This window comes from Lampetra planeri, chromosome 45 (assembly GCF_965212315.1).
Source record: "Lampetra planeri chromosome 45, kcLamPlan1.2.h2, whole genome shotgun sequence".
In the NCBI taxonomy this organism is placed as follows: domain Eukaryota; kingdom Metazoa; phylum Chordata; class Hyperoartia; order Petromyzontiformes; family Petromyzontidae; genus Lampetra; species Lampetra planeri.
Window position 1 is genome coordinate 320,416 of NC_136151.1, and position 70,017 is coordinate 390,432.

Here is a 70,017-nt window from a genome sequence, read left to right on the forward strand (position 1 = left end):
CTAGCATACCCAGAGAAAGGGAAAGAATACTACCTGGAGACCGCATACTCAGATCATAGTATCAGCTCGGTACTGTACCAGAGACAGGAAGCAGAGAAACGAGTTATTGCCTATGCCAGCAAAGCCCTCCGGGGAGTGGAGATGAAGTTCTCCGAGTGTGAGAAGGCGATATTTGGAAACATCTGGGCCATACAACATTTTCGGAACTTGTTGAACGGAGAGAAGATCATCCTGGAAACGAATCATGAATCCTTGGCATACCTCAACAGTAAGAAGATTCGAGAGGGCCGCGTAACCAGCAGCCGAATAGCCAGCTGGGCACTGACACTCCAAGGCCTACCAATCACAGTGAAATACGCAAAAAACAAGAAAAGTCCAATGGCCCAAGGTCTTGCCGATTTACATGATTGTACCTTTGACAGCGTAGAAGCAGAGGACGAAAAGATACCTCCGGAGGATAACAGGTACCTGCCCTTCAGGAAGGAGACATGTGCCGACCTACCAGTGGTATACATCGATGGATGCTCCCAGATGAGGGAGAACAAGCTTCACGCTGGGTCAGGAGTCATTTGGGAAACTGGCCCACTCACAGGGATTCAAGAGGGATTTCAGCTGGGACCAAAGTCAAACCAGTATGCAGAGTTGGTCGGGGTACACATCGCTGTCCAAATGGCATCCGATAACCAAATACGGACCATGGTGGTGTGCACTGATTCCAACTACGTACAGCACAGCTTCCTGCACCACCTACCCATATGGAAAAAAAACGAGATGAAGAACCATAGGAATAAACCAATTCACCATCGAGAACTATTCGAGGCCATAGATAAGATGGTTCAGAACAAGGATATGAAGATATTTTGGAAGAAAGTCAAAGGGCACTCCAAGATACCTGGTCAAGAGAAAACTGGGAACGACCAAGCAGATGCCATAGCAAAAGTGGGAAGCCTGGAAGGCACCCCGTGGAAGCTAGAAGACCAAACCGACAGAGACGGACAACAAGAGTCGACGAACCAAGACATCGCCGTGATAAGACTGGTCACAAGAAGTGGGAAGAACCCGGCAGAAGCTGGAACCAGAGCCCAATTGAACAGTGCCCAGCCTTCCGGAGACCTGATCAGGATGCAACAAGAGGACGAAACACTAAAGACACTCGCCGATCATATCCAAGATCCAGCAGGAAAACCGATCACTACTGACAACTTGAATGACAACAAAGAGCTCGAGATCATGCATAGCCAAATCAAAAGGTTCTCAATGCGGAAAGGGCTACTGGTATACACAAACGAAAAAGACGGTCGACCTAGATGGGTAGTCCCCTCTCAATATCGGGAAATAATGTTACAACACGCCCACAATGAACCGTGCAGCGGCCACCGATGCGAGGTGAATACGGGACAGATGCTGCGACAGGTGGCCTACTGGCCAAAAATGGGGGAAGACATACACAAACATGTGTCCAACTGTCTCGTGTGTTGTAAGTACCAGCCAACGACCTCACAGCATAGGGCACCCCTACAGAGGAGGGGAACAGATTATCCTTGGTCCAACCTACAAATCGACTGGATAGGACCTGTCAACCGATCAACCAAAGGGAACAAGTACATGCTAACTGTGACCTGTGCATTCTCTAAATGGACAGAGTGTTTACCAGCACCCAACAACACCGCGGAAACGACCGCTATCCTACTGATCAACCAAATATTCAGTAGATGGGGTCTACCGTCAACGATCGATTCAGACAAAGGAAGCCACTTCACAGCCGAGGTCATCACAGAAGTGTGGAAGATGTTGGGAGTAAAAAGACAATTACATGTCGCATACCATCCACAATCCTCAGGACAGGTGGAAAGAGCCAACAGGACCATCGTGAGCCTCCTAAAGAAATATGTGTCTACCACGGGCCGCGACTGGGATACGAAACTACCCCTAGTCTTGATGGCCATGCGAGCCACACCCAACCGAGCTACAGGCAGGACACCCTTCGAGATCATGACAGGAAGGCTAATGACCCTCCCAGTACACCTGTTATATGTCCCAGCAGAGGACGAGACCCCGACGGCAATGACGCCAACTGAATACCTGACGGGACTCAATAGTCACCTACAGAGCACATTCGCTATGGTCAGGGACCAGTTGCAAGTAGAGGCTCAGGGGAGCAAAGCATACTATGACCAAAAAGCTAGCCACGCAGAATACCAGCTAGGAGACCAGGTGTGGTACCTCAATTACGAGAAAAGAAAACAGAAGTGCAGGAAATTCCTACCTTCCTGGACAGGACCACACGAGGTTGTTGACAAAATGTCCCCAGTAGTATATCAGCTAAAAATCACAAAGACAGGAAGAGAGCAGCAATACAAGTGGGTGCACATCAACCAAATCAAACCGTACCCTGTGCTGGTGGAGCAAGATAAGGAATACAGGTGGAAAAAGGGGGGGGGGGGGGAACTAAACTAATGGGCATATCACACTACAATAATGTGTAACATGTTTTCCAGGAAATGGCAGCCCTCCTGCTCACGCTCCTGCTAACGTACCTTGCCAAGCTAGAAGGGAGCCAAGGCCTGATGATGCCACCCAAGAATAACCGTAGAAACTATCTTTTAACGATATCTCCTATAACACGTAGTCAATAGAATAATTTCTCCCTCCCTTATCGTTTTACCTTCCTTTAGAATATTTTTTTCTCTCTCTTGTCACATATAACCATGTTAAGTTGTGACACGTACGCGCGCGTTGTAAGGAAATAGCAGCAAAACTTGAGGACAATCGATGGTTCATGATGGAAGAAGGGTATACATATTTTTTTTAAAAATAACCCGTGGCCATTTGACCACTGGCCATTTTTAAAAGGGCGGAATGTTGTATCCTAAGCCTTCTTCCATCATTGATATATAATGAATGAAAACACACTAAAGCGCAGCAAACTGCAAAACACCAGGTGTTGTAGTAATGAACGGGAGGAGGGCTAGGATCAGAATTGCAACCTTGCTTCAAGGAAAGATAAGGGCAGAGACAGTTGGAGAGTCAGCCAGACATGGTTAAGGCAGGGGGCCCAACCATCTATGACCTCAGCGCATGGGCGAATAATGGGGCAGTGTCGACTCGAAGGCAATGGAAGGAAGCAGAGGCGCCTTTGTCTAGATCACGGCCACAGAAGGCCGGGGGTCATCACTGATTGTGTGTTTAGGGATTTCGAGCTAATTGGAACACGTGCACACAGGGAGGAGAAATACGCCTTGTTCTCCTGCAGCTGAGGGAGCCAAGATAAACCCAGCTCAAGGCTGTGTACACAGGGGAGGGGGCCTTGTCCTGAAATTAATCACACTCCCAGAGCAGAAGGTTGGATGACCACAGTGAGACGAATAAGAGTGTTGTGCATCTCTCAAGGATGCGGGCTCAGCTGAACAGCGAGGCTGCGGGGGTCACCAGAAGTTCGTGTTCGCCTAGTTAAGTCAAAAAGCTCAATTATTCTGTATTGCTATTAAAGTCACGTTAAAGTCGGAATTTAACAACAGGGTAGGCTAAAGTTATTGATACAACTCGACCCGAAGCATAACGGGATGAATCACCACCAGGTCGAATATAAAATACATAATAAAAGAGCAATGTTAAACCCAGGGTCGGAGAGAAAGGGGGATCCTGGCCGTCTTTGTATCCCCGCAGCGCGGGATAGGAGTGTATACGCTCGGGGAAACACCTCCACTTGAGTCAAGCACCACGATGGGAAATGACAGACCTTAGGTTACATACAGAATCATAACTGTGAAATGGTAAGGGACAAATGTTAAAACTTTTAATAATTTCTTTGTGCGTCAGCGAGGGTCGGAGGGAGTGTGCCCCTCCCTCCAGGTGGTGCAACACGGACAAAGGTGCCTATGAGACGATTTGTAACGTCTGTGTTTTGGTTCATGAAGAAGGCCAAACAAGAGATAATATCGCACCCAGACAGAGAGACGACCTCGAGGCAATTTGTAACACTTGACTGTTTGCTCGTGGATTTTATGGAGGGAATATGACAACGGAATATACCGTGGGTGAGGCACACAAGGACATACGGACGTACGGACACACACATGAACACACCTACCTACGGACAGATCCTGACACAGTAAATCAAAAGAAAACCCCGCCTTGTGGGCAGGGTCTAAAGGGATTTTTCGGCATAAAAGAAAGGACCCTGAGCATTGGAAACCAGTTCGACCAACAGGGTCGGCTCAGGAGTTCGACCAACAGGGTCGGCTCAGGAGTTCGACCTTGAGGGTCGACTCAGGAGCGAGCTCGACCGGGAGGGTCGGCTCGACTCATCTTCAGTTCGACCAGCGGGTCGGCTCAGGAGTTCGACCAGCGGGTCGACTCAGGAGCGAGCTGCGACCAGCGGGTCGGCTCGACTCATCTTCAGCTCGACCGGGAGGGTCGACTCAGGAGCGAGCTGCGACCAACGGGTCGGCTCGACTCTTCAGCTTCTGGGACTCAGCCGAGTTCAGCCGGCTCTCGGGGCTCGACTCAAGCGGCTCCCCATCTCCTCTGCAGGCGGGCAAGACCCGCTTGACAGCTCAACTCGGCCTGCGTGGGCCAACCTCTGCCGAGTCGGAGGTCTCTCTGCAGCTGACGGTCGCGGTTTGGCGACGTGGCGACGACGCTGCGAGCGAGCTGTGGGCGCCACCTACCGACCGGGTTCCGAACTACGACAGCGTATCAACAGGCATCCAACCAATTCACCACGGTGACAGAGGAGCGACTGATACGTATGACGCGCACCGCCCCCTCACCACACGACCACCAGGCGTCTGTTTGACATAAAGAACCGACTCCGAACAATGACTATTCAAAACAACTCTTACCACTCAAAAACACTCGAGACCGAGTGATGGCCATCCGTCGTAATAACTGTTTTTGATTGTGTTTTTTTTATCGCCGTATAATCTTTCAAGTATCTTTCAGTCATAATCGCCGCGCGTACTCGCATCCTATCAATAAGGAGTACGGTACTGCGTGAACAATATTGAGTAATCATTCATTAACGTTAAGGTTTTTCTTAGCATAGTATTTGCATGTTTTAACGACTCTCTCTCACTAACAACCATCGCGTTATGCGGGATACATGTGTCGTTGTCAAAGTGAAATCAGACAATCATTGATGATACTGTATTGATGCCGTGTTGACGTTCCGGGAATGAGAGTTCGCATACTATATCATAGTTGAGGTTGAATTAGTAATAAATTGATTAATACAGAAGTGGTTGTGTGATTCTTTCCTGAAATCTATGCATAAGATCTGCTTCTGCGTTGAGATCTGAACTTGGTGACCTTAATAAACACACTAATACATACTCAGTAAATGTTAAAGCGATAACGGGGTGAACCGGGGACCTAAAATATAAGCGAGAATGAGACGAACCTAGACAACGATGCCGAGTTAATCTAAGTTAATCTTGCATACTTACACCACACCTGCATAACTGCATACGATTAATTGCCTTATTCCGATCGATAACCCACCCTCGTCACCAAGGCGGGGTCTGGTTATCATAACGACTTGCATTATCATAATTACACCCACTCGCATAATTACTACGATTACCTCTCGAATTGGCATAATTAAATGTGCATAATTACATAAATTAACATATTTCCGGATAATTACACATTTGGCCAAATTTCAGTTGATTATTATTATTTTCACTGAATATTCATAACCCACATATACAACATAATAATTTCACCCACGCACGCATACAACACATCCAAATTTTGATACCCAACATATACAACAATCCCTAATCTATGAAGGAGTCATGCCAGCCTATACTGTAAAAAATATCAGGCCTTTGCCTGGGACCCATCTGAAAAAAATAAGCAGAGTATTACAGACAAAATTCGTAGTCAGGGTACGAGTGACGTTAGGGGCTCCCCTCCCACCGTTCGCAGGGTGTTTGTACACAGTCTCCCTCTTCACGCGGTCCATCCCACCTCCAAATGAACTCAAAAAACTATTCTCCATACGATGCAACATTTTCGTGCCTGGCAGGAAGATGTGCACCAGGCAGTTGAGCGTAGGAAGCATTTCTACTTTCAACACCAATATTCTCCCTTCCATGGTGAGGTTTCTGGTTGTCTACCTAGCCAGCCTGCCCTTCACTGGCTTTTTGTTTTTCCATCCAGTTCTTTTTTGCAGATTCCTGTCGATAGAAGGTGACCCCTAGGATATTAATCCCTTCTTCCTTCACTCTCAGTTGTGTTGGCCGACCTTGGAAAAGCCTAGAGTCTCCAAAAATCATCATCTCGCTCTTACCCAGATTAATCCTGGATCCCGAAGCCAAATAAAAAAGCCTTGCGAGCTTCAGCACCTCCCACACTGAGGATACCTCTCTGCAAAAAAAACACGATGTCATCCATATACATAGCTATTTTTAAATCCTTTATATTAAGTTCGCGTGCTTGCTTGCTTGCGTGCTTGCGTGCTTGCGTGCTTGCTTAGGACCGTGCAAATCTTTCGGTCGTTTTTTAACCCACTTCCCGTGATCCAATCGAGCTGACATTTTCCACACAGACACGTTGTGCCAGACAATTATTGTTCGTGAAAAAAAATTCCCAAAATTTTACACTTTTTAGGCAAAAACAATTTATTTTACATATATTCAAATAGAACGCATTCATGGCTTTGGCTGAACGTCAGAGTGTAAGAGCCCAGAGCGTAATCCCTCCACAGGCCGTGGCGGAGTAGCGCAGTTGGTAGCGCCCTCGCTTCCCATGCCAAAGGTCGCTGGATCGATCCCCGCGTCCTCCACAGGCGAATATATTTTTAAATCCTTCATATTAAGTTCGCTTGCTTGCTTAGGACCGTGCAAATCTTTCGCTCGTTTTTTAACCCACTTCCCGTGATCCAATCGAGCTGACATTTTCCACACAGACTCGTTGTGTGACAATTAATTTTCGTGAAAAAAAAATCCAAAATTTTACACTGTTTAGGGAAAACAAATTAAATATTGAATTACCAATTGCTTAATGATCAGACAATCATCTGACGCATGGGTGGCAGCCATCTCAAGCCAGAGGACGAGTGGACTCTAGCCGCCACGCATATAATGGATTTATAGTGAAATACTTTGTTTTTACGGGTTTACTTGTTAAATCCTGTATATTAAGTTCGCGTGCTTGCTTGCTTGCTTGCGTGCTTGCTTTCTTGGTTAGGACCGTGCAAATCTTTCGGTCGTTTTTTAACCCACTTCCCGTGATCCAATCGAGCTGACATTTTCCACAAAGACTCGTTGTGCCAGACAATTATTGTTCGTGAAAAAAAATTCCCAAAATTTTACACTTTTTAGGCAAAAATTTTTTATTTTACATATATTCAAATAGAACGCTTTCATCGCTTTTGCTGAACGTCAGAGTGTAAGAGCCCAGAGCGTAACTCCTCCACAGGCCGTGGCGGAGTAGCGCAGTTGGTAGCGCCCACGCTTCCCATGCCAAAGGCCGCGGGATCGATCCCCGCGTCCTCCACAGGCGAATATATTTTTAAATCCTTTATATTAAGTTCGCTGCCACGCATATAAAGGATTTATAGTGAAAAACTTTGTTTTTACGGGTTATACTTATTGCCTGTTCGCTACACCCCGGGATGTGCACCCCTCAGATCCTGGGCAAAGGGCTCCATACACATGACAAAAAAATTTACTCGTAAAAACAAAGTTTTTCACTATAAATCCTTTATATGCGTGGCATCGGTTTTATTTTTTTATTCATTTCTGTTTTTCTTGAGTAAGAGTTTCATTTTCATCACATTGGTATTTTAAATTAAATATAAGGAAAGTCGTATATAAGGATTATAAGGTTTTCAGTTTTTGTATGATTGTTTATATTGTACATTTTGTTGTTTTCTTGAATAATTTTCTGTGTTTAGGAAAAATATATGATTGTTCTTTGGTTCTTTCGGTAAGTCACGTATAAAGATAAAATAATAAATTAAATAATAGCATACGACGTTTCGATTGCAACACAAGCAATCATCATCAGGTATAATGAAATAGCGACACAACATCTAACCAGAAAACCACAGACAGACATATAAGCAGACAGATATCACCAAGATACACAGAGAGAGCAACACAGGTACAGAGAGGGGTGATCGTCTCTGTGGGGTGGCCTTAAATAGACTGAGGGGGGCAGAGGCAGAGAGAGGGAGGGGTTAGAGAAAACATTTACATGTAAATGAGTACGAAGAGACGCATAGTAAAGTACGCAGGCTTAGAGGGAGAAAGAACACACTAAATTAAACAACCTAGCAAAGTATCGAAATGTTATGTAAAACGACACAAAGAGTCGGTCAACACACAATTAACGCATAGCCTGGTCGATTACGCATTTCAAAGATTGCTAAGTTAGAATTTAAGTGTGAAAATTCCAAAGAAAGACAAAACATAAAAACAAGAGGAACGGAGACACACAGACAGAGCAAAACACAAGAACGACAAAAAACGAGTGTAGACAGAAAAAATCACACCAAATATACAGGATCCTCCATCGGACGAAGATGATGATGCGGACGAGGACGAGCTGCTGGGAGCAACGGGACCGCTGCCGCCGTCTGCCGCTCTCCCCGACGCCACGCAACGAAGACAGGCCGGCGAGGGGGCGTCTCCAGCTGCGGACGAAGGGTGGCGGCGGGTGGCGAAGCAGATAGAGTCGCTACGTGCGATCCTGCTGAATCTTGCAATGGCGGTCGCGTCATCTGCGGCCCTCGGTCGGCCGCGTGGAACTCACCCAAGGGCCGACGACCAAGATTTCCAGCGGGAAACGCCGTCCGCCTTTGCACCAGCCGCGGAGGGAGAGGCCGCCATCTTGGGCGGGGCTGCTGCCACGCGGCCGCCAGACGCCATCTTTATGGAGCCGCGCGCTGTGCGGGTGGTGGGAGCGGACACGCCCGAGGCCTCGTATATTCACCGCGGCCATCGCCTTCCTCGAATTAAAGAGTTCGTCGCCGGGGGCGACTGGAGCGCGTTCACATGGCGGTTCGAGTCAGCCTTCCGGTCGGTGCGATGGACGGAGGCAGAAGCGCTGGAGGCTCTGCCCACACTGTTGGACGACGTCTCCTTGGCCGTCTTCCGCTCCATCCCGGCAAGTAAGAAGAAAACGCTACGTGACGCCTTCACGGAAATGGCGGAGTTCTACGAGCCACCAATGGCGGCTACTAGGAAATTCATGCAGCAGCGTCGAGGAGCGGAAGAATCGCCCTTGGCGTACCGTGGGGCACTGTTGGCGCTCGCTATGGCCGCCTACCCCGAATCCTTCGCCGATCTCCTGGATCCTCTCATCCTTTCTAGGATGATTGAGTTATCACAAGAACTGAACTTATCGTTGCGGTGTGCGGCCACGAGCCGCTGACGTCTCGATGGGCAGCGCGCTGTTTGGACGCCAAGTTCAACCTCAAACGCTGGGACCAGATGGTGGCATGGACGGGAGATCCAGAGATAGACGGGCCACCGTTGGGATGGACTCCACGTCGTGTCGTCCACATCCCTAACGACTCCAGCGACGACGAGGTGATTGCCGCCGCTCCTCGCTGGGTCCCAAAACGCCGGCTGCATGAGCAGCGCGACGGGGCCAGACGTCCACGAGCGGGGACCGGGGCGACCGACTGCCGGGCGGCTGCCACATGTTTCAAGTGTGGCCGATGGGGCCATTTCGCTCGTGATTGTCGGTGCTGACTCCAACCTCCTCAGCTGCCGTCGGGCCGCCTTCCATTTCCTCCATCGGACGCGGATCCACGGCACCCTCGGGCAAGTCGGCACACATCGGACACCCGGCAGGTCCTGACACCTCACGCATCCACTCGCACCCATGTTTGTACTCCTGAGGGTAATTGTGGTCCACCTGGGTCGATGCCGCACTCGGTTACACAATGGAAAAAATTGTCTCGAAGGGTGGTGGCAGCCGCGTCGGGGTCCTCGACGGTACGAGGTACTATTGAAGGGGTCGATGTCCGTATTTTGGTTGATACCGGCGCATCTGCAACCATCATTTCTGATGTAATTTTTCATCTCCTGTCCATCCCTACATCGCGGATCCGACCGGCAAATGATGCATGCGTTGCTGCGAATGGGGGTAGCATGGGTATTTTGGGACGAGTAGATGTACGCATTGCTATAGGAAATATCACCGCGTCGGGACCAGTTCTGATCTCGCGTTTGTTGGCCCTTCCATGCTTATTGGGCACCGATTTCCTTCGTCGGATGCCCCGTTAAAATCATCGTCGATAAAGGTTGTTTAGAAATGCCAGGGGGCCGTAGAATGTCTTTCTTGCCGTCCCTGTTGGGCCGGTCGCCCCCAGGAAACACTGTTAACGCGATTGTTGCTGTCACGGTAGAAATACCCTCGGGTACACAAATGCTTATCCCGCTACGTTACCGGAAGCGGTTGGAGGCCGTGGACGGAGCGGCAGGTGTGTTGTTGTCCCCGTCAAACTCCGTGGCTAAATCGTTTTCTCTTGTGGCGGCTCAAACTATTGTTCGGCCTGGGCAGGCCCCGTTCATACAGGTGTTGAATGGGGGCCCGGACCGGGTGGTCATTCTGGCTGGTTTGGTATTGGCTCACACCACTACCGATTTCACCAGCTTTGAGGGCGACCAACCCAGAAAAATGGCCGCTGGCATGGCACAGCCCAATTGTTTGGACGATCGATGGATCACCGAATTGTTCTGCGAAAATACGTCCTTGTCAGCCATGCAGCGGAGTGCCTTGCATTCACTATTGTCGGAATACGCTGACGTTTTCAGTAGAAACGATTTTGATTTGGGCCATACCTCGCTCTTGTCACACCATATCAACACCGGTGCGGCAGGACAGATTTGTATGCACCCTCATCGCATGAGCCCGGCAGAAAGGGAACACGTGCGTGGCGCGGTGGACGACATGTTGGCGGCCGATATCATTTCGCCGTCCAACAGTCCTTGGGGCGCGCCGGTGGAACTGGTTAAAAAAAAGGATGGCAGGACGAGGTTTTGTGTTGACTTCCGCCGATTGAATAAGATATCCGTGGCGGACGCATACCCCCTGCCACAGATGGACGACTCGTTGGACGCCTTGTCAGGGGTAAATTTTTTCTCAACCCTAGACCTGTCATCGGGTTTTTGGCAGCTTCCCCTCGATAACGCGTCCAGACCGAAGACGGCGTTTCTGCACGCCGCAGGGCCTCTGAGTTTAATCGCCTACCCATGGGCTTGAATGCAGCACCGGCGACGTTCCAACGTCTGATGGAACTGGTGCTAACGGGGCTGCAGTGGGAAACGTGCCTCATATATTTGGATGATATCATTGTATTCAGTCGCACCTTCGAAGAACACCTCCAACGGCTGGAGGCTGTCTTTCAGAGGATGCGATCGGCTGATCTCAAATTTAAACCAAAGAAGTGCCATCTGTTGCAACGTTCTGTCTGTTACCTTGGACACATCGTCAGCTCTGACGGTGTGTCCACGGACCCTCAGAAAACGTCTTGTGTCCAGGAGTGGCCCACGCCCACTTCAGTGGGCGATGTACGGCGGTTCATAGGGTTCACATCCTACTATCGCCGATTTGTTAAGAATTTCGCGACACTGGCTAATCCTCTGTATGTTCTGACAGGAAAGAATCAAAGATTTAAATGGGGCCCGGAAGAAGAGCGCGCTTTTCAGTCTCTCCGGGATCACCTGGCCACCGCTCCTACACTCGACTACCCAGATTTTTCCCAGCCATTCATCCTTGACACGGATGCTAGCGACATCGGCATAGGGGCCGTTTTGTCGCAACGGAAAGACGGGGTCGAGCGAGTGGTGGCATACGGCAGCAGGGTTCTGTCTCCTGCCGAGATGCGCTATTGTGTGATGCGACGGGAATTGCTGGCGATCGTCCATTTTGTTCGCCAGTACCGGCCGTACCTGTATGGAAGAAAATTCCTCGTGCGCACTGACCATGCTGCGTTGCAGTATTCATTGAAATTGGAACAACCGTCTGGTCAACTGGCTCGGTGGTTGGAATTGCTGCAGGAGTTTTCCTTCGAGATCACGTACCACAAGGGTACTCGCCATGGCAATGCGGATGCTCTATCTAGGTTGCCCTCGACCCCTCCCTGTGCCTGTCTGATGGGTACGCACCACTGTGCAGCGCTGCCTACCCCGCCATGTCCAGTCATGGAGGTGATGTCAAAGGATGAAGGCTGGAATATACCCGTTGGGGCTGACGGTACGCTGCATTTTCCGCACTCGGTGTGGCTACGCGAGCAAAAGGCTGATGCCTCTTTGGCTCCACTGCGGGATTTGGTCGGGAAACCGAGATATTATTTGGCGGGATGGAAGTGGCAGTTGTTTCAGGGCCAGGCAGGATTGCTAATGTGTATGGATGGGTTGTCGGACCGTTCACGCCTGGTTGTGCCGTGGTCCTTTTGCCATGATCTCATCCGCGCGCTGCACGCCAACAAACTGATGCATCTTGGCGTGCAGAAGACATTGGCCGCGATGCAGCAAGATTTATTTTGACCAGGCATGACAGCGGATGTCACCAGCTTTATCCAGTCATGCCATGATTGTGCGAGGCGGAAACCGCCACGTCAAAAGTATGTCCAGCCCTTGCGATCAATCGAGGTATCCCGTATTAATGAGCTGGTTGCTCTGGATATCCTCGGCCCGTTCCCTCCATCGGCTAGGTGCAATAAATACCTTTTGGTCGGGGTCGAACATTTTTCTCGTTGGCCTATGGCCTGGCCTCTACCCGACCAAACGGCCTCATCCATCACCGAGCCTTTCTTGAATGGTTACGTGATGGATAAAGGAGCGCCTGAGGGGCTGCTCACGGATCAAGGACGTAACTTCTCCTCTAAATTGCTCAGAGACGTGTGCTTTGCCTTGGGTACAAAGAAAATCCGCACTTCCCCTTACCATCCGCAGACGAATGGGTATGGTGGAACGATTTAACCGCACCCTTTCGGCCATGCTCTGTCACACGGTGAGTGAAAAGCAGACCGATTGGGACTTGCACATACCTGGCGTCCTGGCGGCGTACCGCATGGTCCCGCACGCGTCCACAGGGTATTCGCCATTTTTTCTTATGTATGGCCGGGAGAATGTACCCCCGATTGATGTGCAACTTGGTGCGGCGGGAAAAGAACCGTCCCCTTCCTTGCCTGACCACGTGCGGGACTCGCTTCAACGGGTTACGGAGGCGTGAGAGGCCGCCAGGTGTGCAACGGCCCGTACGCAGGCACGGAACGAGAGGTACGCGCATCGATCATGAGGTGACATGCCTTGGTTGGTGGGCGATGTGGCATGGCTCCATTGCCCTCAGGTGCCGGTGGGTACGTCCCCTAAATTGCACAGGCCTTGGCGGGGGCCTGTGAGGTTGGTGGACATTCGGAATCCCCAGAGTGTTCGCATCCAGTACGGTCAACGTCGTTGGTATGTTCACTCGTCACGGCTCAAACCCTATGTTGATCCACGCACTGGCCCTTCATCCCCTCTTGTTGACCTGCCGGGGTCTGACGTGCCGAATGTGCCACCTGCCTCGGCAATTGATTCCCAGCGGGGCCGTGTTCTACCCCCGCAGACGCACAGGTTCTGAAGAACAACGAGGCCCCGGACGTCCCACCTCCAGCGGGGCCTGTCCTGGCCACAGGGGACACCGAAAATGATTCTTCTTCTCCGCTGCTCCTACCTCCTGCTGAACAGTCAGCGAGGCAACCACGCTCAAGGAGAGGAGAGGGAACGGCGTCGCGTACGCGGTCAAAGTCTCTCCCATTTCGCTAACACCGTTGTCATTGCTGTCTGTCGCCCTGTTGTTACTGCGCTACAGGGGCGCCCTAATGTATGTCGGTTTTTCATGTCTGTGATGTTTTAATTCCATTGCGCGTTGTTGGCGCCCTACTCCCCTTACCTTGTTATGCGTCATGGACGCCCTAAGACGTTTTTCACAGGAATCTGGTCGTCACCCTTTTTCCCAGCTGAGACGGCTGACTTTTTACACCGGGGGGGGGGGGGGTGGGGAAGGGGGTGGGGGGGGGTGATGTAATGTGAGGGTATATCCGGGTGGTTGATTGATCACACCTCGTTATGATGATTTGCTCTACCGGTCCAGGCCCATAATCAATGGGCGTGACAGTAGTTGAGTTATATGAAGAGAGCTGTGAACGAAAGAGAAATAAAGAACCTGATTTCAGAAGTTGCTTCCACGACCTTTATTACACCTATATAACCTCTTGCCACAGCATCTCTCCCGCCGACTTCAGCATTTTCTTGCTGTGGTTGTCCACCTGATGAGGATTGCTTGTGCTGCGATCGAGACGTCGTGATTTGTTTTATTTTATTGTATTTCTACCGACGTGACTTTACCGAAAGAACCAAAGAGTATATAACTGATATGCTTCATTTACTTATTTAATGGGCGCCACAGTGGTGCGATGGCAGCTATCTTAAATGGTATGCAGGAGGTTGGGGGTTCGGTCCCGACCCTGATGCTTGGCATATATATATATATTTGGAATTTCAATGTTTCTCTCCCATTGTCGCATGGATTTATTTCTCTCGGTCCTCCGATTTTTCCCTCCACATTGAGATTATTTAATGTATATTGCTGCGATAAGTTTCCAAACGATAAGCCAATTTGGTGAGCAATTATTTGTGGACAGGTTGCTTCTGCAGAATAAGATAATAGTTCAGTGGGCTTTACCTGTTGATATACAACATAGCTTCGTTTGATTCGTTTATTTTTTTAAGTGATTTGTTACCTTTAATATACTTTTTACTCTTATCGTGTTTGTGTATTGTCTGTTGTTCTGACCCCCATGCCCCTACTGGACCGTGTGTGAAAAAGAGCTTCATAGATCATCGGAAATTGTTAGATTTTTTTTGGTTTCTGCCTTTTGTTTGGTGTAATTTCTTTAGTTGTTTATTCATTTTTATATAAAAATTTGTTTGGTAGTGGTTGTATTTAAATGTGGTCGTAATTTAATTAATGTATAGTGCTATTTCTGGATGTCACTGCACCTCCCTGGGTGTAGTGCCAGCCCCTAGAGGATAGGGGGCGAGATTGCCAGGTACGGTACGGGGTTCAGAGGGGGGCCAAGGACTCTGGTTGAACCCGGAGGTCTGGTGACCGGAGGAACCAACCCGGGGCCCCCATAGAGGGGGCTCGGGGGGGACCATATGTCCAGGGCCAGGTCATTCTCGAGGCTTCGAGAAGGTGGGCATGGAAGGGCGGAGCGAGCCCCGGGGACTGGGGATATAAGCGGGAGCCCTGAGCGGCATCGGGGCCGTTGTCCGACTGAAGATCTCCATGTCGTCGCCTGGAAGAGGAGCTCCAACTACGGGACCCGGACCTGAACTGGGGTCCAGTCCGCGATAGCCACCTCGTGTGATCAGACTAGCTAGCCCGGAGAATATACCTCCTCAGGTTATCTGGTGGAAGGGGCAGTTACCCCTTTATGTTCGGGCTATTGTTAAATAAGCGTGTTGCCTCCAACAGAAGTTTCTGTCTCCAATTATACCCACTACAAATGTACAGCGTTCTGGGATGCAATGAGCATGATTGACGCAATATAAAATAATTATTAATTATATTCCGTATTTTTATTGTGGAATCAACGATAAAAATGCAATTTTCAAACGTGTAGATTGATTATTTTAAAATATATGTTATTATTGTATCTCTCCCACAATTCATGACACCGCCAGCATATAAACACATCCCAGTTCACCATTGATAAACATTTCAGCCTTACACGAAAATCACAATCCTCTGGCAGGGTGAATACATCCACGTTGGCTTCACACACAAAGTGGTATGACTGGTGAAACGAGGCCATGAAGAAGGTTGTCGCTGGTGTAGGCCAATTTGTTTCAAAGACAATGCATACATTTTATTAGAGTATGTTTGTTTCCATGTTTTTTCACAGATACGTGTGGTTAATGCGGACTTGATTCCTTGCAAAAGGTATCTATTTGGTGTTTGAATATCTTAATACCTACCGTTGTATTAACAGAAAGGATAAAACCTATTATTTTTCATACTGGTAGATATTTGATCACCACCTAGACCAGTGTTTATTAAGAACCACTGTCTCGTCTTCAGGATACAGTAAATTTAGCTGTGACGGTCCCACCTGATGACGTAGACTTGTGTTGCCTCCGAAACGTCGTGATTTATTATTTTATTTCTATTATTATTTTTATTATTATTTTTACCAACGTGACTTTACCGAAAAAGCCTAAGAGTAAGAAGTTGTCTGCGTAAAGTTCAGTACTATAGATGTACAATACTGATGAACTCAACCAATTTCCTATTTTTGTTTTATCAGGGAGGAACGTTGACCTTTGTACCCAGAGTAATTACTTACACAGGTGGCGACATCATGAACAGCAAACTCTTGCCAATCGCTGGGGTTATGTTCTTAAAATATCTGCTGTCAGCAAATCCGCGATTCGCCAACCTAAAGGCACTGGGAAACCTCGGGGTTGGATTACGGGTCATAATTATACGACACCCTCTATTGTCGTATCATGGGACCAACCCAATAAATAAAATACAAATGATTTGAATGTAAATATTACTTTTTTCGAGTGTTAAATACGTATTGTATGGCAAACGCATAGAATTAATCAAAAAAATGTAGTGTATAGAGTGCTGTACATGTATACGTGTCCAGTATTGTGTACACTACAGGAAGATAAATCGTGGGCGGCTAAACCTCACCACCTTCTCACTGGAGGCTGGGAACACCGCGTGGCCTGGAAGCTGCGATGGGCCTCTTCATATTCTCATGACATGACTATCACTCATTCCCCATTCCTTCAATCCATGCATCATCATTTACTGTCATAAATGTGGCTTTGACCAAATTCGCGCATCACAGATTCGCCCATTGCTTTCTCTCCTCTATGTTATTCACCTCATGTCCACCATTGCATTCATATGTACCATTGTTCTCTGTAAAGCCCCTTGGTTAAGGTGCTATATAAATAACGTTAAGATAAGATAAGATGAAAATACGTAAAAGCTACGTCAATAAAAGAGCGGGTTAAAAATCCCTGCCATCTCTCGATAAGCAGCTTGCAGGATCATATTTTTCTCTGCCTGAATGGAATAATGTATAACTAAAGTGCCCTTACTCTTTCGTTATTTCGGTAAAGTCACGGAGGTAGAAAAATAAGACAACATAAAAATAATATATCACGACGTTTCGATCACAACACAAGCGGTCGTCCTCAGACGCAAAATAAAATCCAACAGTGGAACTGCTGAACTAGCGAGAGAGCTGTTACAACAATGTTATATATGTGGCGATAGGCAAGCAAGCGGGGTCTGAGCTGGAAAGGAATTCCATCGACAGACGCAAGCACGTCGGTTGTGTTAATGGGGGAGATTAGGGAGAGAGAGATTAGGGAAGGAGATTAGCATGAATGAGCTTCTGTCGCTGCTTAAGAGTATCATCTCCGCATATGCGCACAACAGCAGTGTTAATGAGAGATTAGCACCATGAGAGTACAATCCAAATGACATGTGAGCATGAGAGTGCAATCCAAAGCACATGTGAACATGGGAGTGCAATCCAAAGTACATGTGAGAGATGTAAGAGAGAGGCACAGAGAGAGAGACACAGAGAGTCGGAAATAACAGCTGACATCGGCAGGTAGGATGGAAAAATCACAGTGAGTTAAAACTGTACCTGGTTAATAACGTCCTTCCAATGATTGCTCAGTTTGTACCCATCTTCTCGGTTGAAGTTGTGTCTGTGTTTATATATCTGGATGGCTTCATGAACAAAATCTCTGAAGGTAGCTGGTGGGTTTGCAGAGTACCTTCGTCTTGGAAAGATCAATTTCGTGTGAGCCCACAGCGTTAAAACAATGATCAGCAACGGCAGAGGTATTGGTCCTATCATGTTTCAGATCTGCCGTGTGTTCACGAACGCGGTCCGAGACATGCCGTTTCGTTTCCCCAATGTAACTGCTGCCACAACCACAACTCAGTTTGTAGACACCAGGGTATTGCATGTCAGGAATCACATCCTTTACAGATGGGATCAAATCACAACTGACTTAAAACAACTGACGTGCTTGCGTCCATGGATGGAATTGCTTTCCAACTCAGACCCTGCTTGCTTTCCCACCGCCACATATATAACCTTGTTGTAACAGCTTTCTCGCTGGTTCAGCAGTTCCACTGCTGGATTATTTTTTCCGCCTGAGGACAACCGCTTGTGTTGCGATTGAAATGTCGTGATATATTATTTTTATTTTGTTTAAATTTTCTACCTACGTGACTTTACCGAAAGAACCAAAGAGTATGGATTCCTGCAGTCACGATTAAAGTGTCCTTGCTAAGTGTCGTGGGGAAAACCTTCAGAGCGTAAGGTTCTGTCCATTCTAGGTACATGTAGGCCACCTCGAATCGGCAAACAAATTCTCCCCAGTCCCCTCCTTCTCCACGTTGCCCAACCTATATGGTCGATCAGTGCCCTCTGCTCACCGTTGCTCCTATTCCCCTGATTATAAATTAGTGTGCCCTGTTCTGTGGCTGCTGCACGCACTTTGGACCATTGTTCTAGTGCTTCTCTGCATGGTTCCCACACTCTGCTGCTAGCGTTCGTGGTGGCCATTACTGCTGGGTCTGGCATGTTTCACGCCATTTCAATTCCGATGGCAGCCCTCGGTGTTGTTCCCACCAAATTTTATTCTGCTCCCCCTGGAGGCTGATTTTTTCCGTCCTTACATTTTTCAGCCTATTTCACAGCCTCCGATGGGCTCACCAGCCCGGGGAAGTTGGATCCCGTCAATCGTGGTGTCTGGCTCTTACCCATCAACAGCACTGGCTCCTCTGTCCCTGACGCCGATGTCTCCCACTCTCCATTGTGGTTGGCGACCATCGCTGTTGCTCATGCCGTCCCCACTTCTGGGTTTCTCCTGCTGGAACTGAAGGAGAAGAAGAAGCCGCTTTGGGCACCAAGCGGGCTACCGCCGGACGAGCCGCCATCTTGTCTTCCGGCAACTGTTGCAGGAGAAGCATTACCGCCTCTGTGAGTTGATCAACTCGGTCTGTAAAGGGCCTCATTTTCTCGTGGGGTGGAGAGCTCTCAGATTAGTCACTCCTTGCCTTTCACCATCTCCTTATGGTTTGAGGAGCCATCCCGACTCCATCTCCGGATGACGGCTATTTGGGCTGTTGGGAGTGGAGGCGCATTCTTCTCTCTCTTCGCTGGCATCTCGGTCGGGATTATTTCGGTTACCGCATCGAGGCGTCTTCATGATCTCACCGCTACCACCAGTTGTAATAAGTCCACCCAACGAAGGTTGAGATTGACACACTCCTCTTTATTTCCCACGAGCTCACGCTGCGTGCGACCACTCCACTCCAAATCCCACCAGGAAGCTCCCTGAATTGCCCCACATCATCCAGTGATGATACCACTCACCTCATGGGCGTTCCCTCTCTCGCCCAGCCTTCTTTTTCCTTGCGTTACCTTTAACAATAACCTGTGATCCTTTGGGTATTTTACCCCTGGATTGTGTAAGTGTAATATCTCAAAAATGGCGGGAGACGAGTTGACGGGGCAGCACTTATTTATTAACACTTGTTGCAGTAACAGGCACAGCCGAGATAACACCTACGCTACGCGTGCCTAACTCGGCCACGCACTCAATCTCTCCCGTAGGGTACGCGTGCCTAAACTCTGCCTCGCACTCAGGCTCTCCTGCTACGCTCTCCCCACAGGGAAATATCGGACCCGCCTTGCCAGGGCACGGGTCTCGACCACTGGGTTACACAGCCCGGCCCTTACAAGGACGTCAGGCCGTGCATCCCAAGGCCTCGCCTCTGAGCCTCACAAAGTCCCGGCCCTTACAAGGGCAGCGGGGCTAGGGGTCTCAGGGCCTATCTCTTCCTCCGTCTTCTGTCTTCACTGGTTAACGACTCCCCGAGTGCCCCCGCACATCGCCTTACATAGCCCTCCGCTCCAGGGGGCAGGGCCTATGCGGACCGCGATGTGGACACCCGCCTGCGGACCGTGATGTAGCCACCCACCACGCGCTGTCTCACGATCCTCCCCGCCAGCACGTACCACCACTACATAAGTATTAACACTACACTAGTACAGCACACTGGTGTGTTGGAGAGTAAATCCACAACTTTTACAATCTGAGTACGACTTTCACCAGTAATTACAACCAGCATCATCAGGTGACAGATTGTAAATGTTGTCGATTTACTCTCCAACATACTAGTGTGCTGTACTAGTGTATTGCTGAACTTTACGCGGAAAACTTCTTCCTTTTCTGTCGTCACTTTATTTTATCCAACTCAGCACATTTCGCCACCATTGTCCAGCGCGTTCTCCGCTCGCTTGCCGCGCTTCACCGGCCTCGCTCGCTCCGTTCCTCCCTCTCTCTCCGTCTCTCCCGACTCCCCTCTCTCTGCTTCTCCGTCCAACTCCAGCCGTCGCTCTCTCTCGGCTTCTCCATCTCACTCTGACTGTCTCTCTCTCTCGGCTTCTTCGTCTCACTTCGACCGTCTCTCTCGTTCCCGTTCCACTGCTAGCCTATCCATCCTCTCGTCACCTCCTTTTCCCTTGCTCCACCGCTACCCTATTCTACCTCTCGTACCTTCCTCGTCTCCATCTCTACTGCTACCCTATACTTCTTCTTCTACTCCACTGCTACTCTGTACTTCTTCTACTCCACTGCTACCCTATACTTCTTCTTGTATCTTCTGCTCCGACCGTCTCCGTCCAGCTCTCAGCACATCTCCCCGTCTCTCTCTGACCCTCCCATATTTATCCCCGTCCCTATTAATTTCCAATTAATTAACTGGCGTCCTCCCCAACGCCCCGCGCCCCCAGCCCCTGCTGCCACCTGTCCCCATTCCCAGACTTAAAGGCGCCACCTTGTCCCTGACAACAACAACCGGCCAATCACTGCCCTGCATCCATAATTGCCTAACGGGCCGTCTCCGTCTCTCCCGTTGTCCCCCAGCAACACCAGCATGTCCCGATACAACCCCACTGTTCCCAGCCCGCACGTGTTTACAATTACCTCCCTTGGCACGCGTTAAACCACTAGACTAGTAACGAATTGGAATGTTCTGTTTACGTGCCAAACCTTACAAATTGTCTGTGTTGGGTGGTGGTGGATTTAGCGACACATTTATATTTACACAATCTAACCAAAAAAAACCCCTGTATTACAGAAAACCACACTCGGTTATAAATCAACAGAACCAACCCAACTAATATCTGTATATATTTAAACCGAGGAGTAAAAATATACTATGAGACCTCCTTTACCAGTGGCAAAATATAGTAATAGGTTTTTACCCTTTCAACTGGTACAAAAACTGACACCTTTATACAAGGCATCATGTTTGCAATAACCACAACACAAGCAGTCAAAATACAAACAAAAAGAAACAACTCTGATAATGATATGCACTGTCCTTGAAGTTTATTGGTCCACACCCGAGACAGCTTTTCTTAGAGCCTAGTCTCCATTGGTGTTGGACCAGATGACGCCAAAAGGCGTACAACTCAAAAACAGCGCACTATCAGTGTATTGAGAGCTCGGGGTAAGCATTTACACTATGAGACCTCCTTTACCAGTGGCAAAATATAGTAATAGGTTTTTACCCTTTCAACTGGTACAAAAACTGACACCTTTATACAAGGCATCATGTTTGAAATAACCACAACACAAGCAGTCAAAATACAAACAAAAAGAAACAACTCTGATAATGATATGCACTGTCCTTGAAGTTGATTGGTCCACACCCGAGACAGCTTTTCTTAGAGCCTAGTCTCCATTGGTGTTAGACCAGTTGACGCCAAAAGGCGTACAACTCAAAAACAGCGCACTATCAGAGTATTGAGAGCTCGGGGTAAGCATTTACACTATGAGACCTCCTTTACCAGTGGCAAAATATAGTAATAGGTTTTTACCCTTTCAACTGGTACAAAAACTGACACCTTTATACAAGGCATCATGTTTGAAATAACCACAACACAAGCAGTCAAAATACAAACAAAAAGAAACAACTCTGATAATGATATGCACTGTCCTTGAAGTTGATTGGTCCACACCCGAGACAGCTTTTCTTAGAGCCTAGTCTCCATTGGTGTTAGACCAGTTGACGCCAAAAGGCGTACAACTCAAAAACAGCGCACTATCAGAGTATTGAGAGCTCGGGGAAAGCATTTACACTATGAGACCTCCTTAACCAGTGGCAAAATATAGTAATAGGTTTTTACCCTTTCAACTGGTACAAAAACTGACACCTTTATACAAGGCATCATGTTTGAAATAACCACAACACAAGCAGTCAAAATACAAACAAAAAGAAACAACTCTGATAATGATATGCACTGTCCTTGAAGTTGATTGGTCCACACCCGAGACAGCTTTTCTTAGAGCCTAGTCTCCATTGGTGTTAGACCAGTTGACGCCAAAAGGCGTACAACTCAAAAACAGCGCACTATCAGAGTATTGAGAGCTCGGGGTAAACATTTACACTATGAGACCTCCTTTACCAGTGGCAAAATATAGTAATAGGTTTTTACCCTTTCAACTGGTACAAAAACTGACACCTTTATACAAGGCATCATGTTTGAAATAACCACAACACAAGCAGTCAAAATACAAACAAAAAGAAACAACTCTGATAATGATATGCACTGTCCTTGAAGTTGATTGGTCCACACCCGAGACAGCTTTTCTTAGAGCCTAGTCTCCATTGGTGTTAGACCAGTTGACGCCAAAAGGCGTACAACTCAAAAACAGCGCACTATCAGAGTATTGAGAGCTCGGGGTAAGCATTTACACTATGAGACCTCCTTAACCAGTGGCAAAATATAGTAATAGGTTTTTACCCTTTCAACTGGTACAAAAACTGACACCTTTATACAAGGCATCATGTTTGCAAAGCTGTCTCGGGTGTGGACCAATGAAACTAAATGTTTTAACCGAACATTTAAACTAACAATAACATATTTAAGAATTATAGGTAAGAGACATATACACTATTCAAAAATAGAATAGAAACAGTATATTTGATAATTACATTGGCCACGTGTCAATAGCATCTTTGCAAATGTGGCAATGTTGCCTGGTAGTGGAGATGTTCCATGAGACATGGGTATTATGCGATCCTCTTACCTCGCATGGGTAAACTTTTCGAGGAAGGTTTTATTACGACTTCGCACACCATGGCCACACTTATGCCAGTTCGTAAGATAATCAAATACATCCAGGCCACGTGTTTAGTGCAGTGCAGGTCAGGTTTAGAGTCCAACTCAGGTGTAAAGTCCACGGCATCCTTTATCTACCATAAACAACTTGCAGGTGTAACAACTTCTGGAGCAACTTACCTATACATATCAATAGTACACGTATGTATTCTTGGGTCTTTCGGTAAAGTCACGTAGATAGGTTCAAAGAAAATAACAAAAATAACAAAAAACTACTAAGTTTTGATCGCAACACAAGCAATGAGTTGACCTTGGGGATGAGGCCCAGGACTGGTTCAGGTAACTGCTGGTGTTGGTGGTGGCCGTGAGTGGGAATCGAACTCGGGTCTCTGCTGGATTAGGAGTTTAGTGCTAACGGTACAGACAGCATGCCCTATGCTGTGGAAGAATGAGTTTATCTCTCTTTACTCACCTCATATCAGAAACATCAAAATTGAGTCTTCTCTCTGATGTATATGGACAACAAAGCTCTGATTTAGATCTATGGAGATGGGTACGGTATCCGTGTAAATCTTGAGGCTGGTGTTTGTGCACCAAGGCCGGGAGTTCAAATTCCAGGCAGTGTCTCGTGATGTAAATGACGACAATTAAAATAGCTTAAGGTTTTTACTTCCTTCTTCACCGTCGCTATAAAGGGAGGTACTGGTCCAGCGTCTCTCTGAACCACACAGCGAGCAATCCAAGTGAAGTCATGATTCATGGCCAGCGCGACTCCCAGTGAGAGTGTGGACAGTGATTTGTGCTGCTCCATCTGCCGGGGCACGTTCGTCTGCCCGTAAACGCTGAGCTGCACTCGTTCTGCCTCCGGTGCCTGGAGGCCGCCTGGGATACGGCGAGCAGCTGTCCGCAGTGCCGAGTGGCCTTCTCTGCATGACCCCAGCTGAGGAAGAACGTGGCACTCACCAACCTGGCGGAGCAGCTCAGAGTTGGAGACAAAATGGCCATGACCGTCGTGTGTGACATCTGCGGTGACGGCCAGACTCCTGCAATGAAGACCTGCCTGAGATGTGAGATGTCCTACTGTTTTTCCCATTTTAAGCCTCACTTGGATAATTCAAGGTTGAAAGACCACGCCGTTGTGGATCCCACTGGAAGCTTGGACGAGCGACTATGCCCTGAGCACAGTGAGGAGTTGAAATTCTACTGCACAGTAGACAGCAGCTTGGTCTGCTCATCTTGCAACATCGCAGGTGAACACAAAGGACATGATGTCACCACACTGAAGGACGAGCACGAGACACGGAAGGTGAGGCCCTCAAAGTGAGACACCGCAACATGAGCGGACCATTTTTTGTCACTAGGCTGATGAAAAAAACAATTGTGTGTTCATGCTCTCTCGTATGAATCTGTCTATTTGCATATGTAGCTACACTCTTGGTTGGCGTTTCAGGAAACAGATTCAGAATTTATTGTATGTTAGGCTCTCACTAAATATAATTGCCGTATAAAAGATTAATGTGGACAGAGATTGGGGACCGATATCACAGCCACCTGACAATTCTATTAGATTTATCTTCTAGACTAGACAGCTGTGGGCACATGGGCTCTTGGGTCCAAGTCGGTGCAGACACTAAGCCAGTACGGTTCCCACCGGCTGCTGCTGTAACGAGGTATCAGTTTTTCCACTCCCCATTCCCCCCCGTCTCAATCACCATGCAGGAGCAGCATGGAGATGAGGGCCTACACTGTGGAGGGATCGGTGTGGAGGGTAGGGCGGTGTGAGGGGTGGCTCAGGGGACTGGAGTCTCCCTGTGGTGATGTCTCGTCTCTGATTACAGATGTACGTAGGGGAGGAAACACGAGCAGTGGAGGAGAAGATAAATGAGGCGGAAAAGTACTTGAAGCGGATGTATACCGCTCACAGGAAGGCGCAGGTACCATGTCTGGGTGTGGCTCCGTGACCTCCACCCAGTGCGGAAGTCGTGGAGGTCATAATTAATTCAATCGAATTTCCTGCAGCGCAATCACTTTGAAGCCTCGTAACTATAGCATTCACTTTCAAACTCAAAGTTAACTATGTTCACCGCATTCGATAACCGCATCAGTAAGCCTGTCATGACGTCAGGTAACTCGGCACTGCGAGTTCTACTCCTGTGGCAAAAAAAAACACATAGAGAGTGCACGGATTCTCGGGGTGGAACTGTAGTGCAGCTGTTCTGCTGCATGGGAGGTCGCGCACCGGCACAAACGCAGAGGCACGAACACCGCATAGCTGCACCGCGCGCCATCCCTAACCACATCCCAGGAGTAAATTTAAGCTACAATTTTTTTTTTAACCTGGTAAGGCCCCACTGAGCTGTGTAGTTATAAAGGTAGGAACAATGTTCCACACTGCCCACCAGGGATTTTTTATCTGTCAGACTGTCGGGCATAAATAAATATATAATACAAACAGCACTTTGATTGGTGGAGACCTACTGCCGGGTACGGAGAGGGGAGGGGCCTAAGGGAAGGGGGGCCAGGGGAGGGGCTTAAGGATATGGGGGGGGTTGGTCAGGGGAGGGGCCTAAGGAAGGGGGGTCAGCGGAGGGGCCTGAGGGAGGGTGGTAAGGGGAGGTGCCTAAGCAAGGGGGAGGGGCCGATAGTTAAGGGGGTTGAGGATGTCGGGGAGGGTGGGGGGAAGGTAAACACGCCCACTCATCCAACTGCCCCCCCCCTGAATGCCGCGCTGAGTGTGTGTGTGAGTCTGACAGTGTGAGAGTGTGTGTGTGTGTGTGAGTCTGAAAGTGTGAGAGTGAGTGTGTGTGTGTGAGAGTGAGTGTATGTGTGTGTGAGTCTGAGAGTGTGAGAGTGAGTGTGTGTGTGAGTATGAGAGTGAGAGAGTGAGTGTATGTGTGTGTGAGTCTAAGAGTGTGAGAGTGAGTGTGTGTGTGTGAGTCTGAGAGTGTGAGTGTGTGTGTGAGTCTGAGAGTGTGAGAGTGAGTGTATGTGTGTGTGAGTCTGAGAGTGTGTGTGTGAGTGTATGTGAGTGTGAGTCTGAGAGTGTGTGTGTGTGTGTGAGTCTGAGAGTGTGAGGGTGAGTGTATGTGTGTGTGAGTCTGAGAGTGTGAGAGTGAGTGTATGTGTGTGTGAGTCTGAAGGTGTGAGAGTGAGTGTATGTGTGTGTGTGAGTCTGAGAGTGTGTGTGTGAGTCTGAGAGTGTGAGAGTGTGTGTGCGAGTCTAAGCGTGTGAGAGTGTGTGTGTGTGTGTGTGAGTCTGAGAGTGTGAGCGTGAGTGTATGTGTGCGTGAGTCTGAGAGTGTGTGTGTGCAATTCTTAGAGTGTGAGACTGAGTGTGTGTGTTAGTCTGAGACTGTGAGAGTGAGTGTGTGTGTGTGCGAGTCTGAGAGTCTGAGAGTGTGTGTGTGTGAGTCTGAGAGTCTGAGAGTGTGAGAGTGTGTGTGTGTGTGAGTCTGAGAGTGTGAGAGTGAGTGTATGTGTGTGAGTCTGAGAGTGTGAGAGTGAGTGTGTGTGTGAGTCTGAGAGGGTGAGTGTGTGAGTGAGTCTGAGAGTGTGAGAGTGAGTGTATGTGTGTGTGAGTCTGAGAGTGTGTGTGTGAGTCTGAGAGTCTGAGAGTGTGAGAGTGTGTGTGTGTGAGTCTGAGAGTGTGAGAGTGAGTGTATGTGTGTGAGTCTGAGAGTCTGAGAGTGTGAGTGTGAGTGTGTGTGAGTCTGAGAGTGTGAGTGTGTGTGTGTGAGTCTGAGAGTATGAGGGTGAATGTGTGTGTGAGTCTGAGAGTGTGAGAGTGAGTGTATGTGTGTGTGAGTCTAAGAGTGTGAGGGTGAGTGTGTGTGTGTGTGAGTCTAAGGGTGTGAGAGTGAGTGTGTGTGTGTGAGTCTGAGAGTGTGTGTGTGTGAGTCTGAGAGTGTGAGAGTGAGTATATGTGTGTGTGAGAGTGAGTGTGTGTGTGTGAGTCTGAGAGTGTGAGAGTGAGTGTATATGTGTGTGAGTCTGAGAGTGTGAGATGTGAGTTTTGTGTGTGAGTTTTGTGTGTGAGTCTGAGAGTGTGAGAGTGAGTGTCTGTGTGTGTGTGAGTCTGAGAGTGTGTGTGTGAGTCTGAGAGTGTGAGAGTGAGTGTATGTGTGTGTGAGTCTGAGAGTGTGAGATTTGAGTGTGTGTGCGAGTCAGAGTGTGAGAGGTGAGTGTGTGTGTGAGTGAGAGTGTGGGCGTGAGTGTGTGTGTGTGTGTCTGAGAGTGTGAGAGTGAGTGTATGTGTGTGAGTCTCAGAGTGTGAGATTGAGTGTGTGTGTGTGTGAGTCTGAGAGTGTGAGAGTGAGTGTATGTGTGTGAGTCTGAGAGTGTGAGATTGAGTGTGTGTGTGAGTCTGAGAGGGTGAGTGTGTGTGTGAGTCTGAGAGTGTGTGTGAGTCTGAGAGTGTGAGAGTGAGTGTGTGTGTGTGAGTCTGAGAGTGTGAGAGTGTGTGTGTGTAAGTGAGTCTGAGAGTGTGTGTGTGAGTCTGAGAGTCTGAGAGTGTGGGAGTGTGTGTGTGTGAGTCTGAGAGTGTGAGAGTGAGTGTATGTTTGTGAGTCTGAGAGTCTGAGAGTGTGAATGTATGTGTGTGTGAGTCTGAGAGTGTGTGTGTGAGTCTGAGAGTCTGAGAGTGTGAGAGTGTGTGTATGTGAGTCTGAGAGTGTGAGTGTATGTGTGTGTGAGTCTGAGAGTGTGTGTGTGAGTCTGAGAGTCTGAGAGTGTGAGAGTGTGTGTGTGTGTGAGTCTGAGAGTGTGAGAGTGAGTGTATGTGTGTGAGTCTGAGAGTCTGAGAGTGTGAGTGTGTGTGAGTCTGAGAGTGTGAGTGTGTGTGTGTGAGTCTGAGAGTATGAGGGTGAATGTGTGTGTGAGTCTGAGAGTGTGAGAGTGAGTGTATGTGTGTGTGAGTCTGAGAGTGTGAGATGTGAGTTTTGTGTGTGAGTTTTGTGTGTGAGTCTGAGAGTGTGAGAGTGAGTGTCTGTGTGTGTGTGAGTCTGAGAGTGTGTGTGTGAGTCTGAGAGTGTGAGAGTGAGTGTATGTGTGTGTGAGTCTGAGAGTGTGAGATTTGAGTGTGTGTGCGAGTCAGAGTGTGAGAGGTGAGTGTGTGTGTGAGTCTGAGTGTGAGTCTGAGAGTGTGAGATGTGAGTTTTGTGTGTGAGTTTTGTGTGTGAGTCTGAGAGTGTGAGAGTGAGTGTCTGTGTGTGTGTGAGTCTGAGAGTGTGAGAGTGAGTGTATGTGTGTGAGTCTGAGAGTGTGAGATTGAGTGTGTGTGTGAGTCTGAGAGGGTGAGTGTGTGTGTGAGTCTGAGAGTGTGTGTGAGTCTGAGAGTGTGAGAGTGAGTGTGTGTGTGTGAGTCTGAGAGTGTGAGAGTGTGTGTATGTAAGTGAGTCTGAGAGTGTGTGTGTGAGTCTGAGAGTCTGAGAGTGTGGGAGTGTGTGTGTGTGAGTCTGAGAGTGTGAGAGTGAGTGTATGTTTGTGAGTCTGAGAGTCTGAGAGTGTGAATGTATGTGTGTGTGAGTCAGAGTGTGTGTGTGAGTCTGAGAGTCTGAGAGTGTGAGAGTGTGTGTATGTGAGTCTGAGAGTGTGAGTGTATGTGTGTGTGAGTCTGAGAGTGTGTGTGTGAGTCTGAGAGTCTGAGAGTGTGAGAGTGTGTGTGTGTGTGAGTCTGAGAGTGTGAGAGTGAGTGTATGTGTGTGAGTCTGAGAGTCTGAGAGTGTGAGTGTGTGTGTGTGAGTCTGAGAGTGTGAGTGTGTGTGTGTGAGTCTGAGAGTATGAGGGTGAATGTGTGTGTGAGTCTGAGAGTGTGAGAGTGAGTGTATGTGTGTGTGAGTCTGAGAGTGTGAGATGTGAGTTTTGTGTGTGAGTTTTGTGTGTGAGTCTGAGAGTGTGAGAGTGAGTGTCTGTGTGTGTGTGAGTCTGAGAGTGTGTGTGTGAGTCTGAGAGTGTGAGAGTGAGTGTATGTGTGTGTGAGTCTGAGAGTGTGAGATTTGAGTGTGTGTGCGAGTCAGAGTGTGAGAGGTGAGTGTGTGTGTGAGTCTGAGAGTGTGTGTGAGTCTGAGAGTGTGAGAGTGAGTGTGTGTGTGTGAGTCTGAGAGTGTGAGAGTGTGTGTGTGTATGTGAGTCTGAGAGTGTGAGAGTGTGAATGTATGTGTGTGTGAGTCTGAGAGTGTGTGTGTGAGTCTGAGAGTCTGAGAGTGTGAGAGTGTGTGTATGTAAGTCTGAGAGTGTGAGAGTGTGAGTGTATGTGTGTGTGAGTCTGAGAGTGTGTGTGTGAGTCTGAGAGTCTGAGAGTGTGAGAGTGTGTGTGTGAGTCTGAGTGTGAGAGTGAGTGTATGTGTGTGAGTCTGAGAGTCTGAGAGTGTGAGTGTGTGTGTGTGAGTCTGAGAGTGTGAGTGTGTGTGTGTGAGTCTGAGAGTATGAGGGTGAATGTGTGTGTGAGTCTGAGAGTGAGTGTATGTGTGTGTGAGTCTGAGAGTGTGAGAGTGAGTGTATATGTGTGTGAGTCTGAGAGTGTGAGATGTGAGTTTTGTGTGTGAGTTTTGTGTGTGAGTCTGAGAGTGTGAGAGTGAGTGTCTGTGTGTGTGTGAGTCTGAGAGTGTGTGTGTGAGTCTGAGAGTGTGAGAGTGAGTGTATGTGTGTGTGAGTCTGAGAGTGTGAGATTTGAGTGTGTGTGCGAGTCAGAGTGTGAGAGGTGAGTATGTGTGTGAGTCTGAGTGTGAGAGTGAGTATGTGTGTGAGTGAGAGTGTGGGCGTGAGTGTGTGTGTGTGTCTGAGAGTGTGAGGGTGAGTGTATGTGTGTGAGTCTCAGAGTGTGAGATTGAGTGTGTGTTTGTGTGAGTCTGAGAGTTTGAGAGTGTGTGTGCGAGTCTAAGCGTGTGAGAGTGTGTGTGTGAGTCTGAGAGTGTGAGCGTGAGTGTATGCGTGCGTGAGTCTGAGAGTGTGTGTGTGCAATTCTTAGAGTGTGAGACTGAGTGTGTGTGTTAGTCTGAGACTGTGAGAGTGAGTGTGTGTGTGTGCGAGTCTGAGAGTCTGAGAGTGTGTGTGTGTGAGTCTGAGAGTATGAGAGTGTGAGAGTGTGTGTGTGTGTGAGTCTGAGAGTGTGAGAGTGAGTGTATGTGTGTGAGTCTGAGAGTGTGAGAGTGAGTGTGTGTGTGAGTCTGAGAGGGTGAGTGTGTGTGAGTCTGAGAGTGTGAGAGTGTGTGTGTATGGGAGTCTGAGAGTGTGAGAGTGAGTGTATGTGTGTGTGAGTCTGAGAGTGTGTGTGTGAGTCTGAGAGTCTGAGAGTGTGAGAGTGTGTGTGTGTGAGTCTGAGAGTGTGAGAGTGAGTGTATGTGTGTGAGTCTGAGAATCTGAGAGTGTGAGTGTGAGTGTGTGTGAGTCTGAGAGTGTGAGTGTGTGTGTGTGAGTCTGAGAGTATGAGGGTGAATGTGTGTGTGAGTCTGAGAGTGTGAGAGTGAGTGTATGTGTGTGTGAGTCTGAGAGTGTGAGGGTGAGTGTGTGTGTGTGTGAGTCTGAGAGTGTGAGAGTGAGTGAGTGTATGTGTGTGTGAGTCTAAGAGTGTGAGAGTGAGTGTGTGTGTGTTAGTCTGAGAGTGTGAGAGTGTGTGTGTGTGTGTGTGAGTCTGAGAGTGTGAGAGTGAGTATATGTGTGTGTGAGAGTGAGTGTGTGTGTGTGTGAGTCTGAGAGTGTGAGAGTGTGTGTGTGTATGTGAGTCTGAGAGTGTGAGAGTGAGTGTATGTGTGTGTGAGTCTGAGAGTGTGAGATGTGAGTTTTGTGTGTGAGTTTTGTGTGTGAGTCTGAGAGTGTGAGAGTGAGTGTCTGTGTGTGTGTGAGTCTGAGAGTGTGTGTGTGAGTCTGAGAGTGTGTGTGTGAGTCTGAGAGTGTGAGATTGTGTGTGCGAGTCTAAGCGTGTGAGAGTGTGTGTGTGTGCAATTCTTAGAGTGTGAGACTGAGTGTGTGTGTTAGTCTGAGACTGTGAGAGTGAGTGTGTGTGTGTGCGAGTCTGAGAGTCTGAGAGTGTGTGTGTGTGAGTCTGAGAGTCTGAGAGTGTGAGAGTGTGTGTGTGTGTGAGTCTGAGAGTGTGAGAGTGTGTGTGTGTGAGTCTGAGAGTGTGAGAGTGAGTGTATGTGTGTGAGTCTGAGAGTCTGAGAGTGTGAGTGTGAGTGTGTGTGAGTCTGAGAGTGTGAGTGTGTGTGTGTGAGTCTGAGAGTATGAGGGTGAATGTGTGTGTGAGTCTGAGAGTGTGAGAGTGAGTGTATGTGTGTGTGAGTCTAAGAGTGTGAGGGTGAGTGTGTGTGTGTGTGAGTCTAAGGGTGTGAGAGTGAGTGTGTGTGTGTGAGTCTGAGAGTGTGAGAGTGTGTGTGTGTGAGTCTGAGAGTGTGAGAGTGAGTATATGTGTGTGTGAGAGTGAGTGTGTGTGTGTGAGTCTGAGAGTGTGAGAGTGAGTGTATATGTGTGTGAGTCTGAGAGTGTGAGATGTGAGTTTTGTGTGAGAGTTTTGTGTGTGAGTCTGAGAGTGTGAGAGTGAGTGTCTGTGTGTGTGTGAGTCTGAGAGTGTGTGTGTGAGTCTGAGAGTGTGAGAGTGAGTGTATGTGTGTGTGAGTCTGAGAGTGTGAGATTTGAGTGTATGTGCGAGTCAGAGTGTGAGAGGTGAGTGTGTGTGTGAGTCTGAGTGTGAGTCTGAGAGTGTGAGATGTGAGTTTTGTGTGTGAGTTTTGTGTGTGAGTCTGAGAGTGTGAGAGTGAGTGTCTGTGTGTGTGTGAGTCTGAGAGTGTGTGTGTGAGTCTGAGAGTGTGAGAGTGAGTGTATGTGTGTGTGAGTCTGAGAGTGTGAGATTTGAGTGTGTGTGCGAGTCAGAGTGTGAGAGGTGAGTGTGTGTGTGTGTGAGTGAGAGTGTGAGTCTGAGTGTGAGAGTGTGTGTGTGTAAGTGAGTCTGAGAGTGTGTGTGTGAGTCTGAGAGTGTGGGAGTGTGTGTGTGTGTGTGAGTCTGAGAGTGTGAGAGTGAGTGTATGTTTGTGAGTCTGAGAGTCTGAGAGTGTGAGAGTGTGTGTGTGTGTGAGTCTGAGAGTGTGAGAGTGAGTGTATGTGTGTGAGTCTGAGAGTCTGAGAGTGTGAGTGTGTGTGTGTGAGTCTGAGAATGTGAGTGTGTGTGTGTGAGTCTGAGAGTATGAGGGTGAATGTGTGTGTGAGTCTGAGAGTGTGAGAGTGAGTGTATGTGTGTGTGAGTCTGAGAGTGTGAGATGTGAGTTTTGTGTGTGAGTTTTGTGTGTGAGTCTGAGAGTCTGAGAGTGAGTGTCTGTGTGTGTGTGAGTCTGAGAGTGTGTGTGTGAGTCTGAGAGTGTGAGAGTGAGTGTATGTGTGTGTGAGTCTGAGAGTGTGAGATTTGAGTGTGTGTGCGAGTCAGAGTGTGAGAGGTGAGTGTGTGTGTGAGTCTGAGTGTGAGTCTGAGAGTGTGAGATGTGAGTTTTGTGTGTGAGTTTTGTGTGTGAGTCTGAGAGTGTGAGAGTGAGTGTCTGTGTGTGTGTGAGTCTGAGAGTGTGAGAGTGAGTGTATGTGTGTGAGTCTGAGAGTGTGAGATTGAGTGTGTGTGTGAGTCTGAGAGGGTGAGTGTGTGTGTGAGTCTGAGAGTGTGTGTGAGTCTGAGAGTGTGAGAGTGAGTGTGTGTGTGTGAGTCTGAGAGTGTGAGAGTGTGTGTGTGTAAGTGAGTCTGAGAGTGTGTGTGTGAGTCTGAGAGTCTGAGAGTGTGGGAGTGTGTGTGTGTGAGTCTGAGAGTGTGAGAGTGAGTGTATGTTTGTGAGTCTGAGAGTCTGAGAGTGTGAATGTATGTGTGTGTGAGTCTGAGAGTGTGTGTGTGAGTCTGAGAGTCTGAGAGTGTGAGAGTGTGTGTATGTGAGTCTGAGAGTGTGAGTGTATGTGTGTGTGAGTCTGAGAGTGTGTGTGTGAGTCTGAGAGTCTGAGAGTGTGAGAGTGTGTGTGTGTGTGAGTCTGAGAGTGTGAGATTGAGTGTGTGTTTTTGTGAGTCTGAGAGTTTGAGAGTGTGTGTGCGAGTCTGAGCGTGTGAGAGTGTGTGTGTGTGTGAGTCTGAGAGTGTGAGAGTGAGTGTATGTGTGCATGAGTCTGAGAGTGTGTGTGTGCGAGTCTGAGAGTGTGAGACTGAGTGTGTGTGTGAGTCTGAAACTGTGAGCGTGAGTGTGTGTGTGTGTGCGAGTCTGAGAGTCTGAGAGTGTGTGTGTGTGTGAGTCTGAGAGTGTGAGAGTGTGTGTGTGTGAGTCTGAGAGTGTTCGAGTGAGTGTATGTGTGTGAGTCTGAGAGTGTGAGAGTGTGTGTGTGAGTCTGAGAGAGTGAGGGTAAGTGTGTGAGTCTGAGAGTGTGAGAGTGAGTGTAAGTGTGTGAGTCTCAGAGTGTGAGATTGAGTGTGTGTTTTTGTGAGTCTGAGAGTTTGAGAGTGTGTGTGCGAGTCTGAGCGTGTGAGAGTGTGTGTGTGTGTGTGTGTGAGACTGAGAGTGTGAGAGTGAGTGTATGTGTGCCTGAGTCTGAGAGTGTGTGTGTGCGAGTCTGAGAGTGTGAGACTGAGTGTGTGTGTGAGTCTGAAACTGTGAGAGTGAGTGTGTGTGTGCGAGTCAGAGTCTGAGAGTGTGTGTGTGTGTGAGTCTGAGAGTCTGAGAGTGAGTGTATGTGTGTGAGTCTGAGAGTGTGAGATTGAGTGTGTGTTTTTGTGAGTCTGAGAGTTTGAGAGTGTGTGTGCGAGTCTGAGCGTGTGAGAGTGTGTGTGTGTGTGCGAGTCTGAGAGTGTGAGACTGAGTGTGTGTGTGAGTCTGAAACTGTGAGAGTGAGTGTGTGTGTGTGTGCGAGTCTGAGAGTCTGAAAGTGTGTGTGTGTGTGAGTCTGAGAGTCTGAGAGTATGAGCGTGTGTGTGTGTGAGTCTGAGAGTGTGAGAGTGAGTGTATGTGTGTGAGTCTGAGAGTGTGAGAGTGTGTGTGTGAGTCTGAGAGAGTGAGGGTAAGTGTGTGAGTCTGAGAGTGTGAGCGTGAGTGTATGTGTGTGTGAGTCTAAGAGTGTGAGATTGTGTGTGTGTTTTTGTGAGTCTGAGAATTTGAGAGTGTGTGTGCGAGTCTGAGCGTGTGAGAGTGTGTGTGTGAGTCTGTGAGAGTGAGTGTATGTGTGCCTGAGTCTGAGAGTGTGTGTGTGCGAGTTTGAGAGTGTGAGACTGAGTGTGTGTGTGAGTCTGAAACTGTGAGAGTGAGTGTGTGTGTGTGTGTGTGTGCGAGTCTGAGAGTCTGAGAGTGTGTGTGTGTGAGTCTGAGAGTGTGAGAGTGAGTGTTTGTGTGTGTGAGTCTGAGAGTGTGAGTGTGTGTGTGAGTCTGAGAGTGTGAGCGTGAGTGTATGTGTGTGTGAGTCTAAGAGTGTGAGAGTGAGTCTGTGTGTGTGAGTCTGAGAGTGTGAGAATGAGTGTATGTGTGTGAGTCTCAGAGTTTGAGATTGAGTGTGTGTTTTTGTGAGTCTGAGAGTTTGAGAGTGTGTGTGCGAGTCTGAGCGTGTGAGAGTGTGTGTGTGTGTGTGAGTCTGAGAGTGTGAGAGTGAGTGTATGTGTGCCTGAGTCTGAGAGTGTGTGTGTGAGTCTGAGAGTGTGAGACTGAGTGTGTGTGTGAGTCTGAAACTGTGAGAGTGAGTGTGTGTGTGTGCGAGTCTGAGAGTGTGTGTGTGTGTGAGTCTGAGAGTCTGAGAGTGTGAGAGTGTGTGTGTGTGAGTCTGATAGTGTGAGAGTGAGTGTATGTGTGTAAGTCTGAGAGTGTGAGAGTGAGTGTGTGTGTGAGTCTGAGAGTGTGTGTGAGTCTGAGAGTGTGAGAGTGAGTGTGTGTGTGTGAGTCTGAGAGTGTGAGAGTGAGTGTGTGTTTTTGTGAGTCTGAGAGTTTGAGAGTGTGTGTGCGAGTCTGAGCGTGTGAGAGTGTGTGTGTGTGTGAGTCTGAGAGTGTGAGAGTGAGTGTATGTGTGCATGAGTGTGAGAGTGTGTGTGTGCGAGTCTGAGAGTGTGAGACTGAGTGTGTGTGTGTGAGTCTGAAACTGTGAGAGTGAGTGTGTGTGTGTGTGTGTGTGTGCGAGTCTGAGAGTCTGAGAGTGTGTGTGTGTGAGTCTGAGAGTCTGAGAGTGTGAGAGTGTGTGTGTGTGAGTCTGAGAGTGTGAGAGTGAGTGTATGTGTGTGAGTCTGAGAGTGTGAGAGTGTGTGTGTGAGTCTGAGAAAGTGAGGGAAAGTGTGTGAGTCTGAGAGTGTGAGAGTGAGTGTAAGTGTGTGAGTCTCAGAGTGTGAGATTGAGTGTGTGTTTTTGTGAGTCTGAGAGTTTGAGAGTGTGTGTGCGAGTCTGAGTGTGTGAGAGTGTGTGTGTGTGTGTGAGTCTGAGAGTGTGAGAGTGAGTGTATGTGTGCCTGAGTCTGAGAGTGTGTGTGTGCGAGTCTGAGAATGTGAGACTGAGTGTGTGTGTGAGTCTGAAACTGTGAGAGTGAGTGTGTGTGTGCGAGTCTGAGAGTCTGAGAGTGTGTGTGTGTGTGAGTCTGAGAGTCTGAGAGTGTGAGCGTGTGTGTGTGTGAGTCTGAGAGTGTGAGAGTGAGTGTATGTGTGTGAGTCTGAGAGTGTGAGAGTGAGTGTGTGTGTGAGTCTGAGAGTGTGTGTGAGTCTGAGAGTGTGAGAGTGTGTGTGTGTGTGAGTCTGAGAGTGTGAGAGTGTGTGTGTGTGTATGTGAGTCTAAGAGTGTGAGAGTGAGTGTATGTGTGTGTGAGTCTGAGAGTGTGTGTGTGAATCTGAGAGTCTGAGAGTGTGAGTGTGTGTGTGTGAGTCTGAGAGTGTGAGATTGAGTGTGTGTTTTTGTGAGTCTGAGAGTTTGAGAGTGTGTGTGCGAGTCTGAGCGTGTGAGAGTGTGTGTGTGTGTGAGTCTGAGAGTGTGAGAGTGAGTGTATGTGTGCATGAGTCTGAGAGTGTGTGTGTGCGAGTCTGAGACTGAGTGTGTGTGTGAGTCTGAAACTGTGAGAGTGAGTGTGTGTGTGTGCGAGTCTGAGAGTCTGAGAGTGTGTGTGTGTGTGAGTCTGAGAGTCTGAGAGTGTGACAGTGTGTGTGTGTGAGTCTGAGAGTGTGAGAGTGAGTGTATGTGTGTGAGTCTGAGAGTGTGAGAGTGTGTGTGTGAGTCTGAGAGAGTGAGGGAAAGTGTGTGAGTCTGAGAGTGTGAGAGTGAGTGTAAGTGTGTGAGTCTCAGAGTGTGAGATTGAGTGTGTGTTTTTGTGAGTCTGAGAGTTTGAGAGTGTGTGTGCGAGTCTGAGCGTGTGAGAGTGTGTGTGTGTGTGTGAGTCTGAGAGTGTGAGAGTGAGTGTATGTGTGCCTGAGTCTGAGAGTGTGTGTGTGCGAGTCTGAGAGTGTGAGACTGAGTGTGTGTGTGAGTCTGAAACTGTGAGAGTGAGTGTGTGTGTGCGAGTCTGAGAGTCTGAGAATGTGTGTGTGTGTGTGTGAGTCTGAGAGTCTGAGAGTGTGAGCGTGTGTGTGTGTGAGTCTGAGAGTGTGAGAGTGAGTGTATGTGTGTGAGTCTGAGAGTGTGAGAGTGAGTGTGTGTGTGAGTCTGAGAGTGTGTGTGAGTCTGAGAGTGTGAGAGTGTGTGTGTGTGTGAGTCTGAGAGTGTGAGAGTGTGTGTGTGTGTATGTGAGTCTAAGAGTGTGAGAGTGAGTGTATGTGTGTGTGAGTCTGAGAGTGTGTGTGTGAATCTGAGAGTCTGAGAGTGTGAGAGTGTGTGTGTGTGAGTCTGAGAGTGTGAGATTGAGTGTGTGTTTTTGTAAGTCTGAGAGTTTGAGAGTGTGTGTGCGAGTCTGAGCGTGTGAGAGTGTGTGTGTGTGTGCGAGTCTGAGAGTGTGAGACTGAGTGTGTGTGTGAGTCTGAAACTGTGAGAGTGAGTGTGTGTGTGTGTGTGCGAGTCTGAGAGTCTGAAAGTGTGTGTGTGTGTGAGTCTGAGAGTCTGAGAGTATGAGCGTGTGTGTGTGTGTGAGTCTGAGAGTGTGAGAGTGAGTGTATGTGTGTGAGTCTGAGAGTGTGAGAGTGTGTGTGTGAGTCTGAGAGAGTGAGGGTAAGTGTGTGAGTCTGAGAGTGTGAGAGTGAGTGTATGTGTGTGTGAGTCTAAGAGTGTGAGAGTGAGTGTGTGTGTGTGTGAGTCTGAGAGTGTGAGGTGTGAGAGTGAGTGTTTGTGTGTGTGAGTCTGAGAGTGTGAGGGTGATTGTGTGTGTGTGAGTCTGAGAGTGTGAGCGTGAGTGTGTGTGTGTGAGTCTGAGAGTGTGAGGGTGAGTGTGTGGGTGAGTCTGAGAGTGTGAGCGTGAGTGTATGTGTGTGTGAGTCTAAGAGTGTGAGAGTGAGTCTGTGTGTGTGAGTCTGAGAGTGTGAGAATGAGTGTATATGTGTGAGTCTCAGAGTGTGAGATTGAGTGTGTGTTTTTGTGAGTCTGAGAGTTTGAGAGTGTGTGTGCGAGTCTGAGCGTGTGAGAGTGTGTGTGTGTGAGTCTGAGAGTGTGAGAGTGAGTGTTTGTGTGAGTCTGAGAGTGTGATGGTGAGTGTGTGTGTGTGAGTCTGAGAGTGTGAGTGTATGTGTGTGTGAGTCTAAGAGTGTGAGAGTGAGTCTGTGTGTGTGAGTCTGAGAGTGTGAGAATGAGTGTATGTGTGTGAGTCTCAGAGTGTGAGATTGAGTGTGTGTTTTTGTGAGTCTGAGAGTTTGAGAGTGTGTGTGCGAGTCTGAGCGTGTGAGAGTGTGTGTGTGAGTCTGAGAGTGTGAGAGTGAGTATGTGTGCCTGAGTCTGAGAGTGTGTGTGTGTGAGTCTGAGAGTGCGAGACTGAGTGTGTGTGTGAGTCTGAAACTGTGAGAGTGAGTGTGTGTGTGTTCGAGTCTGAGAGTCTGAGAGTGTGTGTGTGTGTGAGTCTGAGAGTGTGAGAGTGAGTGTATGTGTGTAAGTCTCAGAGTGTGAGAGTTAGTGTGTGTGTGAGTCTGAGAGTGTGTGTGAGTCTGAGAGTGTGAGAGTGAGTGTGTGTGTGTGAGAGTCTGAGAGTGTGAGAGTGTGTGTGTGTGTGTATGTGAGTCTAAGAGTGTGAGAGTGAGTGTATGTGTGTGTGAGTCTGAGAGTGTGTGTGTGTGAATCTGAGAGTCTGAGAGTGTGAGAGTGTGTGTGTGTGAGTCTGAGAGTGTGAGATTGAGTGTGTGTTTTTGTGAGTCTGAGAGTTTGAGAGTGTGTGTGCGAGTCTGAGCGTGTGAGAGTGTGTGTGTGTGAGTCTGAGAGTGTGAGAGTGAGTGTATGTGTGCCTGAGTCTGAGAGTGTGTGTGTGCGAGTCTGAGAGTGTGAGACTGAGTGTGTGTGTGAGTCTGAAACTGAGTGAGTGTGTGTGTGTGCGAGTCTGAGAGTCTGAGAGTGTGTGTGTGTGTGTATGTGAGTCTGAGAGTCTGAGAGTGTGAGAGTGTGTGTGTGTGAGTCTGAGAGTGTGAGAGTGAGTGTATGTGTGTGAGTCTGAGAGTGTGAGAGTGAGTCTGTGTGTGTGAGTCTGAGAGTGTGAGAGTGTGTGTGTGTGAGTCTGAGAGAGTGAGGGTAAGTGTGTGAGTCTGAGAGTGTGAGAGTGAGTGTATGTGTGTGAGTCTGAATGTGAGAGTGAGTGTGTGTGTGTGTGAGTCTGAGAGTGTGAGGGTGAGTGTGTGTGTGTGTGAGTCTAAGAGTGTGAGAGTGAGTCTGTGTGTGTGAGTCTGAGAGTGTGAGAATGAGTGTATGTGTGTGAGTCTCAGAGTGTGAGATTGAGTGTGTGTTTTTGTGAGTCTGAGAGTTTGAGAGTGTGTGTGCGAGTCTGAGCGTGTGAGAGTGTGTGTATGTGTGTGTGAGTCTGAGAGTGTGAGAGAGTGTATGTGTGCCTGAGTCTGAGAGTGTGTGTGTGCGAGTCTGAGAGTGTGAGACTGAGTGTGTGTGTGAGTCTGAAACTGTGAGAGTGAGTGTGTGTGTGTGTGTGCGAGTCTGAGAGTGTGAGAGTGTGTGTGTGTGAGTCTGAGAGTGTGAGAGTGAGTGTATGTGTATGAGTCTGAGAGTGTGAGAGTGAGTGTGTGTGTGAGTCTGAGAGTGTGTGTGAGTCTGAGAGTGTGAGAGTGAGTGTGTGTGTGTGATTCTGAGAGTGTGAGAGTGTGTGTGTGTGTGTATGTGAGTCTAAGAGTGTGAGAGTGAGTGTATGTGTGTGTGAGTCTGAGAGTGTGTGTGTGAATCTGAGAGTCTGAGAGTGTGAGAGTGTGTGTGTGTGAGTCTGAGAGTGTGAGATTGAGTGTGTGTTTTTGTGAGTCTGAGAGTTTGAGAGTGTGTGTGCGAGTCTGAGCGTGTAAGAGTGTGTGTGTGTGTGTGTGTGAGTCTGAGAGTGTGAGAGTGAGTGTATGTGTGCCTGAGTCTGAGAGTGTGTGTGTGCGAGTCTGAGAGTGTGAGACTGAGTGTGTGTGTGAGTCTGAAACTGTGAGAGTGAGTGTGTGTGTGTGTGTGTGTGCGAGTCTGAGAGTCTGAGAGTGTGTGTGTGTGTGAGTCTGAGAGTGTGAGAGTGAGTGTTTGTGTGTGTGAGTCTGAGAGTGTGAGGGTGAGTGTGTGTGTGTGAGTCTGAGAGTGTGAGAGTGAGTGTGTGAGTGAGTCTGAGAGTGTGAGAGTGAGTGTATGTGTGTGTAAGTCTAAGAGTGTGAGGGTGAGTGTGTGTGTGTGTGTGAGTCTGAGAGTGTGAGAGTGAGTGTGTGTGTGAGTCTGAGAGTGTGAGCGTGAGTGTATGCGTGTGTGAGTCTGAGAGTGTGAGAGTGAGTGTGTGTGAGTCTGAGAGTCTGAGAGTGTGTGTGTGTGTGAGTCTGAGAGTGTGAGAGTGAGTGTATGTGTGTGCGTCTGAAACTGTGAGAGTGAGTGTGTGTGTGTGTGCGAGTCTGAGAGTCTGAGAGTGTGTGTGTGTGTGAGTCTGAGAGTGTGAGAGTGAGTGTTTGTGTGTGTGAGTCTGAGAGTGTGAGGGTGAGTGTGTGTGTGTGAGTCTGAGAGTTTGAGAGTGTGTGTGCGAGTCTGAGCGTGTGAGAGTGTGTGTGAGTCTGAGAGTGTGAGAGTGAGTGTATGTGTGCCTGAGTCTGAGAGTGTGTGTGTGTGAGTCTGAGAGTGCGAGACTGAGTGTGTGTGTGAGTCTGAAACTGTGAGAGTGAGTGTGTGTGTGTTCGAGTCTGAGAGTCTGAGAGTGTGTGTGTGTGTGAGTCTGAGAGTCTGAGAGTGTGAGAGTGTGTGTGTGTGAGTCTGAGAGTGTGAGAGTGAGTGTATGTGTGTAAGTCTCAGAGTGTGAGAGTTAGTGTGTGTGTGAGTCTGAGAGTGTGTGTGAGTCTGAGAGTGTGAGAGTGAGTGTGTGTGTGTGAGTCTGAGAGTGTGAGAGTGTGTGTGTGTGTATGTGAGTCTAAGAGTGTGAGAGTGAGTGTATGTGTGTGTGAGTCTGAGAGTGTGTGTGTGTGAATCTGAGAGTCTGAGAGTGTGAGTGTGTGTGTGTGTGAGTCTGAGAGTGTGAGATTGAGTGTGTGTTTTTGTGAGTCTGAGAGTTTGAGAGTGTGTGTGCGAGTCTGAGCGTGTGAGAGTGTGTGTGTGTGAGTCTGAGAGTGTGAGAGTGAGTGTATGTGTGCCTGAGTCTGAGAGTGTGTGTGTGCGAGTCTGAGAGTGTGAGACTGAGTGTGTGTGAGTCTGAAACTGAGTGAGTGTGTGTGTGCGAGTCTGAGAGTCTGAGAGTGTGTGTGTGTGTGTGTGAGTCTGAGAGTCTGAGAGTCTGAGAGTGTGTGTGTGTGAGTCTGAGAGTGTGAGAGTGAGTGTATGTGTGTGAGTCTGAGAGTGTGAGAGTGAGTCTGTGTGTGTGAGTCTGAGAGTGTGAGAGTGTGTGTGTGTGAGTCTGAGAGAGTGAGGGTAAGTGTGTGAGTCTGAGAGTGTGAGAGTGAGTGTATGTGTGTGAGTCTGAGTGTGAGTGTGTGTGTGTGTGAGTCTGAGAGTGTGAGGGTGAGTGTGTGTGTGTGAGTCTGAGAGTGTGAGCGTGAGTGTATGTGTGTGTGAGTCTAAGAGTGTGAGAGTGAGTCTGTGTGTGTGAGTCTGAGAGTGTGAGAATGAGTGTATGTGTGTGAGTCTCAGAGTGTGAGATTGAGTGTGTGTTTTTGTGAGTCTGAGAGTTTGAGAGTGTGTGTGCGAGTCTGAGCGTGTGAGACTGTGTGTGTGTGTGTGAGTCTGAGAGTGTGAGAGAGTGTATGTGTGCCTGAGTCTGAGAGTGTGTGTGTGCGAGTCTGAGAGTATGAGACTGAGTGTGTGTGTGAGTCTGAAACTGTGAAAGTGAGTGTGTGTGTGTGTGTGCGAGTCTGAGAGTGTGAGAGTGTGTGTGTGTGAGTCTGAGAGTGTGAGAGTGAGTGTATGTGTATGAGTCTGAGAGTGTGAGAGTGAGTGTGTGTGTGAGTCTGAGAGTGTGTGTGAGTCTGAGAGTGTGAGAGTGAGTGTGTGTGATTCTGAGAGTGTGAGAGTGTGTGTGTGTGTGTGTATGTGAGTCTAAGAGTGTGAGAGTGAGTGTATGTGTTTGTGAGTCTGAGAGTGTGTGTGTGAATCTGAGAGTCTGAGAGTGTGAGAGTGTGTGTGTGTGAGTCTGAGAGTGTGAGATTGAGTGTGTGTTTTTGTGAGTCTGAGAGTTTGAGAGTGTGTGTGCGAGTCTGAGCGTGTAAGAGTGTGTGTGTGTGTGTGAGTCTGAGAGTGTGAGAGTGAGTGTATGTGTGCCTGAGTCTGAGAGTGTGTGTGTGCGAGTCTGAGAGTGTGAGACTGAGTGTGTGTGTGAGTCTGAAACTGTGAGGGTGAGTGTGTGTGTGTGTGTGTGTGCGAGTCTGAGAGTCTGAGAGTGTGTGTGTGTGTGAGTCTGAGAGTGTGAGAGTGAGTGCTTGTGTGTGTGAGTCTGAGAGTGTGAGGGTGAGTGTGTGTGTGTGAGTCTGAGAGTGTGAGAGTGAGTGTGTGAGTGAGTCTGAGAGTGTGAGAGTGAGTGTGTGTAAGTCTAAGAGTGTGAGGGTGAGTGTGTGTGTGTGTGTGAGTCTGAGAGTGTGAGAGTGAGTGTGTGTGTGAGTCTGAGAGTGTGAGCGTGAGTGTATGCGTGTGTGAGTCTGAGAGTGTGAGAGTGAGTGTGTGTGTGAGTCTGAGAGTCTGAGAGTGTGTGTGTGTGTGAGTCTGAGAGTGTGAGAGTGAGTGTATGTGTGTGCGTCTGAGAGTGTGAGAGTGAGTGTGTGTGAGTCTAAGATGGTGAGTGTGTGTGTGAGTCTGAAAGTGTGAGAGTGAGTGTATGTGTGCGTGAGTCTGAGAGTGTGTGTGTGCGAGTCTGAAAGTGTGAGACTGAGTGTGTGTGTGAGTCTGAGACTGTGAGAGTGAGTGTGTGTGTGCGAGTCTGAGAGTGTGTGTGTGAGTCTGAGAGTCTGAGAGTGTGAGAGTGTGTGTGTGTGAGTCTGAGAGTGTGAGAGTGAGTGTATGTGTGTGAGTCTGAGAGTCTGAGAGTGTGAGTGTGTGTGTGTGAGTCTGAGAGTGTGAGGGTGAATGTGTGTGTGAGTCTGAGAGTCTGAGAGTGTGAGTGTGTTTGTGTGAGTCTGAGAGTATGAGGGTGAATGTGTGTGTGAGTCTGAGAGTGTGAGAGTGAGTGTATGTGTGTGTGAGTCTAAGAGTGTGAGGGTGAGTGTGTGTGTGTGAGTCTGAGAGTGTGAGCATGAGTGTGTGTGTGTGTGTGAGTCTGAGAGTGTGAGCGTGAGTATGTGCGTGTGTGAGTCTGAGAGTCTGAGAGTGTGAGAGTATGTTTGTGTGAGTCTGAGAGTGTGAGAGTGTTTGTGTGAGTCTGAGAGTGTGAGAGTGAGTGTATGTGTGTGTGAGTCTGAGAGTGTGAGAGTGAGTGTGTGCGTGTGTGAGTCTGAGAGTCTGAGAGTGTGAGAGTGTGTTTGTGTGAGTCTGAGAGTGTGAGGGTGAGTGTATGTATGTGTGTCTGAGAGTGTGAGTGTGTGTGTGAGTCTAAGATGGTGAGTGTGTGTGTGAGTCTGAGAGTGTGAGAGTGAGTGTAAGTGTGTGTGAGTCTGAGAGTGTGAGAGTGAGTGTATGTGTGTGTGAGTCTAAGAGTGTGAGAGTGAGTGTGTGTGTGTGTGAGTCTGAGCGTGTGAGAGTGAGTGTTTGTGTGTGTGAGTCTGAGAGTGTGAGGGTGAGTGTGTGTGAGTCTGAGAGTCTGAGAGTGTGAGTGTGTTTGTGTGAGTCTGAGAGTATGAGGGTGAATGTGTGTGTGAGTCTGAGAGTGTGAGAGTGAGTGTATGTGTGTGTGAGTCTAAGAGTGTGAGGGTGAGTGTGTGTGTGTGAGTCTGAGAGTGTGAGCATGAGTGTGTGTGTGTGTGTGAGTCTGAGAGTGTGAGCGTGAGTATGTGCGTGTGTGAGTCTGAGAGTGTGAGTGTGAGTGTGTGTGTGAGTCTGAGAGTCTGAGAGTGTGTGTGTGTGTGAGTCTGAGAGTCTGAGAGTGTGAGAGTATGTTTGTGTGAGTCTGAGAGTGTGAGAGTGTTTGTGTGAGTCTGAGAGTGTGAGAGTGAGTGTATGTGTGTGTGAGTCTGAGAGTGTGAGAGTGAGTGTGTGCGTGTGTGAGTCTGAGAGTCTGAGAGTGTGAGAGTGTGTTTGTGTGAGTCTGAGAGTGTGAGGGTGAGTGTATGTATGTGTGTCTGAGAGTGTGAGTGTGTGTGTGAGTCTAAGATGGTGAGTGTGTGTGTGAGTCTGAGAGTGTGAGAGTGAGTGTAAGTGTGTGTGAGTCTGAGAGTGTGAGAGTGAGTGTATGTGTGTGTGAGTCTAAGAGTGTGAGAGTGAGTGTGTGTGTGTGTGAGTCTGAGCGTGTGAGAGTGAGTGTTTGTGTGTGTGAGTCTGAGAGTGTGAGGGTGAGTGTGTGTGTGTGAGTCTGAGAGTGTGAGAGTGAGTATGTGTGTGAGTCTCAGAGTGTGAGATTGAGTGTGTGTTTTTGTGAGTCTGAGAGTTTGAGAGTGTGTTTGTGAGTCTGAGCGTGTGAGAGTTTGTGTGTGTGAGTCTGAGAGTCTAAGAGTGTGAGAGTGTGTGTGTGTGAGTCTGAGAGTGTGAGAGTGAGTGTATGTGTGTGAGTCTGAGAGTGTGAGAGTGAGTGTGTGTGTGAGTCTGAGAGTGTGTGTGAGTCTGAGAGTGTGAGAGTGAGTGTGTGTGTGTGAGTCTGAGAGTGTGAGAGTGTGTGTGTGTATGTGAGTCTAAGAGTGTGAGAGTGAGTGTATGTGTGTGTGTGAGTCTGAGAGTGTGTGTGTGAATCTGAGAGTCTGAGAGTGTGAGAGTGTGTGTGTGTGAGTCTGAGAGTGTGAGAGTGAGTGTATGTGTGTGAGTCTGAGAGTCTGAGAGTGTGAGTGTGTGTGTGTGAGTCTGAGAGTATGAAGGTGAATGTGTGTGTGAGTCTGAGAGTGTGAGCGTGAGTGTTTGTGTGTGTGTGTGAGTCTGAGAGTGTGAGCATGAGTGTGCCCGTGTGTGAGTCTGAGAGTGTGAGAGTGAGTGTGTGTGTGAGTCTGAGAGTGTGAGAGTGAGTGTATGTGTGTGTGAGTCTAAGAGTGTGAGGGTGAGTGTGTGTGTGTGTGAGTCTGAGAGTGTGAGCGTGAGTGTTTGTGTGTGTGTGAGTCTGAGAGTGTGAGCATGAGTGTGTCCGTGTGTGAGTCTGAGAGTGTGAGAGTGAGTGTGTGTGTGAGTCTGAGAGTGTGAGAGTGAGTGTATGTGTGTGTGAGTCTAAGAGTGTGAGGGTGAGTGTGTGTGTGTGTGAGTCTGAGAGTGTGAGCGTGAGTGTTTGTGTGTGTTTGAGTCTGAGAGTGTGAGCGTGAGTGTGTGCGTGTGTGAGTCTGAGAGTGTGATAGTGAGTGTGTGTGTGAGTCTGAGAGTCTGAGAGTGTGTGTGTGTGTGAGTCTGAGAGTCTGAGAGTGTGAGAGTGTGTTTGTGCGAGTCTGAGAGTGTGAGAGTGTTTGTGTGAGTCTGAGAGTGTGAGAGTGTGTGTATGTGTGTGCGTCTGAGAGTGTGAGTGTGAGTGTGTGTGTGAGTCTAAGATGGTGAGTGAGTGTGTGAGTCTGAGAGTGTGAGGGTGAGTGTGTGTGTGAGTCTGAGAGTGTGAGGGTGAGTGTATGTGTGTGTGAGTCTAAGAGTGTGAGTGTGAGTGTGTGGGTGTGTGAGTCTGAGAGTGTGAGTGTGTGTGTTGAGTCTGAGAGTGTGAGAGTGAGTGTATGTGTGTGTGAGTCTAAGAGTGTGAGTGTGAGTGTGTGGGTGTGTGAGTCTGAGAGTGTGAGTGTGTGTGTTGAGTCTGAGAGTGTGAGAGTGAGTGTATGTGTGTGTGAGTCTGAGAGTGTGTGTGTGAGTCTGAGAGTCTGAGAGTGTGAGTGTGTGTGTGTGAGTCTGAGAGTGTGAGGGTGAATGTGTGTGTGAGTCTGAGAGTGTGAGCGTGAGTGTTTGTGTGTGTGTGAGTCTGAGAGTGTGAGCATGAGTGTGTCCGTGTGTGAGTCTGAGAGTGTGAGAGTGAGTGTGAGTCTGAGAGTGTGAGAGTGAGTGTATGTGTGTGTGAGTCTAAGAGTGTGAGGGTGATTGTGTGTGTGTGTGCGTCTGAGAGTGTGAGCGTGAGTGTTTGTGTGTGTGTGAGTCTGAGAGTGTGAGCGTGAGTGTGTGCGTGTGTGAGTCTGAGAGTGTGAGAGTGAGTGTGTGTGTGAGTCTGAGAGTGTGAGGGTGAGTGTGTGGGTGATTCTGAGAGTGTGAGCGTGAGTGTATGTGTGTGTGAGTCTAAGAGTGTGAGAGTGAGTCTGTGTGTGTGAGTCTGAGAGTGTGAGAATGAGTGTATGTGTGTGAGTCTCAGAGTGTGAGATTGAGTGTGTGTTTTTGTGAGTCTGAGGGTTTGAGAGTGTGTGTGCGAGTCTGAGCGTGTGAGAGTGTGTGTGTGTGTGTGTGTGAGGCTGAGAGTGTGAGAGTGAGTGTATGTGTGCCTGAGTCTGAGAGTGTGTGTGTGCGAGTCTGAGAGTGTGAGACTGAGTGTGTGTGTGAGTCTGAAACTGTGAGAGTGAGTGTGTGTGTGTGTGAGTCTGAGAGTGTGAGCGTGAGTGTTTGTGTGTGTGTGAGTCTGAGAGTGTGAGCGTGAGTGTGTGCGTGTGTGAGTCTGAGAGTGTGAGAGTGAGTGTGTGTGTGAGTCTGAGAGTGTGAGGGTGAGTGTGTGGGTGAGTCTGAGAGTGTGAGCGTGAGTGTATGTGTGTGTGAGTCTAAGAGTGTGAGAGTGAGTGTATGTGTGTGTGAGTCTAAGAGTGTGAGGGTGAGTGTGTGTGTGTGTGAGTCTGAGAGTGTGAGCGTGAGTGTTTGTGTGTGTGTGAGTCTGAGAGTGTGAGCGTGAGTGTGTGCGTGTGTGAGTCTGAGAGTGTGAGAGTGAGTGTGTGTGTGATTCTGAGAGTGTGAGGGTGAGTGTGTGGGTGAGTCTGAGAGTGTGAGCGTGAGTGTATGTGTGTGTGAGTCTAAGAGTGTGAGAGTGAGTCTGTGTGTGTGAGTCTGAGAGTGTGAGAATGAGTGTATGTGTGTGAGTCTCAGAGTGTGAGATTGAGTGTGTGTTTTTGTGAGTCTGAGAGTTTGAGAGTGTGTGTGCGAGTCTGAGCGTGTGAGAGTGTGTGTGTGTGTGTGAGTCTGAGAGTGTGAGAGTGAGTGTATGTGTGCCTGAGTCTGAGAGTGTGTGTGTGCGAGTCTGAGAGTGTGAGACTGAGTGTGTGTGTGAGTCTGAAACTGTGAGAGTGAGTGTGTGTGTGTGTGTGTGCGAGTCTGAGAGTATGAGAGTGTGTGTGTGTGTGAGTCTGAGAGTCTGAGAGTGTGAGAGTGTGTGTGTGTGAGTCTGAGAGTGTGAGAGTGAGTGTATGTGTATGAGTCTGAGAGTGTGAGAGTGAGTGTGTGTGTGAGTCTGAGATTGTGTGTGAGTCTGAGTGTGAAAGTGAGTGTGTGTGTGTGATTCTGAGAGTGTGAGAGTGTGTGTGTGTGTATGTGAGTCTAAGAGTGTGAGGGTGAGTGTGTGTGTGTGAGTCTGAGAGTGTGAGCGTGAGTGTTTGTGTGTGTGTGAGTCTGAGAGTGTGAGCGTGAGTGTGTGCGTGTGTGAGTCTGAGTGTGAGAGTGAGTGTGTGTGTGAGTCTGAGAGTGTGAGGGTGAGTGTGTGTGTGAGTCTGAGAGTGTGAGCGTGAGTGTGTGCGTGTGTGAGTCTGAGAGTGTGAGAGTGAGTGTGTGTGTGAGTCTGAGAGTGTGAGGGTGAGTGTGTGTGTGAGTCTGAGAGTGTGAGAATGAGTGTATGTGTGTGAGTCTCAGAGTGTGAGATTGAGTGTGTGTTTTTGTGAGTTTGAGAGTGTGTGTGCGAGTCTGAGCGTGTGAGAGTGTGTATGTGTGTGTGTCTGAGAGTGTGAGAGTGAGTGTATGTGTGCCTGAGTCTGAGAGTGTGTGTGTGCGAGTCTGAGAGTGTGAGACTGAGTGTGTGTGTGAGTCTGAAACTGTGAGAGTGAGTGTGTGTGTGTGTGTGCGCGAGTCTGAGAGTCTGAGAGTGTGTGTGTGTGTGAGTCTGAGAGTCTGAGAGTGTGAGAGTGTGTGTGTGTGAGTCTGAGAGTGTGAGAGTGAGTGTATGTGTATGAGTCTGAGAGTGTGAGAGTGTGTGTGAGTCTGAGAGTGTGTGTGAGTCTGAGAGTGTGAGAGTGAGTGTGTGTGTGTGATTCTGAGAGTGTGAGAGTGTGTGTGTGTATGTGAGTCTAAGAGTGTGAGAGTGAGTGTGTGTGTGTGTGAGTCTGAGAGTGTGTGTGTGAATCTGAGAGTGTGAGAGAGTGTGTGTGTGAGTCTGAGAGTGTGAGATTGAGTGTGTGTTTTTGTGAGTCTGAGAGTTTGAGAGTGTGTGTGCGAGTCTGAGCGTGTAAGAGTGTGTGTGTGTGTGTGAGTCTGAGAGTGTGAGAGTGAGTGTATGTGTGCCTGAGTCTGAGAGTGTGTGTGTGCGAGTCTGAGAGTGTGAGACTGAGTGTGTGTGTGAGTCTGAAACTGTGAGAGTGAGTGTGTGTGTGTGTGTGTGCGAGTCTGAGAGTCTGAGAGTGTGTGTGTGTGTGAGTCTGAGAGTGTGAGAGTGAGTGTTTGTGTGTGTGAGTCTGAGAGTGTGAGGGTGAGTGTGTGTGTGTGAGTCTGAGAGTGTGAGGGTGAGTGTGTGGGTGAGTCTGAGAGTGTGAGCGTGAGTGTATGTGTGTGTGAGTCTAAGAGTGTGAGAGTGAGTCTGTGTGTGTGAGTCTGAGAGTCTGAGAGTGTGAGTGTGTGTGTGTGAGTCTGAGAGTATGAAGGTGAATGTGTGTGTGAGTCTGAGAGTGTGAGCGTGAGTGTTTGTGTGTGTGTGAATCTGAGAGTGTGAGCATGAGTGTGTGCGTGTGTGAGTCTGAGAGTGTGAGAGTGAGTGTGTGTGTGAGTCTGAGAGTGTGAGAGTGAGTGTATGTGTGTGTGAGTCTAAGAGTGTGAGGGTGAGTGTGTGTGTGTGTGAGTCTGAGAGTGTGAGAGTGAGTGTGTGTGTGAGTCTGAGAGTGTGAGCATGAGTGTTTGTGTGTGTGTGAGTCTGAGAATGTAAGCGTGAGTGTGTGCGTGTGTGAGTCTGAGAGTGTGAGAGTGAGTGTATGTGTGCGTGAGTCTCAGAGTGTGTGTGTGCGAGTCTGAAAGTGTGAGACTGAGTGTGTGTGTGAGTCTGAGACTGTGAGAGTGAGTGTGTGTGTGCGAGTCTGAGAGTGTGTGTGTGTGTGAGTCTGAGAGTCTGAGAGTGTGTGTGTGTGAGTCTGAGAGTGTGAGAGTGAGTGTATGTGTGTGAGTCTGAGAGTGTGTGTGTGTGTGAGTCTGAGAGGGTGAGTGTGTGTGTGAGTCTGAGAGTGTGTGTGAGTCTGAGAGTGTGAGTGCGAGTGTGTGTATGTGAGTCTGAGAGTGTGTGTGTGACTCTGAGAGTCTGAGAGTGTGTGTGTGTGAGTCTGAGAGTGTGAGAGTGAGTGTATGTGTGTGAGTCTGAGAGTCTGAGAGTGTGAGTGTGTGTGTGTGAGTCTGAGAGTGTGAGGGTGAATGTGTGTGTGAGTCTGAGAGTCTGAGAGTGTGAGTGTGTTTGTGTGAGTCTGAGAGTATGAGGGTGAATGTGTGTGCGAGTCTGAGAGTGTGAGAGTGAGTGTATGTGTGCGTGAGTCTCAGAGTGTGTGTGTGCGAGTCTGAAAGTGTGAGACTGAGTGTGTGTGTGAGTCTGAGACTGTGAGAGTGAGTGTGTGTGTGCGAGTCTGAGAGTGTGTGTGTGTGTGTGTGAGTCTGAGAGTCTGAGAGTGTGAGAGTGTGTGTGTGTGAGTCTGAGAGTGTGAGAGTGAGTGTATGTGTGTGAGTCTGAGAGTGAGTGTGTGTGTGAGTCTGAGAGGGTGAGTGTGTGTGTGAGTCTGAGAGTGTGTGTGAGTCTGAGAGTGTGAGTGCGAGTGTGTGTATGTGAGTCTGAGAGTGTGTGTGTGACTCTGAGAGTCTGAGAGTGTGAGAGTGTGTGTGTGTGTGAGTCTGAGAGTGTGAGAGTGAGTGTATGTGTGTGAGTCTGAGAGTCTGAGAGTGTGAGTGTGTGTGTGTGAGTCTGAGAGTGTGAGGGTGAATGTGTGTGTGAGTCTGAGAGTCTGAGAGTGTGAGTGTGTTTGTGTGAGTCTGAGAGTATGAGGGTGAATGTGTGTGTGAGTCTGAGAGTGTGAGAGTGAGTGTATGTGTGTGTGAGTCTAAGAGAGTGAGGGTGAGTGTGTGTGTGTGAGTCTGAGAGTGTGAGCATGAGTGTGTGTGTGTGTGTGAGTCTGAGAGTGTGAGCGTGAGTGTGTGCGTGTGTGAGTCTGAGAGTGTGAGAGTGAGTGTGTGTGTGAGTCTGAGAGTCTGAGAGTGTGTGTGTGTGTGAGTCTGAGAGTCTGAGAGTGTGAGAGTATGTTTGTGTGAGTCTGAGAGTGTGAGAGTGAGTGTATGTATGTGCGTCTGAGAGTGTGGGTGTGAGTGTGAGTCTAAGATGGTGAGTGTGTGTGTGAGTCTGAGAGTGTGAGGGTGAGTGTGTGTGTTTGAGTCTGAGAGTGTGAGAGTGAGTGTATGTGTGTGTGAGTCTAAGAGTGTGAGAGTGAGTGTGTGTGTGTGAGTCTGTGAGTGTGAGAGTGTGTGTGTGTGAGTCTGAGAGTGTGAGAGTGAGTGTATGTGTGTGTGAGTCTGAGAGTGTGAGAGTGAGTGTATGTGTGTGTGAGTCTAAGAGTGTGAGAGTGAGTGTGTGTGTGTGTGAGTCTGAGAGTGTGAGAGTGTGTGTGTGAGTCTGAGAGTGTGAGAGTGAGTGTATGTGTGTGTGAGTCTGAGAGTGTGAGAGTGAGTGTGTGCATGTGTGAGTCTGAGAGTCTGAGAGTGTGAGAGTGTGTTTGTGTGAGTCTGAGAGTGTGAGGGTGAGTGTATGTATGTGTGTCTGAGAGTGTGAGTGTGTGTGTGAGTCTAAGATGGTGAGTGTGTGTGTGAGTCTGAGAGTGTGAGAGTGTGTGTGTGTGAGTATGAGAGTGTGAGAGTGAGTGTAAGTGTGTGTGAGTCTGAGAGTGTGAGAGTGAGTGTATGTGTGTGTGAGTCTAAGAGTGTGAGAGTGAGTGTGTGTGTGTGTGAGTCTGAGAGTGTGAGAGTGAGTGTTTGTGTGTGTGAGTCTGAGAGTGTGAGGGTGAGTGTGTGTGTGTGAGTCTGAGAGTGTGAGGGTGAGTGTGTGGGTGAGTCTGAGAGTGTGAGCTTGAGTGTATGTGTGTGTGAGTCTAAGAGTGTGAGAGTTAGTCTGTGTGTGTGAGTCTGAGAGTGTGAGATTGAGTGTGTGTTTTTGTGAGTCTGAGAGTTTGAGAGTGTGTTTGCGAGTCTGAGCGTGTGAGAGTTTGTTTGTGTGAGTCTGAGAGTCTAAGAGTGTGAGAGTGTGTGTGTGTGTGTGAGTCTGAGAGTGTGAGAGTGAGTGTATGTGTGTGAGTCTGAGAGTGTGAGAGTGAGTGTGTGTGTGAGTCTGAGAGTGTGTGTGAGTCTGAGAGTGTGAGAGTGAGTGTGTGTGTGTGTGAGTCTGAGAGTGTGAGAGTGTGTGTGTGTATGTGAGTCTAAGAGTGTGAGAGTGAGTGTATGTGTGTGTGTGAGTCTGAGAGTGTGTGTGTGAATCTGAGAGTCTGAGAGTGTGAGAGTGTGTGTGAGTCTGAGAGTGTGAGAGTGAGTGTATGTGTGTGAGTCTGAGAGTCTGAGAGTGTGAGTGTGTGTGTGTGAGTCTGAGAGTGTGAGGGTGAATGTGTGTGTGAGTCTGAGAGTCTGAGAGTGTGAGTGTGTGTGTGTGAGTCTGAGAGTATGAAGGTGAATGTGTTTGTGAGTCTGAGAGTGTGAGCGTGAGTGTTTGTGTGTGTGTGAGTCTGAGAGTGTGAGCATGAGTGTGTCCGTGTGTGAGTCTGAGAGTGTGAGAGTGAGTGTGTGTGTGAGTCTGAGAGTGTGAGAGTGAGTGTATGTGTGTGTGAGTCTAAGAGTGTGAGGGTGAGTGTGTGTGTGAGTCTGAGAGTGTGAGCGTGAGTGTTTGTGTGTGTTTGAGTCTGAGAGTGTGAGCGTGAGTGTGTGCGTGTGTGAGTCTGAGAGTGTGAGAGTGAGTGTATGTGTGTGAGTCTGAGAGTCTGAGAGTGTGAGAGTGTGTTTGTGTGAGTCTGAGAGTGTGAGAGTGTGTGTATGTGTGTGCGTCTGAGAGTGTGAGTGTGTGTGTGAGTCTAAGATGGTGAGTGATGTGGAAATGTATTGCAGCCAAATACTCTGAATGCATGATGTTGATTCTAAATGTGGAGGCAAAACCCAGAGGACCCGGAGAAAAATCCACACGACCACGGGGAGAGACAGAGAAATTCAAACTCCAAATATTCAACAGGTATCGTCAGGGACGAGATCGAACCACGTCCTCCTGCATACCAGACGAGGTAGTTAACATCTAGCCACATCTCGTCGGACCCACGAGGGGCACCCACCAGACTCCAAGTGCCCGACTCTCAACATCCACGATCCAGCACTCTCTATGGGCACCCCTCTTGCCCTCTTGGCATGGATCGACTCAGCCCCATGGGCCTCTCGTAACTGGGGCATGATTCACGACGAGAGACTATTATTTTATGTGTTTACCAGGTAAGGCCTCCTGACCTGTTAGCTCTTTTTCAGAAGCAACCTGGCAAATATCTCAACCAAGTGGCTGATACCATCATCACGTGGACATGTATAGTACCAGAACGATAGAGACCCAGAGAGACCCATATAGATAATAAATACCCATATTGATACAAGACCAATAGTGAGACAGAGACCAATATGGATACATGGAGGCATATAGCGACACATAGAGATACAGAGACCCATAGAGATACCTAGAGATCCACATAAATGCATAGGGATACATAATGATAAAGACCCAGAGATTAAACTTTTTATTTATTTTACCACTGAGCCATATAGTCGTTTTTTAGAAGCGACCTCTCTTTCAGAAACGATAGCTCAACGAAATGGCTCAAGTGGAAATTGATAGCAGCCAAATACTCTCGTTGATTCTAAAGGTGGAGGGAAGACCCGGCGGACCCAGAGAGAAATCCACACGAATAACAGAGTAAACACACGAACTCCAAATATACAGGCGTCAGGGTCAGGATCAAACCCACGACCTCCTGTATACCAAGTGAGGGAGATAACATCTCCTAGCCACCACGGCAACCACACTCACATATGGAGTGGCTCAGGGAGCTATGTGTCTCTGCAGAAATCGGTGGCTGGAATCAGGGGTTGCATCACAAGCAAGTTCGCCCGCCTAAGGAAGGCTCTGGACGAGGACGAGAGGGAGGCTCTACGTCGCGTGGGCGTGAAGGAGCGCGATCTGCTGTCCCGGATCGAAGAGAACATCGCTTGTCACAAGGGGGAGATCGCCGAGCTCCAGGCAGCGGCCACTCGCCTGGGCACTCTGCAGCTTGAGAAGGACTCGCTCACCTTCCTGCAGGTGGGAAGCGCCTCTGTGGAAATGGCGCGGGTGTTCAGAATAACAGAGCGGGCAGTAGCAGAGGGACTCGTGGTCCAAAGGTAGAGACTTCACCCGTGATCTCTTTCCCTCTCTTCCACAGGGACACCTGGAGACGATGCGCAGGTATAGATCATTAACATCTCACGGTTAAACCCTTAACACGGGGCTGTGTGTGTGTGACATGGGCTGTGTGTGAGACACTGGCTGTGTGTGAGACACTGGCTGTGTGTCAGACGCTGGCTGTGTGTGAGTCGCTGGCTGTGTGTGAGTCATGTACTGTGTGTCAGACATGGACTGTCTGTGCTATGGATGCTGAGTGTTCCGATTATGTGGGTAAACGAGGATGTGTGTGATGCTGTTGGTGGTTGTCCTAGGAGAGAGATCCCAAAGGAATCCGCACCTCCACCTCCAACTTCACTGGACGCCACCACGATCAGCTCCCTTGAAAGAGTCGTTAACAGATTCCTGCCTCTCGTCTGTGAGTTCCTCAGTCTTGCACCCGTGTGTGCTGCTATGTTGCACTGCACTTCTGTGCTCCCCACCTTCATCAACTTTTTTGTTGCAACAGGTAAGGCCCACTGAACTATTAGTTACTTTTTCAGAATAAGCTTAGACATTTATAGTAGCAGCAAAATACTCTGAACGCATTATGTTATATCTAAATGTGGAGGAGAAATCTGGAGGACCTGGGGGAAAATCCACGCGACCACGAAGAGAGAGAGAGACGAAAACTCCAAATATACAGCAGGCGTCAGGATTGGGAACGAACCCACGACCTCACCTCTGAAGACAGGCAGTCCAAATACGATATACAGATGGACAGACAAATATCCCCCTAGAGCCTCAACAGACTGTTGGGGCAAGTGGTGTTAGCGAGTAGCAAGCACTTATGAAGGCCGGCACGGCACATAGCAAATGTTTACACATCACACCAGCAGAGGGCAGTGCAGCATACACCATTATTGTACTGTACCTATATGGTTCTACATATATGATCCCCACCTTTACCAAAGCCCACTGACAAGAGTCAAATAACCCCCATGACCCGCACGGTGTGGGGAGGCCCTCATCCATCAGTGGAGTGAGAAAATGTCAGGGCGTGGATGTGACTGTGCGAGGCTGTGGAGACTATTGTACACGGGTCGTGTTTATAAAGAGACGCTACAATAGTGACATTAACATCCTGGTGTAGACATCATCACGAATGTTCAATACTACTGCCCACACATTCATGGTGATATTAGTATTATTAGTACACATACTAGCATTCCTTAGTATTTGTATACATATTCTAGTATTCGTTAGTATTTGTGAACACATACGAGTGTTAGTGTTTGTAAATATGTACGAGCATTCGTTAGTATCTGTGTATGCCTACTAGTATTCGTGAGTATTTGTGTACATATACTAGTATTCGTTAGTATTTGTATACACATACTGGTATCATGTCATACACATTATAATAATTGTGCGTTTGTTACGCATCAATGTATTATGTATTGTAGTATCACTACAATAACATGAATGATAACACAACACGCAGTGTGTGTGTGTACACGCTACCTGTAATGCTCGGACTGCCACTGCGCACACGTTGCTGTAACCACGGTGCGAGCGTCGTTGCTGTTGTCACCACAGATGGATGCTCACCGACTCTGGACACAAACTCAGCCTACGACCTCCTCCAGATTTCCTCAGATCTCAGGACGGTGACGCTGAACGATGTCCCCCAGGGTCGTCTCCATCACCCACACCGGTTTAATTACTGGGACCAAGCCCTGTGCTCTGAGAGCTTCTCGTCGGGTCAGCACTACTGGGAGGTGGACGTGGGGAATTCGGGGTGGTTGTGTAGGATTGGAGTCGCGTATGCGACGATCCCACGGAGAGGGCGTGGTGCTGAGTGCCGCCTGGGAGGGAGTGACGTCTCCTGGTGTCTACAGAAATATGGCAACAGCTTCTCAGTGCTGCATGGCGGGGTAGAGACCTCACTGTCGGTGCCAGAGCCTCTACGGAGAGTCGGGGTTCATCTGGACTGGGACGCGGGGCTCCTGTCTTTTTACAGCGCCAACTCCATGGTGCTCTTGCACTCTTTTCACCAAACCTTCGCTCAGCCCCTATATCCTGGGCTGTACGTGGATGGGTTGTTGTACGGTAACGTTGGTGACTCGGTGAGGATTGTGGATCTGAGTGGTGCTTCCTGAGAGAGGTGAACGTGAACATCGTAGAGAGCAGACACCAGAATGCACGGCACTCGCCACTGTCGTCACCGTTACGTGCAGTGTTACGCCTGTTACTAGTTGGTGGTTACGAGTGCGCGGCTCTCCATTAGAATGGGGGCTGAGCGTAAAAAATCCTCACAACCTTTCTAGGGGGGTGATAAAATAGGTACTGCTCTGTGTGTGTGTGTGAATCCAACATGGATGTGGTCACCCTGCCCTAGGAGTGTGATTACAGTGTAGGGGTGCAGTGATTTGCAATGGTGAACTGGAATGTTTTATACACTGACGAGCGTTTAGTACCCGGCGTTGCCCGGGCGAAAAAGGCAGACACACATGTAGTTACACACGCAAATCGACTGACACACACACAGAGTTACACGCACAAATGGACTCACACATACATACATAAACTGAACAACAACAACCACCATTCGCCACTAAGTGGCGGTGACATTACGACAATGCTTGTGCCAGGCTATGTGCACCTTAAGGCCACGTGAAGTGTCGAACGCCCGCAGACAGGAGATCACGGGCAAACCCAGATGGCACAGGTCGACTGACTGAGACAAATGGCTGATGCACCACCTGTGGCCCTTACTGTGGCAACTTTCTGTGCTTTAGCCACCCGGCGCTCCGCTCATTGTTGTGAGCGTCGCTCCTCCGCCCTCCGTTGTTGTTGGAGGGTGACTGCCTCCAACTGCCCAGTAGCGTCCTTCAGGAGCCTCCTCCACAGAGGCCGATCTTGACACGGCTGGTAGCAGTCATCCGCAAGTGGACTCAGCTCCAAGTCCTCCTGTACCACATCACTCCATGTCTTCTCCAGCCCGTGCCGCGCCTGTTTAGCCCCTCGATCCGGCCGAACAAAAGTTGTTTAGGCATGCGGTGGCTGGCCATGCAGGCTACATGACTCAGGCAACGCAGCCTTGCCTGCTGGAGGTCACTGATGGGACTTTGTTCACATCTTTCAAGGATTTGTGAGCTCCTCACACAATGCAGCCAGGTTAAACCCAGGATTGATCGTAGGCAGGCCATCCTAAATGTTTCTAACCGGCAAAGATGTTCCATTAGGGGGGTCCAAGTTTCACAAGCGTAGAGAAAGGAGGGAATGACCGTGGCAGAGAAGACCTGAAGCTTCGTACAGAGTGATAGACCAGGTAGCTTCCACACAGCGTTACGCAGCCAATGAAAAGATAATGCAGCTCGACTTATTCGGAGTGAGACCTTTGCTGTTAAACCGGAGCTGGTCATTAGCACACTGGCAAGGTATGAGAAACTCTCCACTGTCTCCACAACTGCCCCATCACCAATTGGGAGTTGTGGGGGTGGAGTGTTCGATGGTACAAAATAGCCAGGCAGGTGCGTAGTTTTGGTGGGGCTGATGGTAAGGCCCCACCTGTTGGTGGCAAGCTCCAGGTTCAGCAGCAGCACCTCGAACTCCTCCTCCGAGTGAGCAGCAATTAGCAGATAATCGGCATACATAATGTGGTTGAGCAATAGGGAGCCATCCCTTGACCGCACCCAGGCATCGTTCAGCCTCCCATTGTATCTGTAGCAGATGGGACTTCTTCCGGTACAAGCATTGAAGGCTTGATGAACTACGTGGTCCAAATATATGTAAAATAATGTGGGAGCCAGAGGACATCCCTGCTGCACCCCAAGGTGTAAAGGGAATGGCTCTGACTCACAGCCACGTAGTTAGACGTGGGGCCGCTCACCATAATGAAGGTCCTTAAGGATGATGATCAGTGGGTCAGGGACTCGGAAAGCACGAAGAGCAACCCAGAGGCCAGGCCTACTGATGGTATCATAGGCCTTGAGCAGGTCAATAAAGCACATGCATGGACTAAGATGCACACATGGACCTACAGACACGCAAAGAAATGGAGTTACACTGACTAACATGGAGGCATGCACACACAGCGACTAACACACACGCACATGGACTGAGACACACACACATATCGACTCACACACACAAACACATCGACTTACAGACACACATGGACTCACACACACACACACATAGACATGCACTTGAGATACACACACATGGAGTTACACACACATATCGACGTCCACACATACAGGGACTTACACACATACATACATAGTGACACACACATTGCCGTACACACACATACACACGTGGCTTATCACACATAGACATCGACTTGAGATATACACACATGGAGTTACACGCACATATATGGATGTAAACACATACAGCGACTCACACACACACACCGACTCACACACAGCAATACGTGGACTCACACACACATTGACGTAAACACACATATGTACCTACACACACACATATGGACGAAGACACACACACATGGACTTACACACACACACAGCGACTGATATGCACACAAATGGATTGACACGCACACTTGGACTGACACACACACATAAACACTTTGACGTACACACACACATGGGGCGTGGTCCATTCGAAAAAGACAGACACACACATGGAGTTAAAGACACGCATGGCTCTACACGCATACACATATGGACTCAAAGACACACACATCGACGGGCACAGCAATCCCCGAAGATGGCACAGCTATCAGTATGGCAGTACTACGTATGAGGAAATAGCGTGACGTGAGCGATGGAAATAATAGAAATGTATTGAAGAAATAATCAGAAATCACAGACTGGCAGTAGACCGTGGCACGGTCATAAAAGCGCATCAAAAAAATGGAAAATTGAGCAACGTAAAAATCCAAAAAGACTTTGTGCACACAAACATAATTATTGTAACATGTCAACTTGTTTCATAATGGTAAACAATGAACCTGAGTTGTTATCTGCACACAATATCTGGCAACATATTTGTTTAATAATAATAATAAGCAATGAACGTGATTAATTATCTGCACACAAACATTATTACTGTAATGTCTGTGAACTAATGTGTTTAACAATAGTTGTCTCGGCCTCGCTGTGCGCTGCATTGCACCGCTAGCTGAGTAGTTAACCTCGCGTTCAATAAACCCTCGGAGCCAGGATGAACGCCCGACTCCAAACGTCATTTATTGAGTTTAACGAGGTAAAACTGGTGAGAAAACACAGATAAAGCATCTGTTATAACCCGGAAACACCAACACAATGAACACCACAGCATCAGAACATTGTCTGTGATAACATGTTTCCCAGCAATAGACCCTGGATGGACCAGGCCCCAACACTACCACTGAACAACTACACAAGAGCACAAGCCGCTGCGTTGCATAAAGGCACATCGTGTATTCATCACACTGCACCCCAAATGTACAGCATTACACATAACACTAAACTGTGGATGATATACTTCGTCATCCTTGCTCTCAGGATCGCAACATAGCCACCTGGGCACAAGTCTGACTCGACGTACTAAATCACAAGTAACATCCACAATAAGGAAAGTTGCAGGCTTCGTTGCTAACTAGGCCTCGTATTTACCACACCAACTTAACAGCACCATAAAGGCATTTACATCACTATAACGGTCATTCCAACATTACAACAGCATTGCCAATATTATAAGAACATAAACAAACTTACAGACAATGCTTCTCAAAGTCCCAAGATGGACAACTGCGTCTGGCTTCACTGGGATGCGATGTGTGCCTCCATCTTGAATTATGTGCGTAATGGCCGACGCCCGCGTGGTTAAGCGGGAATCTTAATTCGCAACTTCCTGGTCACGTGACCAAAACCAGCATCAAAAACAGGAAATTTCTGTGTACATATGCCCCCCCCCCCCATCTGCCGTGAGGCAAAACTCCTGCTGTGAGGCAGAACAAGAGTAAACAATGGACTTGAGTTGTTAGCGTAAGAAGCAAGGAACTTTGTACTTACCATAACCATGTTGAGGTCTTGTGCCATGCGTAGCCCACGTCCTGGCCTACATTGGCGAGGCGGTGGAGTTGGCACATTGCCAGGCTAGGGGCTGGGCCGCTACTCCCCCCAGCATCCGCCGCGCGTGCAAGAATAATGCTATGTAAGTGTAGGGGTGTCAGGGGAAGGATTCCCACCAATAGGAGGGTTATTGGGAGGGGTAATCGAGGAGATATAAGGGGAGAACGGGCGGGAAGAAGGGGCCTTTTGGCGGGAACGAGATTGGGACGGCTGGGGACAGGTGTGGATGGGAGAAAAGGATTGAAAGACGAACCCTCTGCAATCTTGTGTCGGCTCTCCTTTACATAAGCACTAAATATAATTATCTACGGAGTCTGTACTATAAACTGGACGCATTGTTTTAGGGGGGGCGAAGAGGACATTACACTGTGAAGAAATATCCGCAGCGTTATGTGTCTATGTGTTGTCTGTAAAACGCGTAAAAGGAAATGTCCCCCGTGAGGTCGAGCGAACGCGCAGCACTTGGCAGGGTCCGCCCCCCCCCCCCCCGCAATTGTCGTCACTTGGTATGGTCGATGTCGCGCAATAAGTAAATCATGAATAATATAAACGGCACAAATGTGTTAATTAAACTACTTTAAAGTTTACGGATGGGAAAACGGAATAGCCTATTACCACCGCGGGGCTTAGGGCGTGCTGCCTGTCAATTTTTTTTCTACGTGAAGCCCACCGTCCGAGAGCCAAATCCGATGAGCTATTAAGCTCTTTTGTTACAAATGTCCAGTAGGTGGCACGGGGTCAGAACGTTACAACAACAAACACGATACAAAACACGACAGAAGTGCAAAGTCCAAGACAGGTAACATTTTTTTTATATACAAAAACAAACAAATTTTTTATACTACCAGTTAAAGCCCCACTGAGATAGTAGATTATTTTTTAGAAGCGACCTGGCCACAAATGAGAGCTCAACAAAGTGGCTTATCACATGGAAATGTATAGCAGCCAAAATAAGCTAAATCATCTAAATCCTTGTTGATTCTCAATGTGCAGGGAAAACCCGTCAAGTTGTGAAGGGCAGAATGATCTCAGCGTGGAGGGACAGACGAACGTGCCCAGGCAGATGTAGCAGCTCAGCTCACTATTCACACTCTCTCACTGGGAGTTGCGCTCGCCATGTCCCATGGGCTTCGTTCGGATTGCTCGCTGTATGGCTCAGAGAGACGCTGGGTCAGAACCTATCTCGGGCGAGGGTGAAGAATAAAACAAAATTAAAACTTTAAATACTTTCACTATGGTTATTGCCATCACGAAACACTATCTGGAATGTGAACATGCGCTCTAGGTGCCCAAACAGCAGCCTCAAAGTGTACACGGCTAATGAACATATCTCTTTGGATTTTACTTGAATTGAACAAAATGTACTGAAGAAATGTACTCTTTAAATAACACATAAAGAAATTAGTTGTTAATATACAATAGTGAGGCTCAGCCACCATGGCTCATACAGGTGCAACGGGTTCTGGAGACACTTGTAGAGGTAACTTCTTTATGACAATCCAACACTCCAACACTCCAACTCTCCAACTCTCCAACAGTCAAACTCTCCAACAGTCCAACTCTCCAACAGTCCTGATACTCTGTTACCGCCTAGGTACACAGCCTAGGTACACAACCTAGATACTCTACTCTGGCTACGCTCTGGAACTCGCCCTCACAAGGACGTAAAGCCGTGAGTTCCAAGCGTCTGACCCGCATGGGAACCCAGCGCCTGGCGCCAAGGGGCCCAAGCGCCTGGCCCGCCCAGGGTCCCAGAGCCCCCAGCAGCCCCTCCCTTCTTATGTCACTACATTACCCCCCTCTACGTAGCGCTGATGACGCGGCGTTGTTTGGTTGGACCACGCTGGGCCCAGAAGTGACGTTGCTCCCAGCGGTCATTGCTCCCCCGGTGGAAGTGATGTCACTCCCAGCGGCCACTGCTCCCCCGGCAGAAGTGACGACACACCCGGATGTATTTGTGCCGGGTACGGCTGCGGCGGGATGGCGCGGCCGCTGCGCCGACTCTCTCCCTCCTGTCTCCGCCTGTGAGCGACGCATGTCGTCCAGGATGGAGACGGTGGCGTGGAGCCGCTCATTGAGGCGAAGCAGCGTTTCCCCCATTGCTGCTCCCGACGCTGGAGGAAGATCGGCAGGTGTGGTGGACGGCTGTTCAACCGGCGGTACGGCGTCGTTGTCGGCCCGAGTTGGCTGCCCCGTCGCCGCTTGCTCCTCGACATCGCCATCAGGACTGAAGGTATGTGGCTTACTTCTTGTCTCCATGGCCACTCCTGACGCCAAACGGGTTCCGGAGACACTTGTAGAGGTAACTTCTTTATTACAATCCAACACTCCAACACTCCAACTCTCCAACTCTCCAACAGTCCAACTCTCCAACAGTCCAACTCTCAAACAGTCCTGATACTCTGTTACCGCCTAGGTACACAGCCTAGGTACACAGCCTAGATAATCTACTCTGGCTACGCTCTGGAACTCGCCCTCACAAGGACGTAGAGCAGGGAGTTCAAGAGTCCCACCACTGGCTCTCACAACATCCCAGGGTCCTGAGATGGCTGGTCTTGGGTCTTGGGTCTTAAGCTACAACTGGCCCTGATCGTCCAGGGAGCTCCCTGGACGATCAGGGCTAGTCCCCAACGAGGGGTGGAGCCGTGTGCGCCCCCAGATATCCCACAGAGCACACACAGCCCCCCCCCCCCCGTTGGTGGCGCCAAGAGGCTTAAGCGCCTGGGCCGCCCGAGATCCCAACGCCTGGCGCCAAGAGGCTTAAGCGTCTGACCCGCCTGGGAACCCAGCGCCTGGCGCCAAGGGGCCCAAGCGCCTGGCCCGCCCAGGGTCCCAGAGCCCCCAGCAGCCCCTCCCTTCTTATGTCACTACACAGGATATGAGTATCGAGAGATAAACTCATCCTTCCACAGCTAAGGGCACCAGTTAGTGTCTATCGTAAGATAGAGCAATGGATTGGATATCACGTGGCACGATGTTATCTCCCTCGCCTTGTAAGAAGGAAATTGCGTGTTCGATCCCCACCCTGATGCACACTGTCTTGCCTCACGGCAGATGTGGAGCGTACGTTCACAGGTAGTTCCTGTTTTTTAATGCTAATTTTGGTCACGTGACCAGGAAGTGATGATGTTAGATTTTCAGTGAACCACGCGGGCATCTGCCATCTTACTGATAATTCAAGATGGCGGCACGCATCGCATCTTAGTGAGACCACAGCCGCACTTGTCCATTGTTGGAGCTTAAGAAGAATTGTCTGTAAGTTTGTTTATATTCCTATAATATTAGCAATGCTGTTGTAATGTTGGAATGACCGTTATAGTGATGTAAATGCCTTTATGGTGCCGTTAAGTTGTTGTAGTAAATACGAGGCCTAGTTAGTAACGAAGCCTGCGACTTTCCTTATTGTGGATGTTACTTGTGATTTAGTAGGTCGAGTCAGACTTGTGCCTATGTTGCGATCCTGAGAGTAAAGATGACGAAGTATCTCATCCACAGTTTAGTGTTATGTGTAATGCTGTACATTTGGGGTGCAGTGGGATGAATACACGATGTGCCTGTATGCAACGCACAGGCTTGTGCTCTTGTCTAGCTGTTCAGTGGTAATGTAGGGGCCTGGTCCGTCCAGAATCTATTGTTATCTAAGACAATGTTCTGATGCTGTGGTGTTCATTGTGTTGGTGTTTTCGGATTATTACAGATGCTGTATCTGTGTTTTCTCACCAGTTTTACCTTGTTACAATCAATAAATGACGATTGGAGTTGGACGTTCATCCTGGCTCCGAGGGTTTATTGAACGCAAGCTTATCTACTCGACTAGCGGTGCAACGCAGCGCACAGCGAGGCCGAGATACACACTGTAAATGTGGAGTCTGCGTCTCTCTCTCTCTGGGTCCACCGCAGAGGTCGCAACTGGGTACCCGATACCCGTACCCTACCCTATACCCGGGTACCCATACCCGGCCGGGTACGGGTACCCGTTTGCGACCCTGGTGCGGCCGGGTACGGGTAGCCGCACGTGACCCACCCCAACCAATGAGTGAGAAGGCCGTGGGTCACTGGTGAGTAACCGTTTGTCACTCATTTCCCAACGTCTTTTCTCCACCTGCGCCTGCAACATGGCTTCATCCTCCTCTTCGCGTTCGCCGATCGACCCTATTGCCGATCCAATTGACTGGACGTCGTTGGAGTTGGTCAAGAACAGTCTCCAGAAGGCCATCAGGAAGGAGAAGGCGTAGGGCATCGACTCCAGTCTATGCATGTTCCGCCTTGAGACAACCTCGGGCAAGTCGTCGTCGGATGTTTGGAAGAAGTTAACTTTCATTCGGCTGACCGACGCGGCGAATGCTGACGGCAAACATTGCCGTCAGCATTCACCGCCATTGCCGGGCAATGATGTTATTTTCGAACGCAACAGCTCCGCTGCCTGTCTTGATTGTCTGGCGGTCTACGCGTACCAGACAAGCAATGGAACAACAACACTCAAGAAGCACACGTGCGGATCGGAAACGTCATCAAGTGCAGTCGGTCAAGCGGGTTCTCTCCGTCCCTTCCTGCACAAGACACATACCCGCCTAGGAGACAAGGACAAATTTAAGAGGTCCCTCGCGTTCTTCTGCGCCAAGGACACTCAACCGTTCAGCGTTGTCGAGGATGCTGGCTTCCGCGAACTCGTTGCCTACCTGATCGACATTGGCGTCAGCCTGATGCGCCCTCCGGATTTGGATGACCTGCTGCCTGTTCCGAACACAGTCAAGAATCATGTGGAGCAAGGAGCTGAGCGCGTTCGTGCTGCGATTCGCCAGATCGTTCAGACCCATGTCGATGACGGCCTGCACGTGGCGGCCATGACCAACCTGTAGACGGACATGCTGAAGAAGCGATGCTTCATGTCCGTCACTGTCCACTACATTGACGACTCGTTCCTGCTGCACGCCCGGACGCTGCAATGCAAAGTGTTCTATGCGGAACGGCACACGGTGGTGGCGATCAAGGCAGCGCTGATTCAATGTCTCGAATCCTACCAGATCCTGGACCCAGCAAATGCTTTGTCATTTCAGACAATGGCTCCAACATGTCCGCCGAGAACGGCATTCGCTCGTATTACGGCTGGGGGCCGTGCGCCGACCATAAGCTGGCCATCGTGCTGACCACCATTCTGTCTAAGACCATGGAGACCGTCAATGGGGTTAAATCACTGCCGTTCTACCGGAACTACGACTGCGCCAAGGACCTATTCGACCTCATCGACGACTGCAAGGCGTTGGTCGCCTACTTCAAGCAGGCAAACCTGCAGTGTAAGCCGACCAAGGCTTTGAAGCAGGAGAACGCCACGCGTTGGAATTCACTGCTGACCTGTCTGAACAGCGTCCTGGAGTCGTACGACGAGGTAGTGACGACGCTGTGTGAGCGAAAACGGCTTTATAAGATTGGCTGCATCAACAAGCAAAACCTGAGGGACCTGGTGGAGTTCCTCGAACCGTTCCGCATTGCAACGCTCAGGCTGGAGGTGTTCAAGTCGCCCACGATCCACACAGTCGTCTACGAGAGGCACGTGTTGTCGCAGCATCTTGCCGTCCGGCAGAGCGACTCGGACGACATTGCGGCCATCAAGATGCTGTTGAATCAGACGCAGGACGCCAAGTGGACTTTGTGGAGCCCATGGTCATTGTCGCCGTCCTCCTGGACCCCGGCCTGCAAAAGCGCCTGGCCAAGTTCGGCGTCACCCCTGCCCAAGAACAAGCAGCGATCAAACAGCTGAAAGCCATGATGATTTTTATCGGGAAATTACAAGCTGACCGCGCGTCCGGCGAAGCGTCCTAGGTCCTTACGCACCATCGACCTGACCCAAGCGGCGAGCTCTAGTCATTACTCCTCTTCGTCAGAGTCTGAGCGCCCCGGTCCTCTTCGTCAGAGTTTGACATAGAGGACCGGGGCGCTCAAGCCCATGATGCTGCGTTGCGTCTGGAGTATGAGGTTGATCGGGAGCTGGCCGGGTACCGCGAAATCAAACTGTCCAAGGCGGAGAAGAAGTGGCTCGACACGAACGATGGCATTTTGACATGGTGGCGAACGCGCGGTATGTCTCTGCGCGCGACGATTGCTGCTAAGCTACCGATCATGGCTCGCGTGGCACGGTCGGTGCTCTGCATTCCTGCTTCCAGCTCCATAGCTGAGTGCAACTTTTCCGCGGCCAGCAACACCTTCTCCAAGCGACGCACAATGCTTTCGCCGTCGGCATTGGACAATCTCATGGTCATTCAGTCCTACCCGGACCTGTACTAGAGCTATTCGTCCCAAAACAGTCGATAATAAAAGGACTCTGACCATTATTGACTGCCAGACACTGCTTAAGCTCGATCGTGTGCCGGGTAGACGGCCGGGTACAGGATTTCATGAAGGTAACCGGGTACGGGTACCCGCTGGAGGCAATGGCTGGGCGGGTACGGGTGCGGGTAAGGAATCAAAACCCGTTTGCGACCTCTGGTCCACCGGTTTTTCCCTCCACCTTTAGAATCAACGTGTGTTTAAAGCATTTGGCTGCAATATATTTCCTTTAGAATCAACGTGTGTTTAATACATTCGGCTGCAATATATTTCCACGTGATGAGCCACTTCATTGAGCTATCATTTGTGACCAGGTTACTTCTGAAAAAGCGATACATAGCTCGGTGGGCTTTACCTGGTAAAATAAAAAGTAGTTTGCATAGCTATAGTTGTCTCACAATGTCCTGTAATTTAATTTCCACGTAATTATTTTACCCACCCGGCAGCATAACAAAAGACGGCTTAATCCTAGCTTGCTTATCTACTTCTGCCATCTACATCACAAAGCCTCAGTTTTGGCTCCAATCGTTTGCCTCCCAACGCACCCCCAATGTTCACAACTTTGCCTCCCAGCCCACACCCCGCCCCCACACTCACCATGGCCCCGCCCCTCCCTCCATGCCCAGCGACTATATAATCCCTCGTCACAGCCACCTCTGAGACACACTTAAGCGTTTGTGCTTTTGCTACGTTGTCCCCACCTGAAGAAGGACGCTTGTGTTGCGCCCGAAACGTTGTGATTGAATTTATTTGTTTTCATTTTGAATTTATTTTATTATTTTTACCTACATGACTTTACCGAAAAGACCAAAAAGTATGAATCCTATGCCTCTTTGGTTCTTTCGGTAAAGCCACGCAGAAAGAAAATAAATTAAATTTAATATGACATTTCGATTGCAACACAAGCAATCGTCATCAGGTAGAACTAAATTTGAGAGAGAGACAAAACACAGCCACGGAGACACACAGACAGACACACAAGCAGAGAGAGACAACACAGAGACACATAGAGATAGACACAACATAGACACACAGAGACCCATGCCTCTGTGTCGTGACCTTAAATAGAGAGAGAGGGGGGGACAGAGAGAGAGGTGGGTCTGCTGGAGCAGAGAAATTAGCGTGTCAATGAGAGAGCTGTGTGGAAATCCACCCCGCGGCGGGAGGGGGAGAGAAAGACCCAGCAAGTCTGGTCAAGACTGGTACATTTTAGAGAGAGTTGTGTGGAAATCCACCCCAAAAAGTAATTCCTGCAGTCACAAAAGCTTCAAATCAAGTTTGAATCGTATGCCTGCTTCGCAGGCTGAAAAGGTTGAAATTATAAGTGGTGTTGTTATGACTGAGATTGAGGTATTGTTCAAGGCTCATAAGGCTGTCGAGATATATAGCTAGGGCTATACTTTCTAAGATAAGCAGAACTGAAAGAAGGTATTTTCGTTGTAGGATAGGCCTAATAAGGCTAGGAAGAAAGAGGTAAACATTAATGTTAGAGGCATGTGAGAGAAGGTGTTCCTGAAAGTTTGAGATTTATTGAGCCGAAATAAATCGTCTTAGTTAGACTAAACCCCAATTAATTATTCTGCTTAATCAAGGCCTCATTGAAGTCATTCATAAATTAGGCCTAGTGTAAGAAGGATAATAAACAAAGAAGCTCAAATAAGGGATAATTCTGGGTTGGTAATGTTAGCTGCTTATGGGGATGGGAGAAGGAGGGCAATTTCTAAGTCGAAAAGTAAGAATAGAATGGCTACTAATAAGAATCGAAGAGAGAATGGTAAGCAGGCAGATCCTTGTGGGACAAAGCCACATTCATAAGGGGAGAGTTTTTCACTCTCAGGTTTTATGACTGGTAGTCAAAATGCTAGGGTAGTTAAGATAGACAAGAGAGTTAAAGCTAGAATTATTATAATTATGAGGGAGTTCATGTGCATTTTCTTGGGTTTATACGAGGTTTGGTTGGTTGGAGACTAACTAGATTAAGTGTATTAAAAAGGCAGGTTGGATTAAGAGCCTCATCAGTAGATTGAGATATATAAGAACAGTCAGATAACGTCTACAAAGTGCCAGTATCAAGCAGTGTCTTCGAAGCTGAAGTGATGTTTGGAGGTAAAATGTTGTATTTGTCATACTAAGCAGGTGAGTAAGAATAAGGAACCAATAATTACATGGAGTCCATGGAAGCCTGTTGCGACAAATAAGGTTGAGTCGTATACACCATCTGCTAGTGTGAATGGGGCTTCATAGTACTCTATAGCTTGAAGAGCAGTAAAATAAAGTCCAAGTAAAACAGTTAGAGCTAAAGCTTGAGTTGCTTCTGTTCGATTTTTTCAGTAATACGGTGGTGGGCCCAGGTTACTGAGACTCCTGAGGAAAGTAAAACAGTAATATTTAATAGTGGAACTTCAAACGGGTTTAGTGGGTTAATTCCTGTGGGAGGTTATGCCAAGTTCGAGGGTTGGTGCTAAGCTGGCATGATAGAAAGCCCAGAAGAAGTCTGCGAAAAAGAAAACTTATTAAATAATAAATAAGATTATTCCATAGCGGAGGCCTTGTTGAACTGGGAAAGTATGATGACCAAGAAAGGTACCTTCCCGAACAATGTCTCGTCATCATTGGTATATTGTAAGGAGTATTAGGATTAGGTGAAATGTTATCAGGGTAGAATATTTATTATGGAATCATATGGCCAGGCCGGAGGTTATTAATAGTAGAGAACCAGCACTGGTTAGGGGTCAGGGGTTTGGGTCTATCATGTGGTATGCATGCGCTTGGTGGGACATATACTTTTTTTGGAGGTAGAGGGTTAGAATAAGAATAAAGACATATGCCTGAATCATAGCAAGAGCTAATTCCAGAACAGTTAGTAGGAGGAGGAGTAATGAGGTAATTACTGTAATTGAAATATAAGAGGTTATTACAAAGGTTTCAGTAGAAATAAGTTGGAGTAGATGCCCTGCTGTTAAATTAGCAGTTAGTCGGACACCAAGTGCAATGGGTCGGATAAAAAGGCTAATAGTTTCAATGATTATTAGTATAGGAATAAGTGCAATTAGGGTGCCTTCCGGTAATAAGTGAGCCAGGGCTTGTGGTTTTTTTTTTGTATGCCAAGACGGACAGTGGCTAGTCATGGGGTGCCTGCTAATCCTATATTTATTGATAGTTGGGTAGTGGGTGTATAGGTGTATGGTAATAATTCCATGATTAATTATTAGAATAAATATCATAAAGGCTAAACAGATTAAGGCTAATGTATGGCCTTGTGGGCTGATTGGAAGAAATAGCTGTTTGGTAGTAGTTGTTAGGAGAGGTATAAGTAGTGTGCTATAACGAGGTTTAATACATTTTGGTGTTTATGTGATTAGCACTAAACTAAGAATTAAAACAGCTAGTCAAGCTAAGGGTAGCCTGAATATGTCAGGGAAGTAAATTGGTAAAAAATTGTTAATGTTATGGTCAAATTCAGGTTGGTTGTTTAGGTTTAGTTGCCTGTTGAGCAGAGATAGTGTTTTGTGTTTGATAACACAAGATAGTTGTCATAATAAAAAATATAATAATTAGTCATGATACTGTGAGTATAGAGAATCAAGGGGTAAGGTTGAGTTGTGGCATATCACTAAGGGAGGAGAGATCCACCCATCTTCAGCTTAAAAGGCTCAACTTTCTAAATTTGAAAGAGGGATGGCTTCTAGTGCAATTGGCATAAAACTGTGATTTGCACCACAGATGTCTGAGCATTGGCCAAAAAATAGTCCTGGTCGAGTTGTAATAAATGTCGATTGATTTAGACGCCCTGGGACCACATCTACTTTAGTACCTAAAGCTGGAATAGTTCGAGAATGAATAACATCTTCTGATGTAATTAACATGCGAATCGGAGATTCTATGGGTACTACAATACGATGGTCAATGTCTAAGAGTCGGATTCCACCAGGTTCAAGTTCATTTGTTGGGTTATGTTAGAGTCAAATTCTATTTGGTAGTTGTCAGTATATTCATAGATTCAGTATCATTGGTGTCCTACTGCGTTAATAGTTAAATGAGGGTTATTAATTTCGTCAGTAAGGAAAAGAATGCGTAAGGAGGGCAATTATGATGAGAATAATGGCTTGTATCACTGTTCATACTATTTCTACTTCTTGAGAGTCAAGAGTGTGTTATTCTTTGGTTCTTTTCGGTTAAGTCACGTCGAAAAATAAAATAATAAATTAAAATAACATATTACGACGTTTCGATTGCAACACAAGCAATCATCATCAGGCATAAAAGAAATAGCAACAAAAA

At 48.4% G+C, this 70,017-nt stretch overlaps 1 protein-coding gene across 1 annotated transcript; it reads left to right on the forward strand.

Moving 5' to 3' along the window:
• Positions 1-23,346: 23,346 nt before the first annotated feature.
• LOC144732961 (tripartite motif-containing protein 16-like) lies at positions 23,347-58,524 on the forward strand. The gene is made up of 6 exons (XM_078614632.1): positions 23,347-24,497; positions 25,030-25,125; positions 53,027-53,260; positions 53,382-53,404; positions 53,656-53,759; positions 54,920-58,524. The coding sequence occupies exons 1-6, from the start codon at positions 24,189-24,191 to the stop codon at positions 55,480-55,482; spliced, it is 1,329 nt and encodes a 442-aa protein (XP_078470758.1). The 5' UTR covers positions 23,347-24,188; the 3' UTR covers positions 55,483-58,524.
• Positions 58,525-70,017: the final 11,493 nt, after the last annotated feature.

Bases quoted from the DNA above. Each gene is read 5' to 3' on its own strand.
- LOC144732961 (XM_078614632.1), top strand. From the start codon at position 24,189: ATGGCCATGACCGTCGTGTGTGACATCTGCGGTGACGGCCAGACTCCT. The intron at 53,405-53,655 runs GTATAGATCATT...TGGTTGTCCTAG, and splicing joins CACCTGGAGACGATGCGCAG to GAGAGAGATCCCAAAGGAAT. The intron at 53,760-54,919 runs GTGAGTTCCTCA...TTGTCACCACAG, and splicing joins CAGATTCCTGCCTCTCGTCT to ATGGATGCTCACCGACTCTG.